The sequence below is a fragment of the Mytilus californianus genome, unplaced genomic scaffold (genome assembly GCF_021869535.1).
Source record: "Mytilus californianus isolate M0D057914Y unplaced genomic scaffold, xbMytCali1.0.p SCAF_5, whole genome shotgun sequence".
Classification (NCBI taxonomy): domain Eukaryota; kingdom Metazoa; phylum Mollusca; class Bivalvia; order Mytilida; family Mytilidae; genus Mytilus; species Mytilus californianus.
The window spans coordinates 9,363,610-9,435,698 of record NW_026262701.1 but is presented as its reverse complement, the minus strand read 5'-3'; the positions used below and the strand labels follow the sequence as shown (position 1 = coordinate 9,435,698).

At 31.8% G+C, this 72,089-nt stretch overlaps 2 protein-coding genes across 2 annotated transcripts; one reads left to right on the top strand and one right to left on the bottom strand.

The window, feature by feature from the left end:
• Positions 1-20,118: 20,118 nt before the first annotated feature.
• On the bottom strand, positions 20,119-30,357 carry LOC127700581 (inositol monophosphatase 1-like). The gene is made up of 8 exons (XM_052204131.1): positions 30,327-30,357; positions 28,571-28,639; positions 27,277-27,410; positions 25,975-26,125; positions 25,054-25,162; positions 23,642-23,747; positions 22,760-22,911; positions 20,119-21,179 (listed from the first exon to the last, which is right to left on the bottom strand). Exons 2-8 carry the CDS (start codon positions 28,634-28,636, stop codon positions 21,070-21,072), a joined length of 828 nt encoding a protein of 275 aa, XP_052060091.1. The 5' UTR covers positions 28,637-28,639; positions 30,327-30,357; the 3' UTR covers positions 20,119-21,069.
• A 184-nt stretch (positions 30,358-30,541) lies between these two features.
• On the top strand, positions 30,542-60,527 carry LOC127700569 (ribosome biogenesis protein bop1-like). The gene is made up of 20 exons (XM_052204120.1): positions 30,542-30,665; positions 34,171-34,281; positions 34,906-35,142; positions 35,683-35,834; positions 36,405-36,522; positions 38,956-39,057; positions 40,569-40,685; positions 44,226-44,336; positions 48,949-49,110; positions 49,614-49,694; positions 50,583-50,652; positions 51,754-51,886; positions 52,242-52,342; positions 53,360-53,442; positions 53,883-53,993; positions 54,737-54,811; positions 55,070-55,172; positions 55,975-56,059; positions 58,057-58,164; positions 60,355-60,527. Exons 2-20 carry the CDS (start codon positions 34,171-34,173, stop codon positions 60,506-60,508), a joined length of 2,214 nt encoding a protein of 737 aa, XP_052060080.1. The 5' UTR covers positions 30,542-30,665; the 3' UTR covers positions 60,509-60,527.
• The last annotated feature ends 11,562 nt before the right edge of the window (positions 60,528-72,089 follow it).

The window sequence follows — 72,089 nt, the reverse complement described above, 5'->3', positions numbered from 1 at the left end:
TAAGTAAAATGAATTGGGTTTGATCTGTTTACCCTTACTTTGGAATCGTATAAAATATACTCATCAAGACCAGGAATAATCAGATAAAAAATTCGTATACCAATTGAATTATTCCCAATATCTAACCATTTTAGTGAACAAAAAGGGGGGTTTGGAGATGATACCAAGGGGCAATATAAACCAATAAGTAGAATAAAAACAGACAATACAATGGCCTCCAAGTCATTTATTAAATAACACCAACAGATGTAAAAGAGGCAATATTGGAAACGGTCCCGTTGTAGTCATTTGACTTGACAAAAAAATTATGATCACAAACGGAGGTTACCGAATAGGTAATATCACCAATATCAAAAAAAGACGACTCTGTGTACCAAGCGGTACTTAATATTTGAAATTGAAATGATCAAATATTTTAAGAATTTTATTAACAATTTCACATAATCCAGTTTAATAACTTCAAACGTATGGCCGAACCATGTACATTGAAACATTTCAACATCTCCAACAGTACCATCTATTTCAAATAAAGAGAATCAAGATGGATGAAGATGAAACAATAGCTAAGGGAAATTACCACTGAATCATGTTTTTGAACGGAGTCGAAAGATACCAAAATGACATTCAAACTCATAAGTCGAAAATAAACTGACAACGCCATGTAAAAAAGAAAAAGACCAAAAGACAAACAATAGTACACAAAACACAACATAGAAAACCAAAGACTGGGCAATACGAACCCCACCAAAATCGGGAGTGATCTCAGGTGCTCCGGAAGGGTAAGCAGATCCTGCTCCACATGAGGCACCCGTCATGTTGCTCACGTTAGTACAAACCCGGTTATAAGTCTAATTCGAAATGTCACATTTGGGGGAAAGAGGATGGGATTGTGGTTACGACAATTAACATATCCGTTGTCATCTGTGAAACTGATATTCCATAACGGTCAACCAACTCGTGATGGCGTCCGTAAAGTTTGCAAAGGAAATATTTCAACTTCACCATTTGCAACTATTGGTTTATTAGGGAAATCATGATAGGAAATAAGAGCCCTGGAATATTATATCAAATGGGAGATATATGCTCCATATGCATGCAGGCGCTGCTGGAATGTTGCTAAATAGTAATGAAGTATTCGCTTTATAATCATACATACATAATTTAAATATTTTCCATAATGATAACTACTGAACAAATTAAATTAATTCTTTGATATTTTTCCACCATATAAGAGTTATCAACGCATTTTAACTACAGTAACACGGCGGTTTCACTAGCGGAGCAGGAATTGCCTACCCTTTTGGACCACACGAGTTGTTTGGGTAAGTGTTGATCAATCTTTATTTTTTTTTTGTGTAGTGATTTCATTATTTTTGAGTTTTCATTCGTCGTTTTGCTTTTTGGCTATGGTATTTTATTGGACTTATGATTGTTAATTACTACCTTGAGTCTTTTCTTCGCTTTTCTGTATTTTGCCTCATCAGTAACGCTCACACACAAACATTGAAAACCTAAGGATGTAAGAGTACTTGACTACGTGAGGAACTTTATAACCAATAGCTACATAAAAATAGTATAGTGTTCCTGTTGTTCCGTTGTTTTCCTCTTATAGTTGTTGTGTTTCCCTCGGTTTTGGTTTGTTACCCGGATTTGTTTTCGCTTAATCGATTTATGACTATTGAACAGCGGTATACTACTGTTTCCTTTATCTATCTAGAAAGTAAAATAACAAAAAAAAACGAACTCAAAGGAAAATTCAAAATGGAAAGTCCCTTATCAAATAACAAAATCAAAAGCCCAAACACATCAAACGAATGGAAAACAAGGTCAACTTCGCATGGGGGAGTTGAAACCTTAGTTTCCTAATATTTTGAAATTGATCACCAATACATTTAAGAAAGTTATTTTATAAATCATGTCAGTAATGAAGCACTGATTGCTGAGTTGGTGAAACTTATTTAAATAATTGTTAAATGTTAGGAGTATAAACAATAATAACTACTGTATTGAATCATGGCGAACGTTACCTTAACCATCTCAATACTCAAATAAATCATGTCACTAAATGATCTTTAGCTTTAATGATATTCACAAGTAGCGATTACTTCAAAAATATTTAGCAGTAATTGTAAGTTATAAATAAAAAAGTATATTATAAGAAGTAGAACGACATTTTGTTGAAAGTGAAAAAGAAGTATTATGGTTCGTTGATTTAATTACTTTTTTAAGTTCAATTTATGTAATAATCATTATTCTATACCATGGTAAAGATAAATGTATTATTTCGAAAAGGGTTAACGACATAAATAGTTGTAAAACAGATTGGATATTAAAGTTGATTTATACAAGTGTTTTTTATCTGAGTCGTTTCATTACCTTTTTATTTTTGAAAAACAAACATAATAGCCATATGCTACTTAACAGTCGAATTTAATGTTTAAAACTTTAAGAAACATGTTATTGTTTTAATCTGACCTTGTTTTTAATTCATATTCAGTTATGTAACTAAGTCATGACCCACTGCACCAATTCCTAACAAAACAAGTGTTGTAACCTGTGTAATATTTAACGTGTTGACATTTACGGTGTCGAATTTCTTTCCATTTACTGTGGAGAGAATATCATGTGTAGAATATCTTTACATTTACGGTAGAGTGCAGAACAGCTGTAGCATTTCTTTACATTTACGGTGGAGAGCAAGTGTCAATTTTTTTACATTTACGGTAGTCAAATTTCTTTTAAATAGTAGGTTTTATAATATCCATTATATAATTCCAGTTGATACCATATAAATCTGCTTAAAATGCAGTTGATATTCTTATTTTGTCATGTGAAATTAACAACCTTTTATTTTCTCTATTTTCTAACTTAATTGGTTTATTCATTTATATGAATATAAAAGTGGGACAAATTTGCTGTAATTTATTTTCCCTTATTTTTCTACTCGCAAAAGTCAAGTCAATAAATCAATCTTGAAAAAGTTAATTTACAGAAGTTTTCTATGATAAAAGTACCAAAGAACATGTTAAACATATGAAACCTTTTCGTCGTTCAATGTCAGCCGCTAGTATGGGGTACGTGTAAAATGTTACCTTTATTATGTGTGTTGACATTTATTGCACATACTAAGTGATGAATAGGTTCAAAATACTAATAACATTATTTCAGATGAAACATTTTAAATCTGTAGGAAATGCATTTGTTATATCTATCTTTGTCAAGTAAAATTAATTCACTGACATGTTTAGTTCCTTTAGATTGTTCCTTGTTTACAAGATCTGATTAATGTATGACATGACAACGTATATTTATAATAAAAGTTTCATCTTAAGTTAATACCCATATTTCAAAGCTTACGTTTCTTATCAAGATTTCCTTTAAGAAAGGTTGCTGTTTACAAGGATGCTATTAAATGAAGTGATATGAATACCCTGTGCATGACTCGTGTTTCTGAATAACTTTCATCAGGTATACGTTAGAGTCCAAAAATCTGGAAAACCAAACATTTTGAATATTTTTTGTTGGCGTCCTTGTTAGATTAATTTGTATGTTTGTATGAATTTTTAGTTTGTTGTGTTATGTGTCGTCTGTGATGTATTTTCACACAGTTTTGGCTGCTGGATCCTAATTATTGTCACGTTAACCTATTATGTCTGTTTGGGTTAATCACCCCATTTTGTCAGAATAACGGAACTATAAACAACTTTCATACAAGTGGGAGGTTTAGCTAGCTACAAAACCAGGTTTGACCCATTATTTTCCTCGAAAAATACCTGTACCAAGTCCGGAATATGGCACTTGTTTTTCACTTGTTCCGTTGATTGATAGAGGTTGGTTTTTTCAGTTCTTATGGACTTCCCCTTTTGAATTTGCCAAAAGAGTTCGGTATTTTTGTTATACTTTTTTTATGTACGAATCAAAAAACAAAAAACAAGTATGATATGAAGCAACAAACGACAACCACTTAATTACAGGTTACATGACAGGAAAGTCAGTTAAAGAGTGTGACGGGGTTAAACATGTTGGCGTGTGTCCCCCTTTTTAAATGGGACTTTGGTGTACCAAAACAGCATAATAACAAATTGTAATAATCAGTTGAAAAGGGCAGCTATTCAATGTCATCTCATAGTATTGTATATGTGGCGCTGTTGCGATTTTATTATTTGAAAGGTCAAATGGTTCCATAATAGAAAACCGTAGCCGCTTGTTTGTTTAAGACAAATTCGATGTTAGATTCCCATTTCTACAGTTCAGTTTTTAGATTGACTGCCACGCCTTTTACAATTATGGCTTTTATGGTCTTTTCCTCAAATTGATAAAACCCAGTAAATTAAATTATTTCAAGATTATTATATAAACATGTTCTATCTTTTTGGATATAGTAGTAGTGTCTGTGATCGTTATATCTCAAATACTGGATAAGTGCGCTTTCGTTAGTAAAGATTATATAAACACGTCTATGAATAATAATCTCTTAGCATTGTTGAGCATACATTCCACTGACCCAGTAATCACATTATCAGATGAAGACAGTGTCCAATTGTTCTCAAAAATATTGTTAAATTGTCTATGAATAAATAGTTTACGGTGTCTGAAATGCTGTCGGCAAAATCCGCCTTGAACTGTGGCATAAAATCCTTGATCCTTTATAAATATGAATCCTACTTAGTTTTTCATCTCATAATGGTCGAAATTTCAAATATCAATCGATACAAACTACGTGCATATTTATTAACACTCGTGACGATCACGGGGTTTCTGATTGTTTTTCAATACTTGGTTTTCACTTGTTGCATTGAAGTTTAAATAATTTTAAAAAAAATGTGTTGGCAACAGTACTTTACCGATGTTTATATCTAATAAATTAATTTAAAAGATACAAACTCAAGGAACAAACATAAACTAAGGGAATGGCATGAACTTCGAAGGAACGAGACCGGGTGTATCGACGGGATAAGCATCTCCTGATATGCATGCATCACCAGATATCATCTTAGTTTGAAGTCGCCCGCCTGTGTCAATATAAAGGAAATTATCAAGATATGAAGCAGACATTCTACTTTCGGTAGTATACTTAATTTTAAGTTCACTGTCATATACGAGATGCAACCACTCTTTAAAATATGGGTTGTTGATTGACTGGACATCATCAAGATATCTGAAAGTGAAATTAAAAAACATTACAAGATGCTTTTTCGTTTTGTCTTTGGAAAGACTATTTTGTCGCAATTATTAATTTTAAATAAAACTTTTAGTTCTGGATAAGAAAACAATGATGACCAGGAAATTGGTGCTTCCTTAAGCATGTCAAGACAATGAATATATATATATAAGGAAAAGTCCATGATAATCCTTGTAAAAGACAACTGATATCACTAATTTAACTGTTTATGAGAGTCTGGATGGGGTTTACAAAATAGGGAATAATGGGCCAACACTACAGAAAAATGTGCCCAGAAAGAGAAAAAAAATAGGCCAGAAAATAAAGAATAGAAAATAATTGGCAAAAATTATAAAGAATAGAGAAAAAATGCTTGAAAGGTTAAAGAATACAGAATTGAAGGACCCCCATCCAAACCCTCGTTTATACTTATTGCAAATTATTTGACAAAAAAATTTCTTTTAGAGTGATTCACTCATCATATACTATTAATTGTACATGGTTCAGAACTATTTTGTTGTAAATCTCGTGTCTGCAGTGTTGGGGTAATTTCACTTTGTTAACGATGCAACCAATTCCCAAGAGCAGTTCACACCCCTTCTTTAACCATATCATCTGCATCATGGTCGCTAGATCAATAAAAATAGTTGATTTGACCTATTAAAAACTTTTGTTTAATCTAGAAATTGTAAAAACTTGAGAAACAAAACACAATAGCAGATAGAATGGAATTGTGAGAAGTTTGTTCTACATTTCGGTGTATAAGATAAATTGATTAAAATGCCACCTTGATTTTACTTTGATCTGTCTACGACTTACGTACAATTCAATTATACGAGGATGTCTGTAGGAAGTAATTTCTATTAGAATATTTTATATCTACCTCATTACAATGTAAATGGCTTTGATATGTGAAAATACTATAAGGAAAACGAACGTAATGTTTAGTAATGTACAATATCCAACGACCGCTTTCTGGTGTTTAATTTCAAAATTATTACCCAGAGAACAGGATATTAGTTTTGATAAAAGGAAAGTCAAAATTGACAAAACAACCGTAGGTAATGTGTACTTAAAGGTGTAAATAGTTTTAAACTACTCAAGAGGCTGCAAGGAGACTGTTTCGCTGCCTTTAATTGGCAATTTTGCAAACATGCAATTCCTCGACTGTTACAAAAGGCAAAAAATGTTGACTTACTTTTTATCTTATCATGCTGATCATTTTTGTTGTTTACATTAACTCCCTATCTACTATAGTTTCTTCAAAATACCCTAAAATTAGTCAAATCGTAATTCAAGGGTAATAACTCCTATGAGAAGTTAACTGATGATTTCCGCCATGTTGACTCATTTGTGATCTTATTTATCTGATTATTTTTGCTATTTACGTTTTCTCTACGAGTCGCCAACGGACCGAGCATTATATTTTATATATTATATAAAAATATGAAGTCGAAGACGAGAAGCACTTTCTATTCAACTGTCCATGCTATGATAAACTTAGACACAAATATTAACCTATGTCCGCATTAGACAATTAGTGACTATAGCGAAAGACTTACTCATTTACTGACACACTATCAATTTCCAAATGCAAAATTTGTAAACTCAGCATTCATTCACAGAAAAAAAAACGAATTAACGTCTTGTTCTATTTTTCTATTTTGTAAACTCTTACAATTCAGCTTCCCAATTGTGAACATTCCATTTCTATGTAGCAATATTCAAGCAGCACCTGCATATGGAGTACATATCTCCAGGTCGATACAATATTTAAGAGCTTGCATTTCATATCATGATTTCCTTGATAGAGGCTAACTGATAAAAAGGAAACTATTAACCAAGAGTTCCAAGTGATGAAATTGAAATCATTCATTCCAATTTGGTGAATGATATGGAATATCTGTTTCATAGATGGCGACGGACATGTTCAAATTGTCGTAACCCCAATCCTGTCATCTTTTCCTCAAATGTTACCTGCCGAATTATACTTATCATCGGTTTTGTACTTACATAAAAGCAACACCATGGGTGCCACATGTGGAGCAGGATCTGCTTAAATTCCAGTGCATCTGAGATCATCCAGCAACAGTCTTTCTTAAAATGTCCTGTACCAAGTCAGGAATATGGCCGTTGTTATCAGACAGTCCTTTTTTATGTATGTTGTCGTTTGCTTTGTTGTAGTTCAGTGTTTCTGTTGTTCCGTTGTTTTCCTCTTATATATATATATATATATAGTTGATGTGTTTCCCTCGGTTTTAGTTGTTACCGGATTTGTTTTTGCTTAATCGAATTATAACTTTTGAACAGCGGTATACTACTGCTGCCTTTATTAAGTTTTCTATGATGTGTTTTGTGTAGTATTGTTTATCTTTTAATCGTTTTTTGCCATGGTATCGACTTATGGGTTTGAATATCCCTTTGGCATCTTTCTCCTTTCTTTCCTTAACAGTTTGCCTATAGCATCTGATAAACAGACCTAATTACGAAAACTTTATGTTGAACAATGACCATGAAAATGAGGTCAAGGTCAGATGATCCTGCAAAACAAACTTCTATACCATTCAATCATTCGAGTAATTCCACACACCAAATATCAACCTTTTGATTATAGTGAAGAGAAACAGACCTCAACATGAAATACTTAACGTAGATTAGTAAACCATGAAAATGAGGTCATAGTCTGATGAACCCTGCCAGACGGACATGTACATCATACAATCATTATTTACACAAAATAAAGTTGACCTTTTAGCTTGTAGTATCTTAGAAACAGACCAAGCCATGAAAACATAACATTGATCATTGAACCATGAAAATGAGGTCAGACATGTACACATTCCAATCATTCCATTCACCGAATATAGTTGACCTATTGCTTAAAGTATTTGAAAAACAGAACAAAACACAAAAACTTAACATTGACCAATGAACCAGGAAAATGAGGTCAAGGTTGGATGATAGCTGCCAGACAGACATGTACAGCTTACAATCATTCCATACACTAAATATAGTTGACCTATTGCTTAAAGTATTTGAAAAACAGAACAAAATACAAAAACTTAACATTGACCAATGAACCAGGAAAATGAGGTCAAGGTTGGATGATAGCTGCCAGACAGACGTGTACACCTTACAATCATTCCATACACCAAATATAGTTGACCTATTGCTTATAGTATTTGAAAAACAGAACAAAACACAAAATCTTAACATTGACCAATAAACCATGAAAATGAGGTCAAGGTCAGTTGAACATGACTTACTGACACGTACAACTTTCAACCATTCCTTACACCACATATAGTTGACTACTGCTCATAGTATCTGAGAAAGAGACCTAATCATGTAACTGTTAACCTTGATCACTGATCCATGAAATGAGGTTAAGGTCAAGTGAACTCTGTTAGACGGACATGTAAACCTTGCAAAGAACCCATATACCAAATATAGTTGTAAGACTTTGCCCCCAGCTGAGCTATAGAAAATCAGTACATTAACGGTAATACATGGACACTTTTTATGAATAGCCTCTCGTGCATTCAGTGAGTTCATATGCACTTTATCGTACATCTTGTGACCTAATTACCTGGTGTTATAAATATAATTTTAAAATATTTAATGAAAAGTGTTCATATAATAATATTTATAAAAAAGCTAACAATATTTTTCTAATTCTTCGTCAATTTATCCCTTTCTGCACCCATTGTATAAAAAAAATTTAATCAACGTGTGGTTCATTTGATCTCAGTTCTTCATTGGTTAAAATCCGATTATGACGTCGAATTTTCTTGCTTTCCTCTGAATTTCCTATTGTGACGGCATGAAAAAAGGCGACCATGCCTGATGACGTCACATAGAAAGAACACATCTTTTTGCAGATCATTCGAAAAGGAGGAATAAATTTGCCTGCGTATTGTTTGAAAATCATTAGAGAAACAGATTCCACCACCAAATCTCGTGTAATACGATATTTATCCACTCTCGACGGTTAAATTTTAAATATTTAAAACGCTCGGCGAGCCTCGCGTTTTAAATTTGAGAATTTAACTGTCTCGAGTAGATAAATATTGTATCACACTCGATGCAGTGGTAGAATCTATATATATATGTCCCAATATGCTGAAATTAAATATAGTGTCTACAAAGTTACCGACTGCAAGAGCAACTACAACCATAAAATGTTTCCATGTACAAACCTCACATTGGTTTGCTTAGCAGTTAAGCTGAAATGTTGTTCGAATCCTCTAAATCGAACTATAAGGAAGATTTTCCCTTTTCTCTTCGTGATGAAGGAATTTGTTAAGTTGAATGTCAAATAAACTACCACCCATTTTAGATATAGGGATGGAAAATGAAAAAAATATTGTGTCACGTGATCAATACTTGGGTCTTTCTCAAATATCACATTACTGTAATGATCATGAAATTAAACCAAAAAAAACCATTTGATTTCCAAAATAAGAGGATAAAAAAAATTTAAAACGAGATAAAATCATTTATTTTTCTTTATATGTTATTCCCCATGAAAAAAAGAGAAACAGCTTTATATTTATATATTTTGTTCTTTATTCTATTGGTTTCATATTTATACATGTTGTATTAACATTTGTCTGATGACTCTTTCTTTTTCTCTTTCTTACATTGTATATCTGTTATTCATATTTTTGTTGTTTATTTTGGGGTTTTTTTTGGGGCGGGTATGACATGTATGAGCCAGGGAAGGGAGTCCTTTAAATGAAAAATGTATTAATTTCTAGTTAAAAACGTCGTACAAGTCAGATACAAAAAAAGTAACAAAAATGGGGAATGTGTCCATGGGAAACAGATGATGCCCCACTTGCATATAATGTTATATAAGGACATAACTCAAGAACTGTAAAAATGACGCTACTCAAATTCTTACTTGATCAGAGTTTTGTGCACGTGGTAATAAGCATTGTGTATAAGTTTCATTACATTTGGTTGAGGCAAACTTAGTTAGAGAACGTAAAACGAAAAATTCAGCAATTTTTCCATTTGTAAAGGGGCATAACTCTAGAAAGGTAAAAGCGATGCCACCCAAATTCAAACTTGATCTGTGTTTTGTGGTAATCAGCTTTGTGTATAAGTTTCATAATAAGAACGGAAACCAATTTCTGGACGTACGGACGGTCGGACAGACAGACCGACAAGGTTAAAACTTAATGGCCCCCCGCTACGGCGGGGGCATAAAAAGAAACGGGATGGTAACAACCAGCCATATAGTTTCTCTGCGCTTGTAGTCGGGTCAAATCCGAGGCGATAGCCGAGGACCTTGACCCGACTTCAAGTGCAGAATCAAAGCGCGAAAGCGCTGTAAAGGCAGTTAATTACAGTTTGTGTGTATTTTTAGTCCAGTTATATCATTATCTTGCATAGTACAGTGTACTTATCAGAGGTGGCTTTCAGTATTTAAGATTTAGAGTTCTCTAATGATATTGAACAAGTGTTATGAATGTCATATTCTGAGCACTATATGAAGGCGATTGTTCTCACTTGTTTATGAACTAGTGCATTATGTCCAGTTTGTACCTTTTTTATCTATGTTTATAGTCAAATTAGTTATCAAAGGTACCAGGATTATAATTTATTACGCCAGACGCGCGTTTCGTCTACATAAGACTCATCAGTGACGGTCAGATCAAAATAGTTATAAAGCCAAACAAGTACAAAGTTGAAGAGCATTGAGGACCCAAAATTCCAAAAAAGTTGTGCCAAATACGGCTAAGGTAATCTATTCCTTGGATAAGAAAATCCTTAGTTTTTCGAAAAATTCAGTTTTGTAACAGGAAATTTATAAAAATGACCATATAATTGATATTCAAATACTGTTTAAATAGTTAGGCATTTTCTTTTTAGTAATAAGTAAATGTTATCAACTGTATTTTATTCAACTCTGCAAATGTGGTTTGTTACTGGTAAGTATGGATGATAGTTGTTTCATTGGCAATTATAACACATCTCCTTATTTATATAATGATCTATATTCAACGACCTCAGGTACAAAAAAAAATGTATGTAACTAAACTATGATGAGAAACCTTTGACTTCTTTCTTTTATATAAACTTTTGATTTGGTACCATAGAACTATGTAGAATAAATGTACATTGCAACATGTCAACTATTTCAATGACAATACTTTTTTTAGAAACTATAACTCCAAGCAAAATTATATTTCCAAGTATAAAGTAGTTTATGAATGAAAAAAGGAGTTCTTAATTAAGAAATAAACTGATTCCCTGAGCACAGCTAGATACACCCGCAGAGGTCCAACCCTGAACAGTTGGGGCAAAAATGGACACAATATTCAAGCTTGATACAGGTCTGAATTTGGATTGTAATTAAATATTTGACATATTATAGTTTCTGAATAAATGTAGTCAAAGAACTTGAAATCGGTTATATGAATTGAATTAATATTCAATTAAAGATTTCTTGCTGTTGTGCAATACACTGTGCTGTTGCGCAATACTTAATAAATCTGTTGCCAGACTATAAACAAATAAAGTTCAATTTCTTCTCAATGTCATATTTGAAATTTATGAAAATCAATAGGGAGATTACATCAATAGCTATAAATAATTCACCAAAGTTTCATGTGAACTGCTCAAAGCATTTTTGAGTTGTTGTCCAAAAACTGGAAAATCCCCCCTTTTTTAATGAATAAAACCCAATAACTCAGAAATGTAAAATCTAAAATTTATAAAATTCTAAAGGGAGCTTAAGGATTGATAATTTAGTCTTAGATGCAAGATTTTTTTATCAGTTGTTAGTGGCTTTGAACTAGCTGTCAGTAACTGCGAGTACTCTCAGATCTGTACTTAGTGTCTTTTTGTTGTTTGGATGTACAACTACTATTTTTATATGCATTACAATTTACATGTGCATGTAATTGTAAATATATATATATATATATCAGAACAAAATTCATTGCGTCACTTTTATTTATGCATCCTTTAGCACAATACAAGTTCTAAAATTACACAACATAAAACAACTAAATGTTATTTCAGATGAAAGTTTTGTTTCAGTTCCATTCATAGGATTTATTAGAATTTTGTATGTTTTGCCAAGTCCAATAATTCGCTCTATGTGCACGTGTTAATTGGAGACTTTTCTATCCTGTATAAGAGTTTTGGAACTAATTCTTTTTCTTTTTTTGAAAAAAAAAAACAAACAAATCTTGCACATTTAAACCTTTGTCTGCCATCACACTGTCACCTGGATCACATAATTGAACTATTCTACATCTTTCAACTATTTCATAGTCACTGGTACAACCAACATATGCATTAGAGACATAGTTGACTAAACCACCAGGTGTCGAACATTCAAGAATTTTCAGTGTTTCTGTTTTTATATGATGGAAAGGTTGCCTGAGCTCTAGGAGCTTTAGGTTTTATCAAGGGATATTCTGTGCTGTCAATAATAATCCAAGTCGTAGGAAACTTTAATTTGAAGTTGGATGGCGAAAAATACCTGACTAAATTTAATTCTTGAATTGTTTAAACCACTAGATGGCCAAGTGTTAGCCTCACACCACTGTTTAGACATAAAAACAATCCATGTATACACAATATTCTTAACACTAGATTCAATCTAGAATCTAGACAGGTCAAAGTTGGTTGTATAATGCCTCAATTTCATCAAAGTCATAAAAAAAACTGATTTTCAACTGACACCCTATCAATTTGAAAATATATGTATCTCAAACAATGTGCTGCTGGACCAAATGTGGTCAAAACAAATAAAAATTTAGTATACAATTCTAAACCGGTATAAAAATGCATGGCTGTGTCACGTGTCTTCATTTCAAAATTCTCTGCTGAAAACATAGGCATTGATGGTGTTTGTGTAATTCCATCTGTGAAGCTCAACATTAGCTCGGCAGTTGGTTGTGGACAGTCATAAATCCTTTCTGCAGTATGAATGACTTCTTCAGGAAAACCAACTTTACAATCAAAACTTTCCTCTAGATTTCTACTACAATATTCCTCAAGTTTAGTTCTTTTGTTTTCACAGGAAACTGTCCTGATTTTTCTTTTTGCGGACGATTCAGTCTCTTGCTTGGTCCAGGAAAATAGACTGGGAATGGCAGGAGACTTGAGTCTCTGTATGGTGGGTTTGCGCCCTGAAAAAAGGTTATAAAACATTAGTTTTTTTTATAATTAAATGAACTTCCATTAGCAATGTATACTTTGTACTATCTGGCGAAATATTAACTAGATTTATTCATTACAATCTGGATAAAACTATGTTTGCCTGATTCAATGTATGTTATGTAAATCCAAAGGACAAACAATGAGAGACTTATGCAACAAAATTACATTGTTTGTACCTAAATAACTATAATATAGATGAGAGCATGTCATTGTTTTGTTCCTGTTAACATTGTCATTGATATTTTTCAAGAAAGTCTATGAGGCATAGCTTATGCATTCCTGTCATTACACACATTAGCATAATTACTTCTAAAATAATTCTCAGTATGATATACCTCTTGTAAGAAATCATTATAATTGTAGCAATCACCAAAAAATCTCAAACAGATCTTATTGAATCGTAATCCAAAAAATTATGACGTCTTGAAATTAACCACCCCTTTTATTCTAAAACGATAATTGCGGTTGTAAACAGACTTTGGTTTATTCGCATGGCGATTACATATATAACATAACTATATATTTCAAAAAGAAAATAGAGTTTTACCATGAATAGTTTCCTGCACGTAGTCTTTTTCAGTAAAACGTGCCTTGCAAACAACAGCTGATTGCGGTCTCACTAATTAGCGACAAGAAGCGTCAAGAAGCGACAAGAAGAATAAATTTAGCGACAAGAAGCGACAAGAAGACTATTTAGCGACAAGAAAACTTAATAAAAATATTATTAAAATAAATATATTAAAAAAATATGCATTGACATTTTTATTTTAATATACGGAAAGTAAAGTGATTTTCAATATATTGATAGATATTGATAAATATAGAAATTTCCCTGTCATAGTATGATATTAATTTTTACATATTCTTGTATTTTAGAACAATAATATATTTATTTTATAAAATTTTTAACACCCTCTTTGTCTAAAATATAATAAACTGACTGCATGCAAAATGCATATTATACGTGAATCAGTGTCCAGAAAAGATAATGTTACTAAAACGTGAATATTTTATTTGGGTATTGACTTATCAAACGATATGTATGATGTTTATGCATAGTTTAAAGTTGATTCAAGATTAAAGGTAATTAAAGACAATGTTGTGTGTTCAACAGTTGCTCACTTTTACAATTATTGTATCATTCTGGCGCGTGTATAAAATTATAGGTGTAAATTGAATGTTATTGTAGCAATACAATAAGGGACACACGTCCTTTACTCCAACCACGATTCTAATTTGTTCATCCGTAAGCGTCATTATGCTTCTATGAAAAGAAGTAATTCTTACAAGAAAATAATCAGCTGGTTCGAAAAAAATGCCTGGCCATTCTCTTGAAACCATGAAGAAAGCAATAGCAGAATACATAGGTACCTATCCTATTAAACAAACAAAATATTGCTGATGATATATGCAAGCTGTCATCAATATTAATTCTTTGAAAGAAATTGTTCAGATCACAGGCAAACCTCCAAATGTAAATTGACTCATTAATTTCTTCATCTATCAATATAATAAAAAAAAAATGAAAATCTCTTTATTGCTGTCAATGCATATTTTTTTTAATATATTTATTCTAATAATATTTTTTTTAATATATTTATTCTAATAATATTTTTTTTAAGTTTTCTTGTCGCTAAATAGTCTTCTTGTCGCTTCTTGTCGCTAAATTTATTCTTCTTGACGCTTCTTGACGCTTCTTGTCGCTTCTTGACGCTTCTTGTCGCTAATTAGTGAGACCCGCTGATTGAGATGGACTCCACGATTTCATCGTGTTCTCGTCCAATCTGCGTATGAGCCATGGCGTTGATCTAACTTTTCCTTCTTTTTAAGTCATTTGGAAATGCATGTCCTCCTCTTAAATGACATCCAGGTACACAACAACAAGTACTTGGCATCGTTAATTAAAAACGTAACTGAATAGTTGCACAGTGCAGAAACCGGAAGTTGAGGAACAGGATCGGCTACCACGGCGCCACCTATTCAGGAACGATAATTTGCTACTTTATATAACTGCGAAATAACAATAACGTTAGACGGGTTCACGTGCATAAACAGAAATGCGCTTTAAATTGTATAATATAATTCATGTTCAGTCGACCTTAAATTATTATATCAACGACTGAAATGATTTATAAACATCTAGATTGCAGAAAACACTCGAAATTAACCCGAGCTCTTTCCATACGGAATTCAAATAATTCTAGTTTGTCAATCGGTTGACTGCTTATAATGCAAAATACAAATATATCAAAAGTTTTTAAAACTAAAAAAACACAATGATCGTTTCTCTATTTCCCAATGTAAATGAAATGAAACAAAAAACATTTTATATCACAATAAGAAGAGGAGAGATTTCAACATTTCCGGATCTACTTGGAGCCTAATGACCCCCACGTAGATAAGTTGGATATCGCGGAAGGAAAGATTAACCCGGCAACCAGAAAGGCATTAAAGCACTGCCTTTAAAAAGTAAACGGCAACTGTTGTTACCAGCCTGTTTTTTTTTGTTACCTTTGTTCTGTATTTTATACTTATCCTATTACTCACAATAAGGGAGAAATTCACCTGACAAAAAAAAAATTTTTTTTTTCAAGCAATCACTGAACCATGAAAATGAGGTCAAGGACTATGGACATATTACAGACGGAAACTTCGTAACATAAGGTATCTGCATACAAGGTATAAAGCATCAAGGTCTTCTACCTTCTGAAATATAAAGCTTTATACAACTAGTTCACGCAACCTGGGACTATTATACTAACGGGACAGGAAACTGATCGATCTCTTGAGATTTCATTGCCCCGATAGCGGATTAGTGATTTTTTGTTTTGATTGACAGCTTATCGTGTCACGTAGTAAATTAGCATTCGGTACATGAATGTAAAAAATAGATTTCGGCAAACAAGTCAGCTTATATAGAATACTGTTAAAATTGGTGGATTTGAAATAAAAAATAATTATTAAATTAATAAGTTTAAATGCAAAAAATATATATTGTTTACGAAAAAGTATTAATAAGTAGTCAATATATTAATGTTGAAAATAAACCAAATATTGTCGAAATGCCGGCGATTTACTTGAACGCTAAGAAAACAACGTGTCAAAGGTTAACAGATCATAATTAATCCTGATAAAAAAAATAAGTGTGCAATTAAAACAAATGTTTACAATTTCAGTTCATAATTAATTCATATAACAAAAATTACCCGGGTCTCATAAAAATATAGCCACATTGTTTTGAACTTTTCTGAACATCGTGTTTTACACCAAAATTTCAATATGGCTGTATACGGGCCTACTTTTGTAGTTCTAAATGTGGAACCTAGTGTACATATTTTCACAAAGTTATATGCTAATGCCACCAGAAGACCATTACTAAGCAAAATCAACCCTGATTATAATAAAAATATTGCACACATAAAAAGGAGTAGGTAATTTTATAGGAACAGTATAATTTATTTGAGCCGTGAATGTGGTTTCCGGTTGTAATGAGAAAGAGATGTATATTCCACTTTTTATTTAAAAAAGTGACAATAAAAATAGGCAAATCCAAAGTATAACCTATAAATATGATTTGACAACAAACCGAACTTGCGTATCTCTTTTCAATCAACAGTTATAAGAAATTTTATGAATCATATACTTTTTTCCACATCGTCCCCACGCTATTTTCATCCTGAAAATTTCAATCTTTATATGTCATTTTTATACGACCGCAAAAAAAATTTTGTGGTCGTATATTGGTATGACGTTGGCGTCGTCGTCGTCGTCGTCCGGCGTCGTCGTCGTCGTCCGGCGTCGTCCGAAGACACATTGGTTTTCGCACTCTAACTTTAGTTTAAGTGAATGGATCTCTATGAAATTGTACCACAAGGTTCAATACCACAAAAGGAAGGTTGGGATTGATTTTGGGGGTTATGGTACCAACAGTAAAGGAATTAGGGGCCAAAAATAAGCATTTTTGTAACTTCCAGACATATATTGTGTGTTAGTGTATGGATCTCTCTGACATTGTACCACAAGGTTCCATATCACAAAAGGAATGCTGGGATTGATTTTGGGGGTAATTGCCTCCAAATTGTAGAAATTAGGGGCAAAAAAGGGGCAAAAAACAAGCATTTTTCTAGTTTCATGACAATAACTTGTGTGTAAGTGTATGGATCTTTCTGATATTGTACTACAAGGTTCCATATCACAAAGGGAAAGCTGGAATTGAGTTTGGGGGTAATTCCTGAAACGTTTAGGAATTGGGGGCCAAAAAGGGTCCAAAAATAAGCATTTTTCTAGTTTCCAGACAATAACATGTGTTCAAGTGTATGGATCTATCTGAAATTGTACTGCAAGGTACCATACCACAAAGGGAAGGTTGGGATTGAAAATGAGGGGTAATTGCCTCAATATTTTAGGAATTAGGGGCCAAAAAGGGGCAAAAAACAAGCATTTTTCTAGTTTCAGGACAATAACTTGTGTGTAAGTGTATGGATCTTTCTGAAATTGTACTACAAGGTTCCATATCACAAAGGGAAAGCTGGGTTTGAGTTTGGGGGTAATTGCCCTAAACGTTTAGGAATTTGGGGCCAAAAAGGGGCCAAAAAACACATTTTTCTAGTGTTCAAGTGTATGGATCTCTCTGAAATTGTACTGCAAGGTACCATACCATAAAGGGAAGGCTGGGATTGAGTTTGGGGGTGATGAATCATAAGGGGGTTCGACAAATTTGGGTGGGTTATTATTTTTTTTTTCTTTTTTTTTTTCTTTTTTTCCTTTTTTTTTCTTTTAAAATTTTCCATTTTAAGTTGGTTATTTCTGATTTATATTTAAAAGCAAATAATAATGATATGGTAGGAGATACACACCAAACAGGATGTGTAAATTATTATATAATAAGTATTGTGCAATAGCAAGAAATATCCAATAGCACAATATTGCGTAATAGCAAGAAATTGTCAATTGTACAGTATTGCGCAATAGCAAGAAATATCTAATTGCACAGTATTGTGCAAAAGAAGATACTTCGTATAAATTGCTTATTTCTTGACCAATTTCAATGGGGTTTTATTCTTGAATTCTTGGGGTTCTTTAATATGCTGAATCTAACCGTGTATTTAGTTTTTGGATTTTGGGCCCCGTTTTTAAATTGGTCTACATTAAGGTCCAAAGGGTCCAAAATTAAACTTAGTTTGATTTTAACAAAAATTGAATTCTTAGGGTTCTTTGATATGCTGAATCTAAACATGTATTTAGATTTTTGATTATGGGCCCAGTTTTCAAGTTGGTCCAAATCGGGGTCCAAAATTAAACTTTGTTTGATTTCAACAAAAATTAAATATATGGGGTTCTTTGATATGCTAAATCTAACAATGTATTTAGATTTTTGATTTTTGGGCCCTGTTATCAACTTTGTCCACATTGAGGTCAAAAGGGTCCAAAATTAAACTTTCTTTGATTTCATCAAAAATTGAATTCTTGGGGTTCTTTGATATGCTGAATCTAACCATGTATTTAGATTTTGGATATTGGACCATAATAGGTGAATGTCCAATTTAAAATTTTTAAGTTCTTAGACCACATTCATTCTGTGTCAGAAACCTATGCTGTGTCAAATATTTAATCACAATCCAAATGCAAAGCTGTATCAAGCTTGAATGTTGTGTCCATACTTGCCCCAACTGTTCAGGGTTCGACCTCTGCGGTCGTATCAAGCTGCACCCTGCGGAGCATTTTATTAACACTTAAGACGAGATTTGGTGTTTAATAACAACTGTCAAAGATCGAGATATCTTTTATCATTATAGTAATCATGTTTATATTAAGGATTATCATTTCGAATAACTATAAAATAAAAAAACAAATTACCGAAATTATAAGATCAAGGCACGCTGTCACTGTCAAAATAATATGGCGTATCGATAAATAGCGCAGGTAAAGTCTCGTTCTAACGACCATGATGTTGATATTATTACACTGATTGGTGAATGGTTTCCAGTCCCGTTAGTATAATAGTCCCAGACGCAACCTCCTGATAGTATTCCCTATGTCTCGCATACCACAGGCAAGACCAAAGAAACTACGAAAACCTAACATTGATATTTTAAACATAAAAATAAGGTCTAGGTCATATGGACATGTATGCCATTAAATCATTCCATACACCAAATATATCATTTTTCCAAATATAGTTGACCTATGAATTATGAAATCTGAGATCAGGACTTGATCATAATATCTTAACCTTGATCTCTGATCTATAAAATGGATCAAGGTCAGGTCACCCTGTTTGTTCAATAAATAGACCTTGCAAAGATCCCTATACCAAATATAAGTATAAATATTCTATCACATCGTACTTATTATAAGTGAGAAATTCACGTGAAAAACAGTAACTGTTTTTTAAGAAGTTGCTGATCCATAAAAATGAAGTTAAGGATAATGGACATATGACATACAGCAGCTATCAATTTAATTGAAAGATCTATCATGGCTCCTATTTTCTTATATTTCGCTCCCATGTGACATATTAGAAAAACAGGAGTGATGATAGATCGGTTTTTAACTAGCTAACATAAGGCATCTGTTTAAAGGTATAAAGCATTCAGGAAGTCTACCTTCTGATATATACAACTTTAGTTAAAACTATCCTGCTGCAGTATCTTCAATATGTCTGCCATTCTGTGCTTTTTGTCCCAGGTTGACACAATAAAAATTAGCATCCATCAATAAATGCAATGTCACAATTATGCAGCTTTGTCTAACTACTAACAAATAAAAATAACTAATGGTGTCTTTGTTTTACTATTATTATACATAAAATACCAATCTCTACAAATGAAGCACATACAAAAAAGTTGACCATAAAATATTTAATAAATATTGTTTCATTCTATGAAATAGTAGATATAACATTAACAACATAAAACTATAACAACTAACAGAAGACTCCATCAAAATTAATAAAAGATATGAGGAAAATATTAATAAGATAGAAACCCCAACAATACAGGTCCAGGATTCCTAAATTGATCACCTGAATAATACCCACTGTCATTTTACAATCAATCATAAAAATGCAGTATTCAACCCATTTTAGAAATCCATTATGAAGATGAGTCCTTACAAGGCAAGTATCTAGGGCATTCACTTAATAATACTACTGAAATTCAAAAAGATAGAGCATCAAATTAAAATGGCTGTAATTTTATTTATAGTAAGCTATGCCAGTTATTCATTTGGTTGGTCAGCATGGAAAAAACTACCAACTTTAAAGTGGACCTGATAAAACTTATTCAGGTCAAGTTTAGGCTAAGTAGTTATACAGGAAAAGATTATTAACAGTGTTAAAGCTAGACCATGCAGGTCAGACACCAAACAATAATAAAAGCTAACAAGGTCAGTTGAGCTAAAATTGGATTTCTTCAGATCCCTATATGTCCTTCACTGATTGTAAAGGATGTTTAATTCCACTAGAATTAACCAGGAAAATCAACTTTAATTTTTTTTCATACTGGTGCCCCTATGTTTTTTCTAAATGTATCATATATTGCTTAAGTCTCTGATTATAGTTAAGGTAAAAAAGGATTTCTATAAATCACCATATAACCATTACTGATGGTAATGCATTTTTGTTTTGCACTAGAATTAACCAGGAACACCACCCTAATCTATCTTCATATTAATCGCTATGTTTTTTTTCTAAATGTAACATTGATTGCTTAAGTCTCCAATTTTCAGTCTCTCTCCATTTCTATATGTTCTGGGATGGTTGTAGATAACTGGTCTGCTAAAGGTTGTGATGATGCACATAAAATTCTTCTACTAAGGAAATCTACTGGACCACCTGTTAAACACAAAACACATCATGTTATATGAATGATACTATGCAGGAACATGTCCAAATCTACAATCATGCCAAAGTCCTATCCCTTAAAAGTATCTTTTTTTAACAAATGTGAAACATGGTAATAGATTAAATAAACTGCTGGCACAGAGACATTTCTTGCATGTATGTTATTTTGATAGTAAAATACAAATGTAAAAATTAAAGAACCTTTGTGAGTACACTCACATACCCCACACTCCACATTGTCACTGAGCAAACGAAAGCTCACCAGATTCCTAAGTTCAGAGACTCATAACTCCTACAAAAGTCAACTGATAAAAATTTGTTGTGGATATGCACATCTCCATATTATGTCCTCATTAACTACAAAGTTTCCTGAAATTCTGTTTATTTGGTTTCAGAGGAATTGCACTGATAAACTGTTGCAGTTGTATATTTAGGCCAAAATTCTATGTTCAAAGGGGCATTACTCCTAGAAAAAAACATTGAATCATAAATTTCTGTGGATATGCACATCTACATAGTATGTCCTTATTATCTACAAAGTTTCATGAAATTCTGTTATGTGGTTTCAGGAGTTGCAATGACAAGAACAGGACTGACAGATGGACTGATGGACGGACGGACGGACGGACTAACTGACAGACGGACTGGTCAAAAACGTTATACCCTTATTTAACATCATAATTAAAATGACATTACTTTAACAATGTAAACTATATGCAAAACATTGAAAGTCAATAAACCATGACTGACTGTGCATGAACAAATTATCTCCCAGGAATTTGAAAAAGTTCAATAGACCATGATCAAGGGGGCAGACCCATATGATCTCCATGGATACAAGATGTGCTCATGCTGATACAACTGCTTAACACATATTATTGACTTTTAAGTGGTTTCCTTAAATCTGACATAATCACAAACTTTAACATGTGAACTATTCAAAAGTTCTTAAGTCACTAATCCATGAGTTAGGGATTGGGACTTATAATTTCCATAGAACTGAAATGATATGCATATACTAATACAACTGCATACCATATATCATGAATGGTTCCACTTAAACTGAACTAGCACATAATTTAACATTTATATGAAGCAATAATTTCAAAGTCAATAGACAATGACTAAGGGGGCAGGGCCAAATAATCTCCATGGAAATGAGATGTGCCAATGCTAATACAAATGGATACCAAATATCCTTTAGAGTTTCACTTACGTTTTCACTGTCTTTGACATACATAGAGATGTCTTTGACACACACAGAGGAGATTGCAAAGTGTCTTTCATGGGTCTCACATATGTTGCAATGAAAACAGACCTCACATAAAATGATCAAAATTATTGATACTTACCTGATGAATATATCGAAGGACTACCAATATATATAATTACAATCCTTGTTTCAGTAAAATAACAGATACTCACCTGATAGATCAATCATAGAACTACCAGACTCCTTAAGTATCACACCGGATGCATTAAAAAAACAGATAATGACCTGACAGATCAATCATAGAACTACCAGCCTCCTTAAGTATTACCACTGATGCAGTAAAATAACAGATACTCACCTGAGGGATCAATCATTGCACCACCAGCCTCTATAAGTATCACCCCTGATGCAGCAAAGTCCCAGATATGTAAACCATATTCTACATAAGCATCGCCACTTCCTTTAGCCACATTTACCATATTCATTGCTGCTGAACCTAATGTTCTCGTCCTGTATAAATCATAAACAGATATACATGTAATAGGATAGATTCATCTATCAAAGATATAATTAGGAAAATGTAAATTCTACATTTCATTTTGTTAAGGAATAAAATATCAAAGACTGTTTTGGTACAGATGACTGAAGCAAGTTGGCAAAAGATTCTCTTGAAAAACATATTATTAAAACAAATTTATAAAAACAAAAAAAGAAAATATTGAAAGTAAAAGAAAATCTCAAGAAAACAAATAATGCCACAGAAATTGAAAGCTAACATAAAACTTTCAAAATAAACTTTTGTTCTTTTCAGTAATAATTTTGGTCAGAAAAATCATATAATATCACATTAACCATTAGCAATTCAAATTCAATCAAAGAGTCAAAAATGCAATTATTTAGAATTTAAAAAAATTTAATTCTCAAGAGTCTTGCTTTGTAATAACTTATAAGTGTGGTAACAATATAGGTATAGCAAGTATATGTTATCTTGTCCTCCTCAGCATGACTTTAGCAACACATCCTTGGGTAAAGAATTATAACTGTATGATATATGACCTACGTGAAATATCAATGATTGCAAAAATATTAATGATACAAAGACAAATCAACAACTTACATTTAGTGTCTAAAAAATGGCAAAAGTTGTAATAAATGTAAGAACACTGAGTCATCTATATCACATACTGTCATACAAATTAGTCACTTTAGAAAATATTTGACAAATATCTTAAGAACATACCCACGAGTAGTCTGCAGGACTTTATGATAAATATTACATTTTCTTCTTAATACATCTGGTTCTCTTGAAGACCCTCCTTCTAAATATATAATAGCTTGCTTCAGGTCTGAAAAGAGTTGTTCTCTGGTAAATTATTTCATGTGATATACGTATACAGTCTAATCATAAGCAATTTGTCCTTAACTTTGATCTACTGGTCCAAAAATCATTAGGTGTCTTATTCTTTCCAATGGGACATTTTCAAGCTAAATTTGTTAAATGTTGCCGGGGTGGCACTTACTATGTAATGAGTGGTAGGGATGAGCGACTGTAATAGGTCACTTTTAAGCATCTTGATATATGATAAGGTTGAGATATTAAAATGAAATTGATGACAAGGTTGCTATATTATCATAAGTACATAATATATCTGAAACTAATAGGAAGTTTCCTCATGTGACACCTAGAGCCATTTCCTAGTGTGATACCTAGAGCCATTTCCTAGTGTGACACCAAGAGCCATTTCCTCGAGTGACACCTAGAACTTTCTAAGTTTTCATAATCAAAACAAATAAGAATCCTGTCTCTAAATTATAACTGTATAACAGAAATATGAAAAAATGTATATAATCAAAGTCCCATAACTCTCAGTTGACTAGAGTGTTTCAGAAAATCTTCAAAATTCCAAGGTAGCTTGTCTTTATAAATCTTTTATTATATAAAAATACCAACCAGATTCATGAAAGCAAACGAGTTTTTGTGAAAATGAAAGTTGCCTATCTTTTAGTGATTAATGTCCCATAATTCTCGTACAACTACTATGGAAATTGTTAAAATTGAAAGGGTGCTGCTTACTTTAAATATTTGTGACATTGTCAAAAAGATCATGTGACTCAGTGAAAGTATATTTGCATATCTGAAGAATCACCACAGATATGAAAAGCAGAGATTTTGAAGATTTTTTTTTTAGTACTCTGAAACGTGTACTCTGATAATCATTTATATCAATAGGTAGACTTCATGTCACCTAACATTGTATAAACTTTTGAAACTTTAGGTCAAAGCACACTTAACAGAGAGACAGCAGGACAGCTGAATAGACTGATAAAGAGACAAATGGATATCCTGCCAAAGTAATGTCATAACAGACATTTATACACAAAAATGGCTGAACAACATTATGCTTTAAACATGAATAAATTTTGGAAAAATAATTGCAAATTTTCAGAATTTTCAGGGGTTATATTTGCACATCAAATGATAAGAGGGCATCTTTGATGACTCCTTAGAATCTATCTTTTATCTGTTATTTAATTAATTAATAAATTCTATTAAACCCTTGCAGCTTTTAGTACTTTGGTCCTCTGGTAGGTACTTGTTACTAAGGTTAATAAATAATTTGAAATGAATTTTGTGATTTCCAACACAATTACCATTTTGTTGTGAAGTAGATATACGTTCACCATTACAGAACGCTCCCTGTCCTCTTGCTCCTGTATACATTTCATTTAAAATTGGGGCATAAACCACACCTACTACCATCTAAAAAACAATATGAAGAAACAATAATTATTATGAATGGAACATCTTCTAAAATGCCAACAAATTTCAAATACGTGGGATACCAAGTTTCATGGCTTTGTGGGTATGGGTGAACCACATTTAAATGTTCAACAAAGTATACATTTTCTATAAGCTTGTACACAGACTGCCAAATCAATGAAATCAAATATCTATGCAATACAATTTTTACTCAATCAATGAAAATTGGTACCCATGAAAATAGAAAAATCTACAGCACATAAATAACTTAAATGTTATCCTGATGATGGTATCAAAACATGTCAATCTCATTAAATGACTGCAACAACCCCTAAAGTGTTGTGTTGTTATAACTGCTTTCATATTTTGTGTTTTTCATTGTAACAACCCTTCATACCCGAGGTATCCACTTTAGGGATTCTATCGTATTCAAGATTTACGAGGCCTTGGTCCACTTTCGTTTGTAATTTTTTAAATGTTATTTGTTTTATAAACTGTTCTTTGAGCAACTTATGTGATGTATCTAATGAAAAGGTGAAGGTACATTTTGTGGTGTATTTGCAAACTTTAAATATAAAAATAAGAAGATGTGGTATGATTGCTAATGAGACAACTCTCCACAAGAGACCAAATGACACAGAAATTTAAAGCACTTTTTAACCAATGAATTTTTTTTTCAACAGTACCTTGATTGATTGATTGATTGTTGGTTGTTTAACGTCCAGTGGCAAATATTTCATGCATATTCAGGACGATACCTTGATTGATCATTTAGTTCTGTAAATTCTAAGAATTGAAGTATAAGTCCGTACCTGTTTTTTAATAGATAGTCCTATACACACACATGTATGTGGTATTTGATGTACGAAGTTAGTTGTTCCATCTATTGGGTCAATGATCCATGTGGGGTCATCTGTCCATTCTGTTTTATGACCACCTGCTACTGATTCCTCACCTATAAATCTATAAAATAAAGGACTGATATACCATAGGCTGCTTTATTCCAGTGGCAAATATTTCATGCATATTGAGTAGTATAACGAGAGATATGAAGCAAACATGTAAAATTTTACTCAATCAAATCTATTATTGATTTTTTTCTAAATACCTTCTTTGATCAATTGTACTTCTTGACATAATTAATTTTCATTATTTAGGAAGTTTATTAGATTGGTTGAACTGAATTACTGTGATTTCCTAGTCAATTAAAACTGACATGTGAAATAATTTAACAGACTATTAAAGATCTGCCATCAACACACTATATTCTCAAATGACAAAAGATAAAAAAGATATAGCAAAAGACAACCCTTAACAAGGTTCCCGACTTAAGATAGCCAAATAAAAATGTTGTCAGTTATGGGACAGCTAGTTTACAGCATGAAGTCAATACATTACAGCAAGGATTTTATTATATAAATAAGGAGATGTGGTATGAGTGCCAATGAGACAATTCTCCATCCAAGTCACAATGTATAAAAAGTCAACAATTATAGGTCAAAGTATGGCTTTCATATAGCTACCTATCAAACTTCTAAAGGATTTCATATGGCTAAAGCTGAAGCAGCGTCTTTGGAAATTGACAATGTGATCTACATCAGGTGTTATAAATCATGTTAATTTTTACAGAAATACAATTTGATTGAAATACATATCCTGTGTCTAAGCTTTGCTTACAAGGATCTGACGTTTTACTTTCTGTTCTGGTAATTATTACATCAGCCAATTAAATTTCAGCCTTCAAATGTTTGAAGGTGTGTATTAATCCAACAAAACCAGAGGATCCCACAGGGTCTTTAAAGCAGAAATTAGAATAGAGTGTTGTCAGATCCTTGTTAGCAAAGCTTGGACACACAGGATCTGTTTTTAATCAGATTGAGAGAAATACAGATGCATATGGAGATTGAAATTATTTTTTTTTTAAATTATTTTCATTTAAAATAAATTCTGAAGCACTACATCTTGGACCTTTTGTTAAAACTTATATAAATATCTATGTTTCTCACTCTCTCACAGTGATATATCTGTGCGTGTTAAAAGCAAAGGGGTCATGTGATTCCATACTTATTTTGTAATACTGAGATATGTCACCTCATACTGATTATTTGCCTTACTTGTGAGTTGGGTACTTTTCTTTAAATGAGTTTATTATCTGTTTCTCTACAGCCTGATCTGTTTCTGTCACTAAGTCAGCATAGTTACTTTTTGTCTGTAATGATTTCTCTTTGTAAAAGGCTTCTCTTACTACCTAGAATATAAATCTAGGGTAACTTCTGGCAATGAATGTCAGATTGAGTCATACCCATTTATTCTCAACCTCATTGTCCAAATAAAAAAACAGTCCTTGTTCAACTAAGTAATGAGATCCGTTTTTACTGATATGAATATTAATACAAATAGGTCCTATAAAAAGGTGTGGTATGTCAGTATTATTGAACTCATCATATCCAATATAAAGAGATCTTGATCAACTATACTTCATGTCTTTCGCTTCAATATATATACCAAGTATATCTGAAATGAATAGCCAATGATGCTACCAGAATTCAAATGGAAGTTTGAAGACTAACTTTACTGGTAATACTTTTTGTTGTAGTTATATATCTTTCTATTTTCATCTTTATTGTATTTTTTTATATTTCATTGTATCATAATTTTATTTATGTAACTGTTTTTCCATTTTTCCATTTTTTTTTATTTGGGGGGGTAGCCTTTTCTTTCTATTCTACTACATATATCATGTATATATATATCTTAAAAGACTGTTTAGGTGTTCAATTGGATCAATAGGGCTTAGAAAAAAAGTTAAATAGCAATGCATTGTAAATGTTGGTTTAGCATTAATACCAAAAAGTCTCATTGCAACACAACAATCATCTTAAATTGTAAACATATTGGAGAATATAACATACATTTGTAGATTAAGGTCAGGTTGAAGACTATACAATCATTTCAACATACTGAATGGCAAAATCAAGAAACTGATCAAAAACATTTTTAGCACTTGTTGGAATTTTTTGTAATTTATTCTTTCTTTATAAATCAGTTTTTAAATTAATTATTGGTTTTTAATCTAAATAAAAACAAGAATGTGTCCATAGTACACAGATGGCCCACTCGCACTATCATTTTCTATGTTCAGTGGACCGTGAAATTGGGGTAAAAACTCTAATTTGGCATTAAAATTAGAAAGATCATGTCATCATGATCATAGGGAACATGTATACATTTGTACTAAGTTTCAAGTTGATTGGACTTCAACCTCATCAAAAACTACCTTGACCAAAAACTTTAACCTGAAGCGGGACAGACGGACGGACGTACAGACCGAAAAACATAATGCCCCTAGATGGGGCATAAAAATGTGAATTATATATTATCAATGACATTGCTTTAGTTCATAATTACCTCCCCTGCCTCCTTGGCAACTTCTATAGCTGTCTTTAAATAATCTTGAATTTCTGCAGTAGACATATTCTACAATATGAAACATACATAATTTTTGAAGTCAGTTGTGTTGTATATTTATGATGTCTGTTTGCACAATTTTGGCTTCTGGATCCAAATTATTGTCACGTTAACCAATCATGACTGTTTGGATCTGTCCTATATCATGTATATATTTACTGGTAATTTTTTAGTGTTAAAATAGTATAATTCAAACCATGTACACATGTTAAACTTAGAATGTCACATTCATTTCTCTAAATTATCACTAATTGTTTAAGACTATTCATAGTACATGTAGTACATGTAGTAACAGGCAATTTTTGTAGCTTTATCTTTCCCCAGTAAATTATGAATCCAAATTTAAATTACATGTAAATGAAAGTGTTTGTTCTTACTCTAATTTTAATGTATAGAACTGCGTCCAGATATATGGAGACTAGACTGTGCAGGTTTTTAAACGTGTGTTTTACTATCATAAGATATGGTCTAGATAGCAGAAGTTTGCGTACAAGTAAAATTTGTTTTTATCCCCCACATCTTATGGCTGTACTAAGTGAAACTGATGTTAGATGGCAACTTAGCTGTTATTGTTACTTATATCTGCTCTGTGTTCACAATCACATAGCACTGTCATTTTAATTAGCCTATAGAGCACTGAATGACAGACTAATAATAATGGTATTTGTATCTGGTTTTACATGTTATATTAAAATCCTATAGCCAAAGGTTCTAGTTTCTGCAGTCCACATACAGCTCTGACAAATCAATAGATTACTTTTAAAGGACTTTAGTGAATCTCACTTCCGTAAGCCTGAATCTAGTTTTAAATTACAATTAAATACAAATTATTTTTTATTGGTATAAATACTGGTCATGCTGGTTCACTGCAGAGCAGACCATTTGTGAAAAGCAAATAGAAAACAATGTGTTACATTAATTTACAAACTTTCCAGCATTATAAATAAGATTGATTTCAAGTATGGTCTGTAAATTGTCAACTTAAATGTATATCATAAGGACATAAGAGCTACAGTTCCGCAGCTTACGGTTACTGAGCTCATATATACCAAGGTTTATAAACTCCAGTAATATATATGATTTTTGTAAATGTTAATCCACCTTTTCCTTAGATAGATAGATAGATTTATCTGATCAAGTATCTACATAAAACATTACAAAAATAGTATAAAACAATAGCAGACATGTAAACATACTAAAATCATAAAATCTTAAAATAATTGTTGATACCTAATCTTGATTGCCCATGAAAGCGATACAGCTTATTTCAAATGTGGCCCATTTATGTTACAATCTTTAAAATATTAAATTACAGTTATAAGAAATTTTTACTTTGGCAGGTTTTATACTAATTATGTTAAATTTTATAATTGACGATGACATTTGACTAGAACTTCAAGCAATGCAATAAAATAAAAATGCATTTATTTTTTATATATCTAGTGGATGCCAGGCATTAAAACTTTTCCAACTGGACAGGTAAGTCTGTACTCAGAGTAGTTTTTGAAGTGAAAATACAGCCATTTTTGTCCATTTGTTATGATGAACCTTTTACTTGTAACTTATTTTTGCTGTTAGCTTATTGTTTTTTTTTCGTTGTTTTTTTTTTGGGGGGTGGGGGTGGGTGGAGGGGGTGTCACAGCCTCTAGCCAACCAAACAATACCTCAAACCGCTGAACAACAGTTTCTGTCTTACCGGTTTCTGTGGATCCGGCTTTTGTGTTATAAGAGTGTTCTCCCTTGGTAAATAAGATAAATATAAATGATAATATTGTGTACTGGTTTTAGAAATAACTAAAGTCATTAAAAGAATGAAAAAAAATGATTTCTCTACTTATTCATATTCCTTTTAACTGAGAATATATATAGGTCAAAGACATGATACTTATTTCAAAGTTATCATTTGTTTGTGCATGAAGCGTGTTTCCGGTTTGAGATGTAAACATCGAAAAAGATTGTACTAACTTGTACTTTTTATCAGCCTGTATTATACCATATTGTCGGCTTTTTAACACACATATCTAAGTATCTAAAGGTAATTGCAATATAAACTTACAGACATCACAAATCTAAGATGTGGTCAAAATATCAAGTAATCTGTGACTGTGTCAGACATTTGGAAAAAGAAGGGACTGATTATTGATAGAATCAAACAAAGTGTACTGTGTATTATTACTGTATATGTTTTATGTTGATATTTAATCAAATAAATCTATCTATCTTAATTTTAAATTTGTCAATATGAAAATAATAAAAACATATTCATTATATTAATTATTCTTTACAATGGTATTACAACTAAAATTCACAGATCACTTTTTAAGAAATTTTCAGATATTCTAATAGGTCATGTAGGTATAGGTATTTGGGTTCATGTATAAGTTTATGGATAGGGTTTACAGAATAGAGAATAATGGGCAAAAACAATAATGAAATTGAATAAACAAGGAAAAAGATGTAAAGAATAGAGAATAATAGGCATGATAGGGTGCAAAAGTATAGAATAAGAATATTTATTATTCCAATCAAGGGCCCTTGATGGGCAGCATAACATGTACATATAAAACAATACATCATGATTTGTAACAGAAACACATTTTTATACATGTATATTAAAATGAAACATTAAAATGAGACAGATGTTACATACCCAACTATATTGTCGGGTATATAATGTTGTTGAAATCAGAGCAATTGTATTATATGTCTCTGTTGAAATGTATACAATAACAAATTTTTTTACACAAGTTTAACTTTATATCGATTTATTGAATGCCTGGATTTTGCTTAAAATATTGAATTAAAAAAATAAATAATAAAATCATATTCAATGAAATCTCGTTTAATTTTTTACGAAATAATACAAAATCCATTTAAATTAAAATTTGAATCAAAATATTTCTTTAAAATAATTATAGAAACATAAATATTAGTTTGATTATCTTTTAAAACAAAAATTATTTTTTTAAAGATTTTTTTTTTATAATATTCATATTTTCTTAAAGTTTATTATGATACATACTTCTTCTGGTTTGACACGGGGAAGAGAAGATATTTATTTGTACAGTTATGAAAACTTTTGTATATCACAAAATTTAAACTCTGGTAATACATGTATACACAGGATGTTTAATGTCACCAGGTTGCTTTTGGTTTGCACGTCTACCTGACAATATATTGTTATGTAACATTACATCCAAAGTCAGAGTTCACCTGTTCGTCAAGTGGTGGGATTTTGAAGGTATGGAATATTTATCTATAATAATTGTTGGGATTTTTTTCTCTCTTGGGATGTAAATATTTTTTTGTTCTAAAAGGAATGTATAAATATATTTCTAAAGAAAGATAAATTAAACAGAAAACAGGAAAAAAAACTTTTAAACAAAGAAGAGAAAAAATTTTATTATAAATTTTATTGTTAACTATTTTCTGGTAACAGTATATCCTGGATATCTGTCAAAATAAAATGTTCCCGTGTCACACTTAAAATAATATTTTTTTAATCAATAAATTTTGAAATCAATCATATCGAAATATCACCAAAGAAAATAACAGAAACATCAGAGATTCTACATGAAAATTAAATTAAATCAAGGAAAGTCTTACTATACAAATCCTCGATTTGATGCAACATTTCCATATACATCATCCGCCATTTTAAAAAATCCCGAAATATTCACTTTTTTCAATCGATTTTTGACCGAAATTGCCCAGAAATTAAACTGTTTTAAATAGTATTTTTCGCCAGATATATGTTTGAATATACTTAATCGATTTGCAAAGTTTTATTTTTATTAACGGAATTTCTTTATTTTTTATACAAGTAGACAAGGGTATCGGTACATTTAGCATTGAGTCAACGGAGAAATAACGAGAAAAAGTACATGTTTTTATGATTCTCCAGTGACAGAATTTAATCAAAATTTAAACTGTTAGGACCAACATTGTTTGATAGAAATATGTTAGAATATCAAGGATTGATTTGCAAAAGTTAGAAAACGGGTCAGGTTCATGAGAAAACTAAACTTTATTGAAGCACCTATGCATTTTATATGGGGCAATATAATACAAAATGGCGGCTAGTATACGTCACAAAAGTCACGTGATGTCTGACTTAGTTGGATATGTTATCTTCATTCTATAAAAAATCACATACATTTAATTCCAGGCAGGATCAGAACTATAAAATCATTACAATTATCATTGTTATTACATGTACATACATTAATTAACATTTCGTCTAACATCTAGACATGTAATAATATAGCTCCCTAAATATTTAAGTATAGACAAATTTTCATTAGTAAATAACCAAACAAATTTTGCCTCATTTGAAAGATATACAAATAGGGACAGATACAGTTTATCTCCTTGAAAAATATCTCCCTATCATTATTGTATGCTGGACAACTAGTAATAAAATGTTGTTCATCTTCAACCAGATTTAGAGTACATTTCTTACAAAGCCTTTGGTCTCTTTCTATATATAAAGTTTTATACCTGTCTCTTTCTATTTTGAGATCATGTGCACTGATTCTGATTTTACATATGGCACTTCTCAATTGAAAATTGTTTAAAGATAGATACATTTCTTTCGAAAAACAAGTTTTAAGTTTGAAATAAGTATCTAATTTACTACTCCATGTATCTCTTCTTTTTGTGTTCCAAAATTTTACAAAACTATTACAAAGTTTTTGCTTAACTGACTTGATAAAAAAGTTGAGCTTTACCTCCAAATTATGAATATTCAGCTTTTTAAAAATGTAATGTATGGATGAATACCAGCATTCAATATTATTATTAAACATGTTTTTGTTACACATATAGGTATCATACAGTAAACCATCTTTCATATTTTTTATTCTAAACCAATATTTCAGCATTGATAATACAACTGAAAAATATAAAGAATAATTTGTTGAAAATAAAAGAATTATGTTACACAATACTGATTATAGAAATGAACCATGTACAGAATAAAGAAGTCATCAAATTATAGAAAATCTTAATAGTAAAATCGTTTTTATGAGAATTTCACAGAACACACATACAGAATAAGCATTATTCTTACAGATGAAGAAAAAACCCTAAAATTTTTAAAAATACAAAAATTAAAGTCCTCCATCCAAATCCTCATGTATCAATACTATTAGTTAGTCTACAGTAAATTTAGAATTGTCAGTTTTTGTAACCGTCTTCATTGTACATGTTCCATTAAAAAAATCTATCTTCTACAAATCCTTATAAAACAAATCTTTCTCATAAAAAAAGTCTTTCTCTATTTTGTTTTTGTTGGCAGTCAATTTTTATCTAAATAGCACATACTGGTACTTAAACAATACTGTTCAAGGGAGTTTAGAAGTCCATCATGTCCATAATTACCTTAATCACTGTTAATATTATTCCAAAATATCCTTCTTGCACTGACACTGTGTAAAGCAATCATCAATAAATCCTCAATATCACATGCATACCAGTTAAATGTAAGCTTGTAACAGTCCAGTCTCTTATATTATGTTAAAATCATTTATTTCTTGTAGATGGATTTGTTCCATGACAAATCAGCAAGTGAATCGGATGAAGACACAACAGATTCTGAAGAAAGTGTTTACTCAGGACTAGAAGAAGAACCAGACACATCAGATGACGAGGTCTAGATATTTATATATATACATTGAATGTCATATCTCAAATAATTGAATGCTTCAAACTCTTTTTGTAGTTATATCTAGCAATGATCAAAGAATATTTTTAAAAGAACCATGCATTGCACATGTCTATATTGGGCTAGAGAGGACATTGCATCAGTTTGAGTTCTAGGTCATAAAAAGTTTAGGCATGCACTTTCATTAATATCAAACAACAGTTGTAGGTACATGAGACATATGTCAAACATGCATACTTAATGTTGTAAAATTGTTACAAAATACAACACAACCACATACCAATTATTATAGACCTATACATGTATTGTGACTAAGGAACCAACTTAAAACTGAAAACTGATTCTGATTAATGGATTTTGAAAATGAAGGTAAGGTCAGTATGATCTGATGACAAAAACTGGCTTACAAGGTCTCATTAAAAAAATACCTACAAACAAATTTTGTTCATGTTATATATATTTAAGCCAAAAAAGAAATAATATTATTTTTTAACAATGTTAAAAGATACAAAAAAAAATTAAATGTTCCACAGATATGTATTGCAAGGGTGGAAATGTCTAGTACAATTGCTGATATAGATTTGTAACTTAAGAAATGATTTTTCAATAGGAAGGAAAGAAGGATGACAAATCAGACAGTGAGGATGAGGATAACAGTGAAAGTGACAATGAAGAAAGTGATAAAGAAAATGAAATTGACAATGATACAGAAGACAAAGATGTGAATGAAGAAGATACAAACACTGTTAATGTGGCAGCTAAAAATAAATATAATGAGAAAAATAATACTCGGACAACATCTCAAACAGTGGACGATGAATACTATCATGATTCTTCTGATGAAGAGGTATGTGTCAGAACTGTTTTGATTGGTTGATAGTATTTTAAGTATCAACATGATCAATGTTATCATCTAATTTGATTGGTTGACCGATTTCTGGCACATCATTAATTAATGTGATAAATTGTTTGTTAAGTGGAAAGTATTCTTATTTCTTATTTATCAATGTTTAAGATAAAAGGTCCATAAGTTGATCATGTGGATGACTCTAAACTAATAAATAAAGAATATGTCTTTTATACACCAATAAGACAGCAACCCTGCAACACACTAATCCAAGACATTTAGAGGACAACATATAGTCTTCAACAATACAGGTGTCTATACCATTTATGTCAAGATCTAATTTGTCTAAAAAAGTTTGAAATAAATAAAACAGAGACTATTAATTCTAAATTTCTTCTGAGATGAAAATACAGCCAGTTTGCCTGATTATTTGAAAATAATTTTTCTTATAGTGTACAGGTTTCATTGGAATTGTACATAGTGGATAAACAAATAAGTAACAGTTAAGTAAAACATTGTACTTTTGGTGTAATTTTTCAGGATATCCGTAACACAGTGGGTAACATCCCAATGGAATGGTACAGGGACTATCCACACATAGGTTATGATGTGGAGGGAAGAAAGTTAATCAAACCTAAGAAAGGAGATGAATTGGATGAGTTTTTACAGAGAATGGATAATCCAGATTATTGGTTTGTATTAACAAGTTTATTAAAAGAAGATTTATGTGTGTGGTTATTTTTTTCCATTTATTGTAAAATTTATTTGCAGTAAAAATTGTTGAATATTTATTTATGTAAAATTCACATGTTTCTGACTTTCACAACATTTTCTTATGAAAAAAAGCTAAAAACTGTGATAGGTGGCCATGGTGTTTATATTTATCAAAAACAGATTTTTATCAAGGTTTTTCTATATTTCACTTAGAAAATAACCAAAAAAATAGATGAAAACTGTGACTGTTTATAATGTGAAGGAGCAAGGTTGACCAGTTAGAAGGGGAGATAACTAAGTATGATACTATCAGTATTTTAGTTTTGTTTTTATTTTTGATAACAAAAGTCGTATATTTAAAAGTTTTAAGCAGATGTCTAAACATGTTTTATTTTCAACACTTTTGCTTCAAGATCTAGTTATGAGGACTTTCTTCTCCATCACTCAGTAACAGAAAAAAATGTAGTGAATATTTTAATTACAATTGATAACAGCAAAGTGTTGATGAAGCAGTAAACTTAAATTTATACCATGTAATTTTAACCTAGGCGAACAGTGACAAACAAAATGACTGGACAAAATGTGTTACTGACCAAGGAAGATGTCAGTCTGATAGAAGGTCTCATGTTACAGAGGACACCTGGAGGAGCAAAGGAAACATATGAGGTATAAAATGTAGAAGAAAAAATCCTAGTCGAGTACTAGAGTTAATTTTTATTTGATTTGTTAAAAAAGTGGGGGTATACTGTTTTACCTCTGTCTGTCTGTCCATCCGTCCATCCGTCCCATGAATATTTTTCGTCCCATCTTTCTCAGGAACTTCATCATAAGGATTTCTGAAATTTGGTTTCAGGGTTTATATGAGTCAGCTATGCAGTGTGATGAGTTTTAAGATTTATCACTCAAACAACTTCCTGTTTACCGAACACTTACATATTTTTATACGACCGCAAAAATTAAAAATATTTTGGTCGTATATTGGTATGACGTTGGCGTCGTCGTCGTCCGGCGTCGTCCGAAGACACATTGGTTTTCGCACTCTAACTTTAGTTAAAGTGAATGGATCTCCATGAAATTTTACCATAAGGTTCAATACCACGAAAGGAAGGTTGGGATTGATTTTGGGGGTTATGGTACCAACAGTTAAGGAATTAGGGGCCAAAAAGGGGCCAAAAATAAGCATTTTTGTAACTTCCAGACAATAACTTGTGTGTAAGTGTATGAATCTCTCTGACATTGTACCACAAGGTTCCATATCACAAAGGGAATGCTGGGATTGATTTTGGGGGTAATTGCCTCAAAATTTTAGGAATTAGGGGCCAAAAAAGGGGCAAAAAACAAGCATTTTTCTAGTTTCATGACAATAACTTGTGTGTAAGTGTTTGAATATTTCTGAAATTGTACTACAAGGTTCCATATCACAAAGGGAAAGCTGGAATTGAGTTTGGAGGTAATTGCCCGAAACGTTTAGGAATTGGGGGCCAAAAAGGGGCCAAAAATAAGCATTTTTCTAGTTTCCAGACAATAACTTGTGTTCAAGTGTATGGATCTCTCTGAAATTGTACTGCAAGGTACCATACCACAAAGGGAAGGCTGTGATTGAGTTTGGGGGTGATGAATCATAAGGGGGTTCAAAAAATTTGGGGGGGGGGGTTAAGTTGGTTATTTCTGATTTATATTTAAAAGCAAATAATAATGATATGGTAGGAGATACACACCAAACAGGATGTGTAAATTATTATATAATAAGTATTGTGCAATAGCAAGAAATTTTCAATTGCACAGTATTGCACAATAGCAAGAAATCTTCAATTGCACAGTATTGCGCAATAGCAAGAAATCTTCAATTGCACAGTATTGCGCAATAGCAAGAAATATCCAATAGCACAAAATTGCGCAATAGCAAGAAATTGTCAATTGTACAGTATTGCGCAATAGCAAGAAATATTCAATTGCACAGTATTGTGCAAAAGAAGATACTTCGTATAAATTGCTTATTTCTTGATCAATTTCAATGGGGTTTTATTCTTGAATTCTTGGGGTTCTTTAATATGCTGAATCTAACCGTGTATTAAGTTTTTGGATTTTTAAATTGGTCCACATTGAGGTCCAAAGGGTCCAAAATTTAACTTTGTTTGATTTCATCAAAAATTGAATTATTGGGGTTCTTTGATATGCCGAATCTAACCGTGTATTTAGATTCTTAATTTTTGGTTCCGTTTTCAAATTGGTCTACATAAAGGTCCAAAGGGTCCAAAATTAAACTTAGTTTGATTTTAACAAAAATTGAATTTTTAGGGTTCTTTGATATGCTGAATCTAAACATGTATTTAGATTTTTGATTATGGGCCCAGTTTTCAAGTTGGTCCAAATCGGTGTCCAAAATTAAACTTTGTTTGATTTCAACAAAAATTGAATATATGGGGTTCTTTGATATGCTGAATCTAACCATGTATTTAGGTTTTTGATTTTTGGGCCCCGTTATCAACTTTGTCCACATTGAGATCAAAAGGGTCCAAAATTAAACTTTGTTTGATTTCATCAAAAATTGAATTCTTGGGGTTCTTTGATATGCTGAATCTAACCATGTATTTAGATTTTGGATATTGGACCATAATAGGTGAATGTTCAATTTAAAATTTTTAAGTTATTAGACCACATTCATTCTGTGTCAGAAACCTATGCTGTGCCAAATATTTAATCACAATCCAAATTCAGAGCTGTATCAAGCTTGAATGTTGTGTCCATACTTGCCCCAACTGTTCAGGGTTCAACCTCTGCGGTTGTATCAAGCTGCGCCCTGCGGAGCATTTTATTACACTTAAAATTATCCAGTTGCGGCAGGGGTATCATCAGTGTGCAGTATCTCGCAGTTTCACTTGTTGTTGATGATTACCAGGTGGAAAAGCTCAAACTTCCTTTGCAAAATTTGTTAAAGGATGAAAATGTTAAAAAAAATGTTGATATACAAATAGGCTAAAAGTATCTTGTTTGAATAGTTACCCACATAAATGTCTACACAGGATATTGTTTTGTTGACTTTCATTGGTCAATACCTTTATGTTATTTGACATCTGGAATATACTTCTTCTTTTCTAGCCATGGATCGACTTCTTTACACATGAGACAATGATACATCCAGTTACCAACAGACCAGCTGACAAAAGAAGTTTTATTCCATCAAAGTGGGAGAAGTTAAAGGTAGCTTACCACAGTTTAAATTATGAAACAGCCCTAATGTTAAATAAATAACATATATTTGTTTCCTGTCATGTGACTGTTCATAATTTTTGGTTCTGTCTGGAATTTTTTTGAAAAATATTTTATGGGCACTCATAAAGTCAAGATCTGCAGTTTTATATGTACATATGCATTGAAAATATTATTAAAATCATGTAGCTGATTCACCAGTTTTATCGTACTTCAACAGGAAAGCAGACCTGCCAACTATACCAATTTTAGCGGTATCATCCCGATTTTCATGCCTCAATCCCGATATCGGGATCGTAAAACAAGTCAAAATCCTGATTTTCACAAAATCTACCAGAAAAAATTATTGGTTACCGATTTTGAAGTTTTTCTGATCAATTTCTATAAATCTATAATTTTACTTGGCGACATATTCATGACAAGTTTACAACCCTGCGCTAATCAACGGTCACAACAGGTGTCATAATTTGTTGTTACAGGTAATCTGCTTATCTGATGGGTCAAAACAATACCCAAAATTAATTAATTTGTTAACAGACTCGGTCAGTCAGCATTTAATTTTGATCATTTTATCATACTACACAATTTGCAACGTTTACCGTAGTTTCATGACAAAATCATAATTAAATGAAAGACGAAAACTGTAATGAACTCATTAGAAAACATGGTTTATCTTGAAATCCGTTAAAATTTTTGAAATCAGACGTGTGTCTGTCAAGTTAGGATTTAAAATCAACGCCATTTTGTTTTCACTTCTACTGTGTATTAGCCTCCACCGGTAAGAGCACCTCTGAACACAAAGAAAGATAACTCAAATTTTATCCATTTTCTCATTAATACTGATAGACTAACTCAAGATCTGTTTTCATCCTTCTAACTTTAGGACAATTAGGTTTAGGTCCTATGAGTCATGGTGCAAAGATAAGAAGGTCTTTGGAGGGGGAAAAGGGGGGTCTTCACTTTGTATCCTTTATTTTTTTTAGGCCATTTTTCTCTATTAAATTATATTGCCAATTAATAAGTACAAGAATCATGCAAATAAAAGAAATCAAGGCTTATTAGCTCATCATCAGTATACCAAAAGAAAAAAGAAGAAATATGAGAATATTTCAAGAGTAAAAAAACAGTGCACACAGAAACGCCGCAAAATTTGTAACCCTTAAAAATCTGGTCGCGGACTAAATCCTCCATTGAGATTTTCAAAAGTTGGCAGGTCTGGGAAATATATACATATATTTGGTTGTAATCTCATTATTTAAATTTTTCTGATTAGAGAATATCAGTCATTTTAATTAGTATCTTGCCATAATAAAAAATCAATTAATGTACAACAGTATCTCATGTAATGGTACATTAGTTTTTCTAGCAACGCTTATTACAAAGCAGGCAGACAATTGATTGTAGGGTTTTATTAGAAAGTTCAGGATACCATGCTAATACTTTCACATAAAACAATAGCTAAAACCATGAACAGATTTAATAAAATGCATATATATTTGTAGGTTGGTCAGATGGTACATGCTATAAAGATGGGATGGATGAAAAGAAGCAGAGATAAAAAGGAGAAAGAAGACGATGATGAACCTAAATATTTCATGTTGTGGAAAGATGATGAGGAGGTAGGAGTTCTTTACTTCATACTGCTAGTTTTATTGAGGCAGTTTTCATTACTTTGCATTCTGATAGAGAAATAGGTTCTAAAATTTGGAATTGTCCAGAATTTCTTGGAGATGTTAATACTACATATGTATTAAAAAGAAAAATAGAAAATAGAAAATCTTTTTATCTCTCCTTGTGATGAAAGTTGCAAAGTGAAACAAAGGTGTTATTTGCTAACTTTATTAGCAGCCATGTATTTAGTAACTAAGTCACCTTTCTCTTTTCTTCTTTAACCATGTATCATTGTAGATACAGAAAATCTTACAGGGCAAATATGTTATGAATGTCAAGATCTATAAACCAGGGCTTCCAAAATTTCCTGACGACAGCCGGACATTTTTCAAAGAAATATTTTTAACGGTCAATGATCAGCTGGATACTTAAATGTAACTGAGAGGATGCATAAATTGATATATGTCTAAATAATTAGTAGTGTTATATGCAATAAAATTATTTATATCTGTTTTGTTTTCTTCATTCTAAAAATAAATAAAATATTATCCTCCGTATTGTGTCATTTTTCTGTGTATCGTAATACAGTAACCATCATTGCATCAATCAGCTTCAGTACCTGACTGTTCTCATGTTTTTGTTTCTGTTTATATAATCTATCTTCTCTCTGTGAGTACTTAACACTTTTTATATTAAGGCCATCTTATTTGAAACTGTTGATGTTGGCTTTAATTGCAGTACAACTTGATCATCAATACACGTGATACTTTTCTTTTTGTGTATTGATTACCTGACCACGTGACTTTTACGACTGATGCGGTATTTATAGATAACATTTAGGAGGCCCAATGAAGGATATTGTTTTAAACCGTGTAAAATCTACTGAACAGTGATAACATTTTTCTTTGTACAATTTCCCAACCTGATTTAGAAAATAAGGAATAAATAAAAACATACTCAGTTGATAAATAATTTAATGAATAACAACATGATATTTTATGTAAGCATATATAACAACAATAAAATATCAGAAGAGCACAATGTTGACAAACACACGCAATAAATATTACAATGAGCACATTGAAAAGAAGCACAGATCACAGCACAAGATTAGAGTGACGGTTACGAACGGATTGCCATTTGCGGATAGCAGGAACAGGGTCAAAGTCTTTAACATCTACACCTACTAAGCTTATCCTCATAAGTTGATCTAAAGCGTCAATACCTAGACTACACCTTAGTCGATCATAATTCCCACGGCGGGACTTAACTTTACGTCGGACATCGCCTCTTTCTCTATAACATCGGAAATTGTCTGAATAAATTCGGAGCAGGCATTGTTCTCTTGATATAATTTAGAAGTGATCACGGCACCATTTAACTTTAGCAATAAAGTAAGCATTACGGAACAAGGTGCACATTGCGTTGTCAGTCTTTTCATGAACTTTCTCAAATACTGATACAATTGGATTACTTTTGGAAGCTGTCTCTAATTTAAGAGCTTGAATGTGGTCATTGCTATTAGCATGCTCTACAACGGCTGACTTTCGAAAATTTGTCGAACCAGGCTTTACAAAGTTATTTTTAAGTCTATGTTTTTGACAAATGTCACAAAACATGGCATTTAGCATACTGTCAAATCTTAACCATAAAAACAGTTGTAACCATTTATGAATAAAGCTTCTAGCATTTTTAGCAGATTTCGAATTTTGATCGGAATCGTCACGTTTACGTTTGCCCATGATGGCAGATTTGTAAAGTTCAATTTGAGACAAAGTCTTTATAACAGTCGGAGATTGTCATGATTGGATATTATTCTTTATGATTTTAATTATAAAAACAGTTTTTAATATGAAAACAAGAATAGAGAACGCCCCCTTATTTATTGGACAACTCAGCTTGGTATACCCAAGCGAAGCTATTCTCGGTGTTTTTCCTATATATTTTAGTAAATTTTCCCCTTGAGAGTACCCCAGTATTTAACACGATGTACAGTGCTTAAATAAAATAATATATATCATACTTAATCATTTATAAATATCCTTATTTGAAGAATAACTTTTAAATATCAGGATACTTTTAAACTGAATGCTCATTTAAAATAATATCTATAAAGCGTAATTAAATAGGATGTTGTTCCGTACACGCTTACATGTTTGACCTCGTTTACCTGATTACCTTTATGTACATTGTTATGCATCATTAATTCTATTGATAAAGACAAGCTAAGGACACCTCATCAAAGGTAACAAACCTGTAATCAGTGAATGATTTATGGCTTCAATATAACTTATTGAAGGGATAATTGTTTGACAGCTTGTTGTTATTTAAATAAAAGAAAACGTGTTTTTTCTACTTTTTATTGATGTACACAAGCTAAAGACCAAGCCGTACATTTATGTACCCAGAGGATTAGACTAACTGAGACACTTCAAAGTATCTGAAATATGCTGCTTCTGTTTTATTAAACCCAATTATGACCGAAATATCTTTTTGAAATAGATTGCCACAATTATAAACTAAAATGCCCAAACGGACATGCCCAAAGCCCCAAACGGACATTTTTATCGATCGATAGTTGGTAAAAATTGAAATGACCGTTTCATGAAAATGCCTTGAATAACAAAATGTGGCACACCAATTCTATTTGACCGTTTGAGGCTGAGAGCAGCCGGTCTTTTTATGAAAGTTTCGGTCAAGTCCGGAATATATGACCGTTTTGGAAGCCCTGCTATAAACCCTCCATTTTTACCAAACTTATCAGTTGTCTCCTTACAGGGATTGCTTTAAATGATGATTATTACTTTTACACATTTGCATGATTTGTGTTTTTAACATAGTGCAAACTGTGAAGAAGTATTTATGATGGGCCATTGATATATATAGATTCAACATATCAAAACCTACCTCACAGGTATTTGTGAAGGCTTGAAATACGACAATTACACAAATTACAACAGGTTGATGCCAACATGGTTCATCATCAAAATATTAAAATCATAACTTACTTATTCTACATATATAATGATACTACACATACATATTAAAATAAGATATTTAATGTCTTTATCAATTTATGACTTTATTGTCCCCTGCGTAATGCGTTGCGGGGGACATGGAAATACCGGGCATCCGTCCGTCCATCCAGTCTTGTAAGCGCTCTCACAGGTACAATTCTTGCCAGATTTTTATAAAACTTATACTATAGATTAATATAATGGTGGACGATCTACATTTTTAAAAAGAGTTATGCCCCTTGGAATTATAAAATATAGGCAACGCGGGGGACACTGGAACTCTGTTCTTTTTTTTGTATCTAAAATTATTATAAAACATTCATTCTATAAGATTCAATAGTTTTTTCCAATTTACTGAAATTTAGTTGTTTTATATAATTGACCATATTTAACCATAAAAGCACAATTATTAAAGAGATTTTAAGTTCTTTTTATATTTTCTATTATTACATTTACATATCATATCTACACATCATTCAAACATGCATTCATTCATAATATTCATAAATCATATCGACATTATAATTTTAGAATGAAGTCACAAGGAGATATAGAGCAAATATTCCAGCACCTAAAGCTGCACTTCCAGGTCATGTGGAATCTTATAATCCACCACCAGAATATTTATTTACCAAGGAGGAGGTCAGTATGAACATATAAAGAGTCAACTAAAGACTGAGAATATTAATGAAACATTACACAGAAAACTAAAGACAGAGAATATTAACGAAACATTACACAGAAAACTAAAGACCAAGAATATTAACGAAACATTACACAGAAAACTAAAGACCAAGAATATTAACGAAACATTACACAGAAAACTAAAGACCGAGAATATTAACGAAACATTACACAGAAAACTAAAGACCGAGAATATTAACAAAACATTACACAGAAAACTAAAGACTGAGAATATTAATGAAACATTACACAGAAAACTAAAGACTGAGAATATTAACGAAACCTTACACAGAAAACTAAAGACCAAGAATATTAACAAAACATTACACAGAAAACTAAAGACCGATAATATTAACGAAACATTAAACAGAAAACTAAAGACTGAGAATATTAACGAAACATTACACAGAAAACTAAAGACTGAGAATATTAATGGAACATTACACAGAAAACTAAAGACCAAGAATATTAACGAAACATTACACAGAAAACTAAAGCTAAGAATATTAACGAAACATTACACGGAAAACTAAAGACTGAGAATATTAACAAAACATTACACAGAAAAGTAAAGACTGAGAATATTAACGAAAAATTACACAGAAAACTAAAGACAACTAAAGACCGAGAATATTTACAAAACATTACACAGAAAGCTAAAGACCGAGAATATTAACGAAACATTACACAGAAAACTAAAGACAGAGAATATTAACGAAACATTACACAGAAAACTAAAGACTGAGAATACTAACAAAACATTACACAGAAAACTAAAGACCAAGAATATTAACGAAACATTACACAGAAAACTAAAGACCGAGAATATTAACAAAACATTACACAGAAAACTAAAGACCGAGAATATTAACAAAACATTACACAGAAAACTTAAGACTGAGAATATTAATGAAACATTACACAGAAAACTAAAGACCAAGAATATTAAAGAAACATTACACAGAAAACTAAAGACCAAGAATATTAACAAAACATTACACAGAAAACTAAAGACTGAGAATATTAACGGAACATTACACAGAAAACTAAAGACCGAGAATATTAACGAAACATTACACAGAAAACTAAAGACAGAGAATATTAACAAAACATTACACAGAAAACTAAATGATTGAGAAACACTAACCCGATTAAAAACTAAATTGGGGTGATTTAGTAGTTTCCTGTTTCAATGTAATGTAGATAGTTATATTTTGAATTCACTTTTTGGCCCTGTTGGACAAAGTCCAAAACTGGCTTATAGTATGGTGATGTCTGGCAGATGGGCAGGCGAGTTGGATGGGGAAAAAGGGTACCTAAGTTGTGTAATCAACTCCTCTTACAGTTTTCAACCTAGATCCCTGAAACTTTACAGGAAAAATGCAGATATTTTGAAGTTGAGCCATTTTTCAGAAAAATTTATGAAAGAAGGTATAAGTCTTCAACTCCTACAGATCCCTTAGACTTCTACAGTCTCCAACCAAGATCCCTAAGACTTCTACAGTCTCCAACCAAGATCCCTAAGACTTCTAGTCTCCAACCAAGATCCCTAAGACTTCTACAGTCTCCAACCAAGATCCCTAGGACTTCTACAGTCTCCAACCAAGATCCCTAAGACTTCTACAGTCTCCAACCAAGATCCCTAAGACTTCTACAGTCTCCAACGAAGATCCCTAAGACTTCTACAGTCTCCAACCAAGATCCCTAAGACTTCTACAGTCTCCAACCAAGATCCCTAAGACTTCTACAGTCTCCAACCAAGATCCCTAGGACTTCTACACTCTCCAACCAAGATCCCTAAGACTTCTACAGTCTCCAACCAAGATCCCTAAGACTTCTACAGCCTCCAACCAAGATCACTAAGACTTCTACAGTCTCCAACCAAGATCCCTAAGACTTTTACAGTCTCCAACCAAGATCCCTAAGACTTCTACAGTTTCCAATCAAGATTCCTAAAACTTAAAAGAAACATTGTACTTAAGTTACTAAAGTAAATTTTTCTTGGCTTCTAGCAAGGGGATGGTTTAATATTTGGTCTGCACATTGATTATGTTGAGATGTAGTGAGTAAGCAATTTTTATATCCACCATTTAACCACTTCCAGTTTGCCTATATTGTGAAATTTTACAACACTCATTGCCCTAGGAAAAGTTTTGTCCAACTTTTAGTAATTCATATTGAAAAGAATGATTTATTATTTGGTTTGCAGCTTGATAATGTTGAGTTGTAGCAAGTAGACAATTTTTACATCCAACATCCAGCCACTTCCTGTTTGCCGATAGTTTGAAATTTCCAACACTCATTGTGAAAGGAAAATTTTCTTCACATTTTTGTTTTCTTTATGTCTTTAATGAAAGAGAATGATCACTTATGCTTCAGTATACATGTTACATCAATCAATTGTATGCAGTGACACAGGTCTAGACCCTGTTATGGTCTTGTAAAGTTTAATTTAAATGATTGGATTTTATATGAAAATATTTCTGTCTGTTTTTTTTCCCAGCTTACAGTAATCCAAAAAGTCTGCTGATAGATTTGTCCAAAAATGTGTATTTATAGCAAGAGGCTCTACATGTTTTATTTCTTTAATAGCAAGAGGCTGTACATGTTTTATTTCTTTAATAGTAAGAGGCTGTACATGTTTTATTTCTTTAATAGCAAGAGGCTGTACATGTTTTATTTCTTTAATAGCAAGAGGCTGTATATGTTTTATTTCTTTAATAGCAAGAGGCTGTACATGTTTTATTTCTTTAATAGCAAGAGGCTGTACATGTTTTATTTCTTTAATAGCAAGAGGCTGTACATGTTTTATTTCTTTAATAGCAAGAGGCTGTACATGTTTTATTTCTTTGATAGCAAGAGGCTGTACATGTTTTATTTCTATAATAGGAAGAGGCTGTACATGTTTAATTGTTTAATAGCAAGAGGCTGAACATGTTTTATTTCTTTAATATTAAGAGGCTGTACATGTTTTATTTCTTTAATAGCAAGAGGCTGTACATGTTTTATTTCTTTAATAGCAAGAGGCTGTACATGTTTTATTTCTTTAATATTAAGAGGCTGTACATGTTTTGTACATGTTTTATTTCTTTAATATTAAGAGGCTGTACATGTTTTGTACATGTTTTATTTCTTTAATATTAAGAGGCTGTACATGTTTTATTTCTTTAATAGCAAGGGGCTGTACATGTTTTATTTCTTTAATAGCAAGAGGCTGTACATGTTTTATTTCTTTAATAGTTAGAGGCTGTACATGTTTTATTTCTTTAATAGCAAGAGGCTGTACATGCTTTATTTCTTTTATAGCAAGAGGCTGTACATGTTTTATTTCTTTGATAGGAAGAGGCTGTACATGTTTTATTTCTTTAATAGCAAGAGGCTGTACATGTTTTATTTCTTTAATAGTAAGAGGCTGTACATGTTTTATTTCTTTAATAGCAAGAGGCTGTACATGTTTTATTTCTTTAAAAGTAAGAGGCTGTACATGTTTTATTTCTTTAATAGCAAGAGGCTGTACATGTTTTATTTCTTTTATAGCAAGAGGCTGTACATGTTTTATTTCTTTAATAGCAAGAGGCTGTACATGTTTTATTTCTTTAATAGTAAGAGGCTGTACATGTTTTATTTCTTTAATAGCAAGAGGCTGTACATGTTTTATTTCTTTAATAGCAAGAGGCTGTACATGTTTTATTTCTTTAATAGCAAGAGGCTGTACATGTTTTATTTCTTTAATAGCAAGAGGCTGTACATGTTTTATTTCTTTAATAGCAAGAGGCTGTACATGTTTTATTTCTTTAATAGCAAGAGGCTGTACATGTTTTATTTCTTTGATAGCAAGAGGCTGTACATGTTTTATTTCTTTAATAGGAAGAGGCTGTACATGTTTAATTGTTTAATAGCAAGAGGCTGTACATGTTTTATTTCTTTAATATTAAGAGGCTGTACATGTTTTATTTCTTTAATAGCAAGAGGCTGTACATGTTTTATATCTTTAATATTAAGAGGCTGTACATGTTTTATTTCTTTAATAGCAAGAGGCTGTACATGTTTTATTTCTTTAATATTAAGAGGCTGTACATGTTTTGTACATGTTTTATTTCTTTAATATTAAGAGGCTGTACATGTTTTATTTCTTTAATAGCAAGGGGCTGTACATGTTTTATTTCTTTAATAGCAAGAGGCTGTACATGTTTTATTTCTTTAATAGCAAGAGGCTGTACATGTTTTATTTCTTTAATAGCAAGAGGCTGTACATGTTTTATTTCTTTTATAGCAAGAGGCTGTACATGTTTTATTTCTTTGATAGGAAGAGGCTGTACATGTTTTATTTCTTTAATAGCAAGAGGCTGTACATGTTTTATTTCTTTAATAGCAAGAGGCTGTACATGTTTTATTTCTTTAATAGCAAGAGGCTGTACATGTTTTATTTCTTTAAAAGTAAGAGGCTGTACATGTTTTATTTCTTTAATAGCAAGAGGCTGTACATGTTTTATTTCTTTTATAGCAAGAGGCTGTACATGTTTTATTTCTTTAATAGCAAGAGGCTGTACATGTTTTATTTCTTTAATAGGAAGAACAATGGCTAGCACAAGAACCAGAAGAAAGAAGAATGAATTTTATTCCAAAGAAATATGACAGCTTAAGATTAGTACCAGCATACTCTAGATTTGTTAAGGAAAGATTTGAAAGATGTTTAGATTTGTATTTATGTCCAAGACAACAACAAACAAGGGTAAGAAATAATTTTAACTTAAACATTGATATTGAATAGGTCAAAAGGTTAATCTGTTGATGACTGTTCTATATTGTCAGAAATTAATCTGGTATTGATTTCATTATCACAAAATATTTTATTTTATAAAAAACAACAATCAGATTTTTTTAATGTGATACCTTCTTGTTTAACAGTTATCCTTAAAAGAAATGTAAGTTGCATGGGAGTTTTTCTCATGTCAAGTACCATTCAATTTAAACAAAAAATTTAGTAATTGCTTTCTCAAAACTCATTGAAATCCCTGCCAACAAAACCCTATGAATATTCTCTTACTTTAAAACATTAATAACATAAAAATTCTACAAAGTAAGAGGAATCTTAGCTGTTTTAATCAGTAGCACATTATATAAGCATTTGTCATTGATCATATAGGTAAATGCAAAAATAATTATTCAGTAAATATATTGTTTTATTGTTTTGTTGATATAACAGTTAAAGGCATTAATAAGTTTTATTTACAGATGAACATTAATCCAGAAGATTTAATACCCAGGCTGCCAAAACCTAAAGATTTACAACCATTTCCTACACAGCAAGCTATTGTAAGTCTTCAGTTGTGCTCTCTCTTGCAATCTGTATAACTTTTCTACCAATGATGGCTAGGTTCAGTTTTCAGTGGCCAATACAGAAACACTCAGTTCATAACACCTTTTATTAATGAATCCATATTAGCTTAGCCTGCTGTCCAATCCAATTCAATTTATTTGAATAAAATTTTGTTTAAATTACTGATTCTATGTCTTCAAGTAAGTTTAAAAACTTACCTTTATGCAGATACAGGAAATCATATTTAGTATCCAATCAAGATTAGATTCCGTTCTCTTACTTTAGTTTGCCTCAACCAAATGTTATGAAAAATCTACACAATGCTTATAACCACCAGTCTCCAATAAAGTTTGAATTTGGGACGCGTCACTTGCACCCTTCTCGAGTTATGTCCCTTTATAAATGGAAAAATTGCTAAATTTGCGGTTTCCACAATCTAACTTAAGTTTGCCTCAACCAAATGTTATAAAACTTATACACAATGCTTATTACCATTGGGTGGTGTCACTATTGGTGTTCTTGAGTTATGTCCCTTTGTAAATTGCAAAATTGCAAAAATTTGCTGTGTATTTACAAACAGGGGCATCTATGTCCCATCTACACATTCTTCATTTATTTGTTGACAGAAATGAATGATTTTAATTGATGATGTCACATGGAAAGGCAGTGATTATAAATGTCCTGTTTTAATCATAAAAAAACTTGGAACATAATGAAAATTCTTTCATGTCATTTTTTGTCACAAAATATGATAAAAAATGTCTATTTATCAAAAGTAAATCACATGGTCAGTTATGGATAACTGAAGATAATGACGGTAAATACTTAGACCCAGTTCACCAAGTATTATTTGATCACACCTATTCAAAATTGTATTTTTGCAGATTTATAAAGGCCATACAGATATTGTTAGATGTATATCTGCTGATCCAACAGGACAATGGTTAGCCTCAGGTAAGATAAACATTATTACTGTAAATTCTGAAATTTTGCAATGTTTTTTTATTGCTGAATTAGTGACATGATAGTCTTTGCAAAAATAAAAAAACTCCCATTTTAAATTTTGGAAACATGATTTGTATGCATGTTTGTAATAATTAATGCACACACAAAATTCATATTCATATTTTATTTCAGTATCACTGTTCTCTGAAAAATTAGTATGTATAAGCTTTTTACTTGGCATCCACATATTTTATTCAAAATTATTGAATATGGGGAAATGTCAAAGGGAAAGTAATCCAACAAATCGAATGACTCTAGGCATCTGGAGGTCTATTCATAGGTAGACAAGTACCCTTGCCATATTGGAAGCTCTTAATTAATCAGAATCTTCTTTAAATTTGCTTTTATAACTTTGATAGATAGTTTTGATTTAATCTTTAAAGAATGAGTGATTTTTTTTATTGTTGAGCAAATATTACAAAATATTTGTTTAAAAGGTATAAGTAAAAACAGTGTATTATACTGTACCAAAGAATTGCCATGATAATTGAAAGCAAACTCAATATACTTTTTTTTATTGATAATGATGCTTTTACATTGTGATATAAGTTATGGTACTTCTAAATACTGTAAATTCACAAATTATTGTGATGTTTTTGTTAATTTAAAAATTGTGACAGTATCAGGTTTGCAATAATAAAAACTTGCATTTATAATTTCAGTAGTGATTTACATTCATAAATTTTTTTTTTTCGATCACATTAATTAGATTTTTCTTTTTTTGCCAGAGATCAATGATTTGCAATAATGACTGCGCACATTAACTTCTGAATTTAGAGTAGATATCATGTAGAGATTTTATAAAATGCAGTGAAACAACAAAATTGTATGTGAAATACCCATTAGTATAGTTGTAATTTCAATTGTTTTAAACTGAAGGAAGTATCTACCTGAGAGTCATACAACAGACCAAATTCAAAGTTTTTGAAGCAGTGCAGGTACCAACTAAAATTAGTTTTAGCTTTCAAGTTAAGTACAAGTGCTTTCAAGGTTCTGTTGTATTAAAACTACCTTAGTGCTCACTATTAACTTGTATTGGATATTTTTCAGGCTGTGATGATGAAACAGTAAAATTTTGGGAAGTATTAACAGGGAGATGTATGAAAACATTAAAAGTGTCAGGTACACCTAGATGTATTGCCTGGAACCCTAACCCTGCTATCTGCCTGTGTCTTGTAGCAGTGTAAGTTTGTATTCAGTAACATGTAATCAGCATTATTTCTTTTTATAAAATAATTCTAGGTTTTCATATGTTTACAAAATTAAGCATACATCAGTATGAACACACACACATTGTTATCATTTTGATATGTAATGATGTGATTACATGTACATATTAACCACTCATATATATAATGGTATAATGTTAAATGTGGCACATATTTATTGTTTCCTTTTCATGAAATAAAAAATTGTTGCATTGAAATGACTCCCTGTAACAATGACTTTACATTCCATTTACAAGTTAAAAGAAGTGTCACCTCTATGATTTTGTAACTACTACCTGGGTTTCAGAAAAATATATTTTGTAATTACAGGGATCAAAATTTACTGGTACTGAACCCCGGACTTGGAGACAAAGTTCTCATCAGTAATACAGATAGTATGATACAGAATGTAGAAACTACAGAATCGGCAGGTATATCCACAGAACAGCTTCTGACATAAAGCTGCTGAAATGGTCATATTTGCAATGTTAAGAATATAAACAATATTTGTTACGGCAAATGGTAATAAGAAATGTATGATTTCATGCTTAATGGCACTCTAATACTTATTCTGAAAGTGATAGGTATAAAAGAATAGAAGATGTGGTATGGTTGCAAATGAGACAAATCTTCACCAGAGACCAAATGACCTAGAATTTAACAACTATAGGTCACCGTACGGCCTTCATCAATGAGCAAACCCCATACCTCATGGTAAGCTATAAAAGGCCCTGAAATGACAAATGAACCTGTAGTTCAGTGGTTGTCGTTGGTTCAAGTCTGTAATATTTGTTATTCGTAAATTGTTTTGTTATGAATTAGGCCGTTTTCTCAATTGAATTGTTTCATATTTTTCATGTCTGGGCCTTTTATAGCTATACAGTATGGGTTTTTCTCATTGTTAAAGGCTGTACAGTTGCCTATAATTTGCTTACATCCTTTTCATTTGAACTTTGGTGGATAGTTCATTGGCAATAATACCACATCTAACTTTTATTAATGTTATCAATTCAAACAAGAAAACTAACAGCCTTATTTATGTACTAAACAATAAACAATTATGATATACAGCAACAAACGACAACCACTGAATTACAGCTCCTGACTATGAACAGGTACATACAGAATGTGGCGGGGTTAAACATGTTTGCTGGCATCAAACCCTCACCCTAACCTGTGACAGTAGTGTAACAGTACAACATAAGAACAAACCATAAAAAATCGGTTGAAAAGTGCTTAACTCATGAGATTGATACAAAGCACACAAAAAAAAACAAAAGACACAAAGAAATTGAATATGTCAATAATTACACCACTAATACATCCACTTTGTCAGAGTATTAACATTTCAGATAGTCAAAATGTCCTATCAAGATATTATACAGCATGCTGAGTGCTATATATGTTGTGTAGTAAGTGTATTTCACTCACATACTTTCTCGTTACAGGTAAATCCCCACCATTGAATTGGACAGTTTGTGAGGATGAACAATATGATGAGGGCTACAGATTTATTTTGTCACATCCAAAGGTAAGGGTTATGGTGGAATCTTGAATCTAAGCAAAGGATACTCTAAATTCAGAAATTATTGGGATGTTTTTGTTCTTATGAAAATTGCCACAGGATAGATTTCTCAAAATAATAAAAATCGCATTTTAAATTTTAATAACTAGCACAGAATTGTGTTATTGAACATTAAGCAATATGAGGTCATCTAGGTCAGAGGAGTAATCTGTAGTAATTTGTAAAAGGTGAATAATAAAAGGGAGTGCATACTCAGAATTTGCTCCTTAAATAGATAAGAAATTGGACTATGAACTTTTTCTTTAATTACAGAACAATATAAATTAGATAAACTGATATGTGAATGTTATATGATGATAAAAAATTGTAAATTGAGGTACATAAAAACACTTGAACTTATTTATTAGTATGAATTTGTTTTTTGAAGAAAAGTATATATATTTCAGGAAATTACCCATGTATCATGGCATGGTAAGGGAGATTACTTTGCCAGTGTGATGCCAAAAGCAGATTCTAAGGCAGTGCTGATTCATCAACTGTCAAAACAAAGGTCACAGGTAATTTATTTATTCTCTTCAATTCTTTAAAAATAGAGGAAAATTCTTGCCAATGTGTATAAGATGAATACAGAAATGTTTGTATTTGATGTAGTTTTTAGACAAACTGAGTAACAATGTGAAATTTTATGGCCTCTATTTTTTTTGCAATATGTTTTGTATTAAATTGAAAAATCTTTGTTAGAAAAACTCTGATAGTTAGACTTAAATAGACAAGTAAATAACCTAATATTTCCACAATGACAAACATTTTATTATATTTATTATGTTGCAATAGATTTTAGACATATTTTGGAACATATATCAATACATCTTTAATAGATCAAGATATAAAATCATTGGTTCCTTATGCATTCATTGTAAAACTTTTCACACTCTTAAGCTTTGCCAGTGAATTACATTTGTTTGGAAAATATAGTCAGAAAAATTTGTCAAAAAACTTAAGAAAAAGTAGTCCACTATTATACAACATAAAGTTGAAAGTCAGTCTGGGGATTTGAATAATAAAGTGAAACTATGAATGTTCAGATGAAATTAGAGTTCCCTTAATTGATTTTGTTAAATTTTATGATGAATATCTAATATTTTAGAGGGATATAAAATATTCTGAATTTATTGTTGTCGGTGGTACAATAAACCAGTGTACTTTTAGAATGTCCTAAAATAAAAATCGTTGAAAACTGCAAAAAGGTATAGAGCATGATTTCTGAAAAAATGAACCATTTATATCCTTTTCTTTTCAGAATCCATTTTCCAAACCTAAAGGATTGGTACAGTGTGTATATTTTCATCCAGTCAGGCCATTCTTATTTGTAGCTGTAAGTATGAGGGTTTTTTTTTTCAGGGTTTCTAAACAAATTTTGAGCCAATATGACATTTTGGCTTTTGGTTTTAAACATTTCATTCATCTGAATGGAACTGTTTCTAAGCCTGATCAATATCAATTTAACAATTTTTTTTTTATTAAAGCTGTTGATAAAATATAAATTGAACTGACCAATTTCAAGAAATTATAGATCAGGTACAGGTGTTTTTCTTGTCAAGTAATAAAGTTGTACATGTAATGATATTTTCAGACTCAAAGATATATTCGAGTATACAATTTATTGAAACAAGAATTAACAAAGAAGTTGATGACCAGCTGCAGATGGGTTTCTAGTATGTCTATTCATTCTGGTGGTAAGTCATTCTTAATTTTTACCGTCCTTAACCCGCTGATTCTTTTATAATCAATGTCTTGTTCCATTGTTCTCAGTTATTCATTGGTCAAAATTTCTTGCCATCCACTGATATAAAATCATTTGAGAAACAGATTCAAACACTGTATCTTGAGTTATACGATATTTCTTGATTATCAGCAGTCTCAAATAAAGAATTATCCACCAAACTCTATGAAGTTGTAGCATCTATATATTTTGGACCATTATCAAACTTGGAAACAATGATAATTAATACTTTATAAACTTTTCTGGATTTATCTTCTGACAACAGGAACATTCTCAAGTCCAATCATTTGAAAGCCAAGGATGTAAAACTGCATGAAAACGTGTTGAGCTATTTGATAAATTATAGAAATATCCATGAAAATGTGTGAAAAAATAACAAAACATTTGAACATGAGATGAAAGTCTACTCTAAGATGTTTTAGTTCACTTTCACATAAAATTTTTTACATATATTAACAAGTCAGCAATCCCCGATTACTTTTTTTACCATCAAGTTACAGTAATACGGCAGAAAATAGATGTAGTTACACTTAGGCAAATTAATCTGCCATTACTTAAAATCTCACAAGTTCACACAAAATTTTTACATCACAATTTTTTTTTAATTTGACACATAATTAAAAAGTGATTGCTACATGACATCAGAAGGTTATTTGGAGTAAGATCTAGGGTCATTTGAGACAATTCAGCTAATACCCAAAAGTGTAAATACGTCTAAAAACCCCATGATAATTGTAGTATTATGATATTTACAGGCGATAATCTTGTGATAGGAAGTTATGATTGTAAACTGACCTGGTTTGACTTAGATCTATCAACCAAACCTTACCAAACTCTCAGGTAAGTTCTAGCTCATGTTATGATTGTAAACTGACCTGGTTTGACTTAGATCTATCAACCAAACCTTACCAAACTCTCAGGAAAGTTCTAGCTCAAGTTATGATTGTAAACTGACCTGGTTTGACTTAGATCTATCAACCAAACCTTACCAAACTCTCAGGAAAGTTCTAGCTCAAGTTATGATTGTAAACTGACCTGGTTTGACTTAGATCTATCAACCAAACCTTACCAAACTCTCAGGAAAGTTCTAGCTCAAGTTATGATTGTAAACTGACCTGGTTTGACTTAGATCTATCAACCAAACCTTACCAAACTCTCAGGTAAGTTCTAGCTCATGTTATGTAAACTGACCTGGTTTGACTTAGATCCATCAACCAAACCTAACCAAACTCTCCGGTAAGTTCTAGCTCAAGTTATGATTGTAAACTGACCTGGTTTGACTTAGATCTATCAACCAAACCTTACCAAACTCTCAGGTAAGATCTAGCTCATGTTATGATTGTAAAATGACCTGGTTTGACTTAGATCTGTCAACCAAACCTTACTAAATTCTCAGGTAAGTTCTAGCTCATGTTGAGTTGCAGTTCATGTAAATTTTTTCATAAAAATAATAAAGTGATATTAATTTACCCACTGTTACACATATTTAGTTCAGGCTTTGCAAGGAAAAATATTTCTAATGGCTGCCATTGTCTAAACAGATTCACATTTGAATTTTTATTTAAAAATTAATAGAATAAGTATGGAAGCCAAACTTTTGCACACTCAATCCCTGAAACAAAAAGGATATATTTGATCCAGTATGAGCTTGCTTTTCAATTTACCTTCTCAGAATCTAAAGGACTATAGGCAATCTCATTGTTCGTACACCAAAATGAAAATAATGTTACATTATTGGTTGAATTTCCATTGTTTTAAACGTGTTTGCTTTTGAAAATATTACCTAGAATGCATTAGATTCTGAAATTGCAAATTGTATACATGTAAAATTGTTGAGAGGACAGTTTTGCATGGCCTGTACAAAGTTATAGAATTGTCGTAAAACTTTTATCCAATAATTATGATGTGGAATAGTATGTTTAAATAGGTATACAATATTATTGATGAAATCTGAATGAATAATCATTAATGTACAAGTAAGTCAAAACACAAAACATTGAATTTCCTCTAACTGCTTATAGACAAGTTAAATAAAACAAACGTTGAAACCATCTTAAGTATCTTAGAAACATGCAGAACACATGGAAGTCCCTTCTGCCATTCTGAACTTTTAAAAAGGAGTCAGTGAGACAGAGGTTTTACTGTCATTATTGCAAATTGCATACCTCACTAACATAATTGAACACAATTTCATGTACTATTAAGGCAAAAAATTGTATTTTTGTTATGAACCTTGATAATTTGAGTTCTACTGTATGAGCAATTTTTAGATCTGTTATACAGCTTTTTCCAGTTTCCAATACATGGAATACTTAGGCCTTGCTATTCATTTACAGACAATGTTCAGAAAATAAAAGAAGACCAAATGTGAAAAAATCAAATTTAGAACCGTTACCCATTATTACAATTGTAAAGCTGAATTTCATATTTGAAGTTAATTTTTAATGAATTTTGCTTTTATATTCTTTTAGTGATAATTTGTCATATTACACTAGTTGAGTGGTATGGGGTTTTCTAAGTTGTGTTGAAAGAGAATGTTTGAGGTTGCTTTGGAAAACAACGATAAACATGGTCTTTCAAACTTGAGGATGTTTCTCGGCCACATCTCATCTCGGGGCTGTTGCCTTTCGCTGATATTGTTGCTGATAAACCCCCTCTCTGTTGAAAAACCATTGATAATCTATAAATATCAATTAAGATATCAAAGCATTTAAAGAACTTTTTACAAGTTTATATTTTGGACATTGTCTGTTTATAGTTTGTACCTGAGCTAAATCTGTACATAGATATTGAACAATGATTTTGTCATACAAGTAATTGAAATATTTATTATATAGACATCATAAGAAAGCAATAAGACAAGTCAGCTTCCACAAGAGGTATCCATTATTTGCCTCAGCATCAGATGATGGAACAGTGATTGTCTGCCATGGAATGGTCTATAAGTAAGTAGAAAATAACAAAGTAGAAAAGTTGTCATAAAAACCAACAAACATTATTGAACCAAGATAAACAATGCAGGTTTCTAGTGAGAAAATTTTCATACCATTTGTCAAGATTGTTGGCCTCACAGTGAATATCTGTTTTTTCAAAGTCAATAAAACCACACATTAACCTCATTGAAAGACGGTAATTGTATAACACTATGTACATTATTTTCAAATCAGCTGATAATATAATCCTTTTAAAATTATGATTAGTTTCCACTGACTGCATGAACCAAATCTAAATTATTCAAAATCAATGTTTGAAGTATTGTTTACAATTGAATTACATTGTATGGGATTATAAAGAAAGTATGAATAGTATCAAAACATTGCTTCTGATTGTTTGCTTCTGCATTTATTTATTTTTTCATTTTTTTTAACAAAGTTTTATTGTTATAACATCCACTATGGTTACTCAGTTTTGTTATCAAGATTAGCTTTTAGCTCAATAGGTTCTAAAGCGTGCTTATTTTCTATGTTTTAAGTAGAAATTGTCTTCAAGTTTTATTTATAGCTTTGCATACAGGCAAAACACAATAGAATTCAAAATTAAATTTTTTTTGCATTGATCACATGACTAAAGAATGTCATAGTGAGTAAAACCCAAGGAAATTAATTTCCTGATCACATATGTTTACTGTCAATACATTGAGACACTGGATTTAAATTGTTTAATTAAGTTACGAGACAGACTGAAAAAGCATGTAGGTAATAAAGAAATGTGTTGAAAAATTGAATTAAATAAATAATTTGTTAATACATTTCATACAAGAAGCAAAATGGATGCATTGAAATTACAATTTTATAATTAAAACTACTCTGAAATTTTTCAACATTGGAGAGAAAAATTACACAAAAGTATAACTGATGACTTTAATGCACAAGTCAGATGCCAATTACTTTCTGAAATGACAAAAATATGAAGGCAGTTGTTGAGGGGGGTTGGGCTTTACCTCCTTGTCACCCTGAATGGCTTGGCCCTACACTTATTTGAGGTTTAAGTAGCCAGAAGACAACACCCCTATTTGTATCTTTTTTTTTAATTATTGAATGTACCCACTCCCTTATAACAAAATAATATTAATGATGATGATTGCTTAAGGTCCAGTGGCAAATATGTCATGCATATTCAGGATGAAAAAAATTTATTTCAGTATATATTTAAATTGTAATATTTTATTAAGCGCTTCAGTATAGCCCATTTTAGCGCCAGACTTTTAACCCATTTTAGCGAATAGTGAAATTATCAAAGCCCAATTTAGCGACAGAAAGTAGTTCATAAATTTATATAGTGTCAAGACCAACACTGCATTAAAATTATTGTCATTATTATACAGCACTTAATGTCTAAAAAGTAACTCAAATGTTCCAAATCCATTCTAGCATGGAATTTTATATACCAGAAAATGTAAGTAATGGGCTCTTGATATACCCCTGTACAATACTGATCATAAAATTGCGATACAAGCGGTTACTTCTATCTATCTTGTCTAATTGAGGTGCAGATTCCTCTATTCTTATTAATTTAATATATGATGCTGTTTGTAATTTGATGATAGTATCCAGAAAAAACCATCTCATATTGCACTTTTATTTCCTGCTTGTTTCAACAAACCTTCATGTTTAACCAAATTGTATATGCAAACATTTTAAACATTGAGGCAGCATAAATTACAGTTTTAGTATGGTGAGTTTTGCTAAAATGGGCTATTGAAAATACAGGTGATCGAATTAATCTGGCGCTAAAATAGGCTATATTGTCTGCGCTAAAATGTCCTGCGCCCACCAAAAGACACTGTTCACCTTATGATGTCTTTTGCTTATTTGTGTCCATGCTGTCTCCTTGATGTATACCTCATATCTCAATTTAAATCACCCTGAACGTGGAAGGTGCGTTTGACTCTAATCTAAATTGACTAGGATTGTCAGTTTTCCTGCCAAAGGTCGGTGATTCTCTTTGGGCACTCTGTCTTCCTCCACCAATAAAAACTGGTTGCCATGAAATAGCCAATAGAGCAGAAAGTGGTGTTAAACACCAAAAAATCAATCAATAATTTTAAATCAACAAAAAATCTGGGAAATAATTTTTACAACAGCAGTTTTCTAAAGAGTGATGCATCCTTAAATGTTGTTTCTTTTTTATTTCAGTGATTTACTACAGAATCCTTTAATAGTACCTGTCAAAGTTTTACATGGACATAAAATTACAAAAGATCTAGGTGTAATAGACTGTGAATTCCATCCAACACAACCTTGGGTGTTTTCCAGTGGAGCTGATGGAACTATTAGATTATATACCTAATAAAAATAGGATGAACAAATTATTATCTTTGTGTGCTGCAAACTTATTAGCTAATGTGTTTAAATAAACTTAAGATGTCTATGAAATGAAAGAAAACTCTACCTTTGCCTGCTAGTTATTTTGTTAAGTGAGGGTATCCAAATTGCACCTATTTTGACAGTTTTTTCAATCATGTTTATTAAAGAAACAGACAAAAGTTTCTGTTCCCTGTTTATTTTGTAGATGTATTTATATTCACTATATAGTTCCAAAAATTTTATTTTCAATCATACTGAATCATAGAAAAGTTGGTTTGAACCAACCTCCAAACAACCAAAGATTCTGTAATGAGGAGTACCTTAATTGCATACATGCTTAACTTCTCATTCGTAAAAATCGAATATTCTGATGTTTTGTTTTATTTTTAGAACAATTTGACAAAAGCCTATGCCTACTATGCATTTGTAAGAAATTGATGCCTGTGACATATTTTGTATGCTCATTTTTTAAAGTTGACTATGTTGAAAGATGTGAATAATGGCATTATTAAAATATGAATTGTTCAGTCCCTAAGATAACCTATAAGAGTTCTACTGCTCTTTTGTAAAATAAGTGCAATCTGTGATGTTACGTGCTGTAGAGGTCTGCTTAAAGTACATCAACCCACTGATGTATCTTACTCAATTAGCCAAACAGCTTTTGTTATTACTTTTAACTTGATAACCATTATTATCTTTTTTTATCCAGTATAGTGAATCTTCCCAAAATTTCTATCACCCAATGTAAATGTATGATAACAGTAAAAACATGCTGTTAGCTCTATAGAACAATCAAAAGGCACACTTACATTAGAAACCTGACCTAAATGAGCCAATCAGAAGTTTCACATTTACATTAAAAGCCAGCCTGAAAAGAGTCAATCAGATGTTTCACATTTACATTAGAAACCAGACATATAATGAGCCAATCAGATGTTTCACACTTACATTAGAAATCAGACCGGAAAAGAGTCAATCAGAGGTTTCACACTTACATTAGAAACCAGACTTATAATGAGCCAATCAGATGTTTAACACTTGCATTAGAAACCAGACATATAACGAGCCAATTAGATGTTTCACACTTACATTAGAAACCAGCCCAAAAAGAGCCAATCAGATGTTTCACACTTATATTAGAAACCAGCCTGAAAAAGCCAATCAGAGGTTTCACACTAACATTAGAAACCAGACCTATAATGAGCCAATCAGATGTTTCACACTTACATTAGAAACTAGCCTGAAAAGAGCCAATCCAATGTTTCAGACTAATATTAGAAACCAGACCTATAATGAGCCAATCATATGTTTCACACTTACATTATAATCCAGCCTGAAAAGAGCCAATCAGAGGTTTCAAACTTACATAAGAAACCAGACCTATAATGAGCCAATCAGAGGTTTCCAGGGGCAGATCCAGGATTTTAGGTAAAGGGGGGGGGGGGGGGGGGGGGGGGGCGTAAACTTAAATTTTCATCGAGCAGATTGAGGCGAAAATGTTATTGAGGTAAAATTATCTAAATATTCTTTATTAAGCTGAGGACAACCCATGCTTTGCAAATTTTAGGGGGGCACACTTACATAAGAAACCAGACCTGAAAAGATCAAATCAGAGTTTTCACACTGACTTAGAAACCAAATCTGAAAAGAGCTAAACAGAGGTTTCACACTTACATTAGAATATAAAGGCAACAGTAGTATACCGCTGTTCCATAGTCATAAATTGATTTAAGGATGTTTGCTACTCTGTTTCAAAATAACAAGCTTTTTAAAAGACTGTTATGAATTGATAGTATATAAATAAAGGAACTAAAAAAGCAGAAAAAAATTAAGGGTCCGTGTGCTTGTTTTTGAGATATAAGCCATTGAAAATTTAGTGGGAAATAATTCTCTCTAGACTTTTCTTACATTTAACATTGGCACCCTTTTTCTTTAAAAAATTATGAAAAATTAACAAGGATTTTATAGCATTTTCAAATATGGTTATTAAAACTATATGTAATAAAATTATGAAAAGAAAAATAGGGGTTAGCGGGCAAAATTTTTATTGGCACTAACATGGATAAAACTAGAGGATTCTGAATATCTGACAAAAAGTCAAAAACAAGAGTAGCGAACATCCTTAACTGAAACAAATCCGGTGTCATATGGTATTTTGAACCCCATGGAAAATTGACCCCGGGGTCAAAATACCACTATGGTAAAATGACCCCCCCCCCCCCTGTATGGAAAATTGACCCCTCATGGTAAATTGAACCCCCTTGTTTTTTTATAATTATAATTATTAGAACATTATACATTATTTTAAAGCTTATTATGGATTGAAAATCAGACATACCAAAAGGGGAGGTAAATTTTCCATGGTAGGAAAAAAAAAACCATGGCTTGGTATAAGTGCTCTAAACATGCTGAAGTCTTTACCATTGAAGCGTTTTGACTAGACCATGTACCTTGAATGCTTTGATTAATTGAAATTCTAACACATAAAGGGAGTTAAATTTACCATGGTAAAAAATAGGGTGGGGGTCAAATTACCATGGCTCAGTAAAATTGTTAAAACGTCTTTACAATATGACTTATATGTACCATATATTAATTATAGTATTAAAACTTTGACAAGTAGTTTGAATAAAATAATTTGATTTTTGAAATTGGAGGTGTATAGACTAGGGGGTTCATGGCAATGGGGAGGGGGGATCAAAATACCATATCAAGGAAATATGGTAAAAAAATCTTTTCCATCATGTTTCATATATACCAAATACTAGTTACAGCATTATAACTGTGTAAAGGAGTTTGAATAGATATAATTTTTATACGCCCGTTTACGGGACGTATTATGGTATACCGTTGTCCGTCTGTCCGTCTCTCCGTCCGTCCGTCTGTCCGTCCGTCCGTCTGTCCGTCTGTCCGTCCGTCGTCAACATGTCGGACATTAACTCAAAAACGCTTTAACCAATCTGCATAAAACTTTGGTGAATTGTTTATATCTATTGACGTGAGCTCCCTTTCGTTTTTTATAAATTTTAGATTTTAAGTTTCCGAGTTATGGGGTTTTATTCATTAAAAAAAGGGGGATTTTCCAGTTTTCGGACAATAACTCATGAATGCTTTCACCAACTTGCAAGAAATTGTGGTGAATTGTTTATATCTATTGTGATGAGCTCCCTTTTGATTTTTATATATTTTAGATTTTACGTTTCCGAGTTACAGGGTTTTATTCATAAAAAAAGGGGGATTTTCCAGTTTTCGGACAAAAAATCAAAAATGCTTTCAACAGTTCTTATGAAACTTTGGTGAATTGTTTATATCTATTGATGTAAGCTCACTTTAGAATTTTATAAATTTTACATTTTACACTTCTGAGTTATGGGGTTTTATTCATTAAAAAAGGGGGGATTTTCCAATTTTCGGACAATAACTCAAAAATGCTGTCAGCAATTCTCATGAAACTTTGGTGAATTGTTTATATCTATTGCTGTAAGCTCCCTTTACATTTTCATAAATTTCTAATATGACATTGAGAATTAATTGAACTGTATTTGTTTATAGTCTGACAACAGATTTACTAAGTATTGCGCAACAGCACAGTGTATTGCACAACAGCAAGAAATCTTTAATTGAATATAAATTCAATTCATATAACCAATTTCAAGTTCTTTGACTACATTTATTCAGAAACCTATAATATGTCAAATATTTAATTACAATCCAAATTCAGACCTGTATCAAGCTTGAATATTGTGTCCATTTTTGCCCCAACTGTTCAGGGTTGGACCTCTGCGGGCGTATCCAGCTGCGCTCAGCGAAGCAGTTTATTTATATTTGAGGTGTAAGTGGGGGGTTCATGCATCAATACTATGGCAGGGGGGGGGGGGGGGTCAAAATACCATGGCTAAGTAAAATTTTCAAAACATAATTTCCAGCATGTTTAATACATACAAACTACTTATTGGAGTATTATTACTATGTAAAGGAGTTAGAATAGCAATTTTGTATTAAATTAGAGGTCTATAGTAGAGGGTTCAATATACCATGGCAGGGGGGTCAAAATACCATGGCTAAGTAAATTTTTTAAAACAACTTTTTAAGCATGTTAAGTACATACAAACTACTTATTGGAGTATTATTACTATATAAAGGATTTATAATAGCTAGAATTTTTGAAATAAGAGGTCTATAGAAGGTGGTTCAATATACCATGGCAGAGGGGTCAAAATACCATGGCTAAGTAAAATTTTCAAAACATCTTTTAAAGCATGTTAAATACATACAAACTACTTAGTGGAGTATTATTACTATGTAAATGAGTTAGAATAGCTAGATTTTTTTGAAATTAGAGGTCTATAGGAGGGGGTTCAATATACCATGGCAGGGGGGTCAAAATACCATGGCTAAGTAAAATTTTCAAAACATCTTTTCCAGCATGTTAAATACATACATACTACTTATTGGACTATTATAACTATGTAAAGGAGTTAGATTTACTAGAATTTTTGAAATTAGAGGTCTATAGTAGGGGGTTCAATATACCATGGCGCAGGGGGGTCAAAATACCATGGCTAGGAAAAATTTTCAAAACATCTTTTCCAGCATGTTAAATACATACAAACTACTTAGTGGACTATAACAACTATGTAACGGAGTTAGAATAATCGGAATTTTTGAAATTAGAGGTCTTTAGGAGGGGGTTCAATATACCATGACAGGGCGGTCAAAATACCTTGGCTAAGAAAAATTTTACTTAGCCATGGTATTTTGACCCCCCTTCCATGTAATATTGAACCCCCTACTATAGACCTCTAATTTAAAAAATTCTAGCTATTCTAACTCCTTAACAGAGTAATAATAGTCCACTTAGTAGTATGCATGTAATTAACAGGCTGGAAAAGATGTTTTGCAAATTTTACTTAACCATGGTATTTTGACACCCCTGCCATGGTATATTGAACCCCCTACTATAGACCTCTAATTTCAAAAATTCTAGCTATTCTAACTCCTTCATATAGTAATAATACTCCAATTAGTAGTATGTATGTAATTAACAAGCTGGAAAATATTACTTTTACTGTTAAGTCTGTTTTTTTGTGATATCCATTTTACGTGACTCTGTACTTATATATCCCGTCATACATTGAACGACAAATTAATTTATGTCTACCTGTGCGAATTTCAAACGCGCGATTTTACGCCAGTACTTAAACCTTCCATCCTTTATGGGTGGATTTAACAAAGATAAATAAAATCGTATAATAAAAAAGCAAAATGAGGATGTTAAATTTGATGTATGCCTTTTTGTGCTTCTTAGTTACATTTGTTTGTTTTTATAGTGATTAAGATGATAACACAATGTTGACTGCTGTACCCCTATTTTTGACATTTTTACCTATTGTGTCTGTTTGTTTTGTTCACGCATCGTTGTCAATATAATGGAATTTGATGCGACTGTCATACAAGTGAGAGGTTTAGCTAGCTATAAAACCAGGTTCAATCCACCATTTTCTACATAAGAAAATGCCTGTACCAAGTCAGGAATATGACAGTTGTTATCCATTCGTTTGATGTGTTTGAGCTTTTGATGTTGCCATTTGATTAGGGACTTTCCTTTTTATACGCCCGTTTACGGGACGTATTATGGTATACCGTTGTCCGTCTGTCCGTCCGTCGTCAACATGTCGGACATTAACTCAAAAATGCTTTAACCAATTTGCATAAAACTTTGGTGAATTGTTTATATCTATTGACGTGAGCTCCCTTTTGTTTTTTATAAATTTTAGATTTTACGTTTCCGAGTTATGGGGTTTTATTCATTAAAAAAAGGGGGATTTTCCAGTTTTCGGACAATAACTCAAGAATGCTTTCACCAACTTGCAAGAAATTGTGGTGAATTGTTTATATCTATTGACATATGCTCCCTTTCGATTTTTATATATTATAGATTTAAAGTTTCCGAGTTACAGGGTTTTTTTCATTAAAAAAGGGGGATTTTCCAGTTTTCGGACAAAAAATCAAAAATGCTTTCAGCAGTTCTTATGAAACTTTGGTGAATTGTTTATATCTATTGACATAAGCTCCGTTTAGAATTTTATAAATTTTACATTTTACATTTCTGAGTTGTGGGGTTTTATTCATTAAAAAGGGGGGATTTTCCAGTTTTCGGACAATGACTCAAAAATGCTTTGAAACTTTGGTGAATTGTTTATATCTATTGATGTAAGCTCCCTTTACATTTTCATAAATTTCTAATATGACATTGAGAATTAATTGAACGTTATTTGTTTATAGTCTGACAACAGATTTACTAAGTATTGCGCAACAGCACAGTGTATTGCACAACAGCAAGAAATCTTTAATCGAATATAAATTCAATTCATATAACCAATTTCAAGTTCTTTGACTACATTTATTCAGAAACCTATAATATGTCAAATATTTAATTACAATCCAAATAAAGACCTGTGTCAAGCTTGAATATTGTGTCCACTTTTGCCCGAACTGTTCATGGTTGGACCTCTGCGGGCGTATCCAGCTGCGCTCAGCGAAGCAGTTTATTGAATTTTCCTCGGAGTTCAGTATTTTTTTTAACCCCCTACTATAGACCTCCAATTTAAAAAAAAATATCATACCCAACATATTGTACATTAGATAATCTGCAATACTATTTATCTAAAACAGGGGGGTTCAATTTTCCATGGTGGGGTTCAAAATACCATATTGGATAAATGACCCCGGGGTCAAAATACCATGCGGTATAATGACCCCGGGGTCAATTTTCCATATGGTATTTTGACCCCGGTTCACTTTTCAGGGGGTTCAAAATACCATATGACACCGGGTCACAAACTTAACCGAGGGAAATACATCAACTATAAGAGGAAAACAACGGAACAACAGAAACATTGAACTGCTACAGGTATGAATAGACCCATCCAAAAGTTTCTCATTTAGTTTAGAAACCAGAACAGAGAAGAGCAAATCAAAGATTCTCCTACCATACAAAGTGTATATAAATATAGATCTCGGGGTCACCAAGTCACCGTTTATTTAAATTTTCTTAAACAAAAATTAGGTCAGATTCTTTGTGATGGAGCTGCAACACACTATATGACTTATCTTTTGATCCAAGAAAGATCAGTTATTTACTGATATTTCTTGTAAAAAGCACAAGTTTTGAATTGAGACTTCCAGGTTGTAAAAACTAGAGGAAGAATGGAGGAAATAATAATATAATACTGGTCAAACAAAGAAGTGTGGAATTGATTTTAGTACTGGCTTTATTGTTAAAACTCATTAACCTGTGAATACTGCACATACTAAATGTCTAAATTAATGTCCCTGGACTTCAGTTGAATAAAAACTTGAGTATCTGTAGAACACAGAAAATTTATGTGTAATTTAATTTAGTGTGTTTTGTATATATGAACAGTTTTACCATCGTCAAGAATAACCAGAAGTTCATTTGTTTCTCGATTATAACTTAATCCACGTGGTTGTTTTATTCCATCTTCAAAACTTAGGATCACTTCGCCTTCTCCATGTGGAGATATTTTATGAATATTGTAGGTGATATATCCAGCCACATAAACGTTACCATTGTTATCTACAGCAACTCCCTTGGGTAATTTTAGATCATGACTAGAATAGAATTCTCTTTGTTGACCAGTTGCAGTTATCAGATAGACCTTATCACCATAGTTACTTGAGCAGAACATATCACCATATTTGTTCATGAATGTATCCCTAGGGTCAAATATTGTTTTTATTTGCTGTAATATTCTACCATTATCTTTATCGATATTACATAGAGTCCATCCTTGACTTCTTACCCACATTTTCTCATTCAATGTACATACTGCCCAGAAGTTTCCGTCATCAGTAATAAGCTTAACAACAGTCATTGTTTGTGTGTCTACAACTTTGATTCCAGAGCCGAAAGTGACGACTGCACGTCCTTTGTCACACATTGCTACACCTAGTGGTTGGTGGTCTAAGTACATTTTAATGACATCTGAACCATCATTCTTACAAGAATACAAACAGTTTTCATTGAAAGCACAGAAAAGAAGACGATTATTTGGAATAAAGCAACATCGAAAGACTCTCACATCTTCACCTAAGTGTGAGGAACTAAAGGATTTCATTAATGAAATGCATCTATCTGACCCAGAACGAAAATGTGTATTGACAGTATCTGTCACATAAAGGATGCCCATTGAGTGGAATAAATTTTGAAAATTAATTACTTCTTCTGAAGGTCTGAATTCCATACTCCGGATAATAGCTTTCATTTGAGCATCTTCAACAACTGCCTTTTGTCTTTCAGTTTCTAACTGCATACGTTCAAGAGTTCGGAACATATTTGAATCGATTTGATGTGGCCTAACTGAGTGAATTTTATTCCTCGAGGTGGTTAAATCTTCATACATGTTTCTCATGCTGCACACAGTTTCATTTGTGTTCTGTGTGTAAACTCTGCAGGACTCTGTAACTTCTGAAACTATTTTGATTTCTAAGTAATCCAAATGTGAATTGATTTGCTTTCGAATTTCAGATATTTTATCCTTGATTTTTTGTTTTTCCGAAAGTGATTCAGACAATGCATTATTCAATTCTCCCATTATTTTTTCCATTTTATGCATCAATTCTAAAGTATCTTTCTTCATGTCAGATATCTGTGTTCCCTCTTGAACATCTTTAATGGCCTGTTCGATAGATATTATTGACGTACAGTTGGAATGTTCCTCTCGTACACACGTAGAACATACTATTTTATCATGTTCATTACAACATAAATTCAGGATCTGGTTTGAATGAAATGTGCAGTGTTCTGTTGATCTATATACATCAGCTGAACTTTCATTAGGTGAAGTTTGTGCGGGAGAGAACTGTGACTTATTATCTTTTCCCTCAACTATATTATGTGGACTTGATAATTTCTTATGGACAACAGCGCATGACTGGCAAACACGTTCAGAACAAGTACTACACCACAGGTCAGCACCAGTTTCCAAACCATCCCGGAAACAACCAGCACAACTTTCTTCAGACATTCTGAAATGTGACTCAGAAAAATAACTTGCAACATAAAATATGCAAAGCAGATATCTACAAATGTACTTGTCATGTAATGTCAACATGTTTTGTAAGGCAGTAATGTTTTTGCATTTGCATTGAAGTATTTGTTATTTTGGGTTCGTATTCATTGAATAACAGACATATAATATGCTGTATAATGTATGTCTCTATATGAATGGGATTATGAATTAAAAAAAATATTCATTTGAAGAAAAAATGATATTCACCGCGCTAAGCGTCACATGCTTTACGTGTAAAGTTTTCGTAAAATGTTTGACGTATGCATAATTGTCATAGAGCATTTTTTTCTCAGAATATGGAAAAACAAATAGTCTTTTGTTTTGGTTACCTTTTGTGACCCTACTTGACCCTAATGACGTCAGGAATTCAGGTCAACGGGTCATCGTGCTGTGCAGTATAATTGACGTACCGATTTGATTGGTCAATAACTGTGTTAACACATTATGTCATCAATTTATTTGAACGTTTTGGAGAGAATCAGTAAATATCAGTTTTGCAAAAGCCAATAAAATCTCATATTTACCTCAACAAAAGATAGTAATTTAAAATACCTTTATATAATAACACTTCAAAGAACTTGGTCGACATGTTTCGCTTGCGATTTATACACAGATAAATATAGAAAAATTAAGTTTGTTAGAAAGTGAACTTGAGTTCGTTTTTGTCGAGCCTGCGAAATTTATTTCGCGAAAGCGAGACCGCGATCCTTGATTCCGGCGTCGGCGTCGGCTTCGTCAACATTTAGGTTCAGTCTGTGGTTAAAGTTTTGTAAGCCATCCATAACTTTGTCAAACCTTCATGGAATTTTATGAAATTTGGACAGAAGCTTGTTTATGACCAAAATACAGTGTCCAGAGCAAATTTTTGAAAATATTTATTTTTATTTTTCCGTATTTTCCTGATAAATGGACTTAGTTTTTTACAAATAACATTCAGATTCAGTCTGAGGTTAAAGTTTTTCATTCATCAATAACTTTGTCAAACCTACAGGAAATTTTATTAAATTTATTTGGACAGAAGCTTGTTTATGACCAAAATACAGTATCTAGAGCAAAATTTTGAAAATATTTATTTTCTTTTTCCGTATTTTACTGATGAATGGACTTATTTTTTTTTACAGTTAAAATTCAGATTCAGTCTGAGGTTAAATGTTTTTCAGTCATCAATAACTTTCTCAAACCTACATAGAATTTTATTAGATTAATTTGGACAGAAGCTTGTTTATGACCCAAATACAGTATCCAGAGCAAAATTTTGAAAATATTTATTTTCATTTTTTCCTATTTTACTGATAAATGGACTTAGTTTATTTTACAGTTAACAAGTAGATACAGTTTGGGGTTCAAGTTTGTTACACATCAAATACTTTGTGAAACCTTTATAGAATTTTATGAAACTTTGGTAGAAGCTTTTTAATGATTAAAAGATAAAAGATAATGTCTGAAGCAAACGTTTGAAAATACATATTTATTTTCAGTATTTTTCTGATAGATGGACTTAGTATTTTACGGTTAACATTTACAGAAGTCTGGGATTCAATTATTTTGACATGATTAGTTTGTAAACCTTCATAGATTGTTGTGAAACTTGGACAGAAGCTAATCTTCAAGACCAAGAAATAGCATCTAAAGAAAAAGTTTTAATTTTTTTTAAATTCTGTATTTTACTGATAAATGAACTCACTTTTTATGTCAACATTACACTTTTACACTGACATCAGCAATCGAAGGCGGACACAGGGTTCCGTGGAACCCCTTACAAATTTTGTTCTATGATGCATGACATATTTTTGAAGGCTTGGTATCTAATGGTCTTCCAATTCGCAAGGCTTGCCTTCTACTCCGATGTTGGAGGGTACTTTTTCCAGGCGCGTCGGTACCATTGAGAAATTTTTTATCGCCGATCATAGGAAATAGTGTTGTCAGAAAAGTTCATCTGTAAAATTATTTGGTATAGTCCTTTTATAAAAGCGGGAGGTTTAGCTAGACACAAAACCAGGCTCAACCCACCATTTTGTCTTAAAATGTCCTGTACCAAGTCAGGAAAATGGCCATTGTTATGTTATACTTCGTGTATGTGTTGCATTTTTGTGTTGTATTTCTGTTGTGTCGTTGTTCTTCTGTTATATTTGATGTGTTTCCCTCAGTTTTAGTTTGTAAAGTTTGTTTTTTTTCTCAATCGATTTATGAATTTCGAATAGCGGTATACTACTGTTGCCTTTATTTTAGATCTTCTGGCATTGGTAATCTGTAATCTGTATATATTTATAGTTAATAGTACCGCGTTGTATGTGGTTGTTCCCGTCTCTCGTTAAGATAGATACATGTAGGTTGGTATCGGAAATCTTTGGTAACCTTGGTTTCCTTTTTGTTGATTAGTCGCACACGTGGAATATTTCGTAGTCCGTATATATGCTGGTGGCCTGTAGATCGGCGCTACAAAATATTCCACACGTGCGACTAGTCAAC

Bases quoted from the DNA above. Each gene is read 5' to 3' on its own strand.
- LOC127700581 (XM_052204131.1), bottom strand. From the start codon at position 28,636: ATGTCTACTGCAGAAATTCAAGATTATTTAAAGACAGCTATAGAAGTT. The intron at 23,748-25,053 runs GTAATTGTGTTG...AACTCTTTTCAG, and splicing joins ATCTACTTCACAACAAAATG to ACCTGAAGCAAGCTATTATA. The intron at 21,180-22,759 runs GTGAGTATCTGT...TGTGTTTAACAG, and splicing joins TGCAATGATTGATCCCTCAG to GTGGTCCAGTAGATTTCCTT.
- LOC127700569 (XM_052204120.1), top strand. From the start codon at position 34,171: ATGGATTTGTTCCATGACAAATCAGCAAGTGAATCGGATGAAGACACA. The intron at 49,111-49,613 runs GTAAGAAATAAT...TTTTATTTACAG, and splicing joins CAAGACAACAACAAACAAGG to ATGAACATTAATCCAGAAGA. The intron at 56,060-58,056 runs GTAAGTTCTAGC...TTTATTATATAG, and splicing joins AAACCTTACCAAACTCTCAG to ACATCATAAGAAAGCAATAA.